Genomic DNA, 72,089 nt, shown 5'->3' on the forward strand with positions numbered 1-72,089 from the left:
AGTATTTCCAGAAGCGATGTGATTTAGTGACCACAAAATAAAATAAAATATAAAATAAAATCATCCCCTCCCTCCCCCCGAAGTTCAATGTGCTGGGGTTGAAAGAGGATTGGGAGATAAAGCACATTGGGAGATACCGATTCCAAAGGGTTATTTTAAGGCTTTCTTAGGGAGGGAGGCAACGGTTTAAGAGAGGAAATAATTGAAAGACAATTAAGACGGCATCCCAAACAGCGGAGTGCTAAGAACGTGTCCCCAAATTTAATAATTGCGGTAACTTGTTCTTTCTATCTTTAAAATACCTTATCTCACATTAGACACACACACATCTGTATTTTCCACTGCATGCATCCGATGCAGTGAGCTGTAGCTCACGAAAGCTTAGGCTCAAATAAATTGGTGAGTCTCTTAGGTGCCACAAGTCCTCCTTTTCTTTTTACCCATGTGTGCGCGGCTCTATCTAATTTAACTTCTCATGAGAATGTTTCGAGGCTCGTTCTCTGTGCAATCCAGGAACCCTCCTACCTCCCGATCATAAGGTCGATTTTTTTTTTTTTTTTTTAAAACCAGAGCTTCCCCTCCCGGACCCGCTTGAGGCTGGTTTCAGAGCGATTCCGCGCCGGTGCGGCCGGTCCCCCGGCTCGCCAAGTGGGAGCGCAGGCGAGGGGCGATTGCTCCCCGCGCTGGAGCCGCTGTCCCGTGGAAGGGGCCTGTTTGTGGCTCGCCAGCAGCGCGCAAACAGACAGTAACTTTACACCTTGGCTTGTTGATGGCAGGAGGCAGCCGGCGCCAAGGTAAAATGCTTGGCTGGGATTGAGACGAGCAGGCAGGAATTGGGGGTAAGTAGCTTTATCCGCCCCGTAACGACGGCTGCTCTGGAGATTAATGTGGAGACGCTGCTTTGGCGCAAGGGGCTTTCAGGCGCAAGGGGGTCCTGGCCCTGGGCAGAGAGGAGGTGGAGGGGGTAACACATGGGCTGCCCCGGCACTCAGGGTTTTGCAGATTTTTGGAGTTAAAATGGAGGAGGGGAAAGAGTGGATTTGGGGGATCTAGGAGATTCCCCCCCGCCCCCCGGTTTATCCAGATTCCCCCTCTTGGTAGAGCAAACCTTACTCATCGGTTTCCATCTAACATCCTGTGACCTACTCACTCCCTTGACTGACCTGTCTGTGCCTGGAGTTAATAATTGGCTTTTCGACTGGTAGCCCTTTGGGGCAGGGACTGGCCATGATCTCGGTGTTCTCTTCTGTTCTCTATAGGAGCTTATACTGCTCTCTTGTCACCATAGTGTCTGTGAACAGCGCTCAGCAAAAAGGGCCCCAGTCTATCTGAAGCCTCCTCCTGCACCCCCAATAGAAATAACATCAATAAACTCTCTACAGCCAAAACACCACAGATTTTTGAATGCCCAATTTATTCCAAAGGGGTTCTGCGAGCTCACAACTCCCGCCAATTTCCACTGGAGCTGTGGGTGTTCATCACCCATTGAAAAATCCTTTAACCAGAATTTTCAAAAAGTCTCAGAACTCACAGCTGGGGTCAACCCCAGGCATCTAAATCAACAGCCAGAATTTCAAAGAGCTCATTGCATTGCACTCCGGCTGCAAATCTGACCAATGGGAGCTGCTCTGTGTGCGCTGAGATTTCTGAAAATCGGCTCCTTATTTTGGTGCATAAAGCCCAGAAGAATTTCAGTGGGACTGGCTCCTCTGAAAGTCCCTGCCCTACATCAGAGCTGCTTTCAGACAGCCTGACTCAAGTTGGGTGCCTGAAATTTGAGGCAACTAGACCCAGTAGCACTGTTCCCTCTAAGCTGTGCGCGTGTGCACACGCACACATATCCTAAACCCTGTGCACACGGCGAAACACCGTGCGCACAATAATTTGCACAGAAGAAATTTTTTGCACACACAGCCTGTCAAAAATTAGAGGGAACATTGCCCAGTGGCCACTTCTGAAAATTTGTCCCTAGTTTATTTCTGCAAACCCATCACTGTGGCATCTGAATGCCTGCAGTCTCCCAACAATCCCTTTTTGGATTTACAGCCCGGTAAACAGAGTGGCAGACCGTGCTTGCTCATTTGGGGGCCCTAAACAAGAATATTTTACACCCCCCCCCCCCAACACATAATAAAAATTGAGTGGAGCTTGAGGTGCTCCGGGCCCTAAGCAATTGCTTAGTCTGCTTATGCTTAATGCCAGTTTCGGGGTGATATAGACACACATGACCACACCTAGTCTTTGGTAAACCTCCTATGGACTTCTATGCCACCTTGCCCCAACATTTTTCTAGCTTTGTCAAATACATTAACGCCCGTTAAGCATATTTATTTAATAAATGTCCTTATTCAAAACAAGAAAAACCATGGAAGAATTTGTTAAGAGCACCTGCAAAGTGCATTCTGTAATGGCACTTGTATGCCGATGGTGATAGAGGAGGTAATACAGGAAGTCAGGGTAGATGATCTAATGTTTGCTCTGGCATTCAAGTCCATGGAGCTATGAATATGCTTGGCTCTGAAAGGGGCTGGCTTTGAGCATTGCTGTCATTCTGTTGCAATTTCAATTGCGTTGAATGTTCTTATCAGCTCTAATTTTGAGTCTTTGGGGCATGGGCTCAGATTATGCTCTCTTGTATTGACATGCTTCCAGGTCTATTATATGTTGTAACAGTGTTGGTCCCAGGATATTAGAGATGCAAGGTGGTCCTTTTATAGGACCAAATTCCATTGGTGAGCGAGAAAAGCTTTTGAGTCTACGCTGAGCTCTTCTTCTTCAGTTCCTTGTCTCTCTCATTGACAGAAGTTGGTCCGATAAACTATATTGCCTCACCCACCTTGTCTCTCTATTATATGTTAATGTTGACGCTGTACTGGCCCCATATGCAATTGGGAAGTTCTAATAGCCTTGTTTCAAAATACAAGCAAATGGGACAATCCGTGAAATTGAAAGGTGGCAAATTTAAATCTGATAAAAGGAAATACTTTTTCAGCACAATGCACATTTAGCCTGTGGAACTCATTGCCAACAGGCATCATTCAGAGCAAGAGCTTAGTGGGACGATACTGCCCTGGAATCCCCAGCAGCGATCCTCCAACCCTGATTCCCCTTCCAGTCCCCGCCACTTATCACCCTCTACTCTGCACACGTACCTGCCCCCCTCACCCCCCCCCGTGCTTTTGTTATGCCTTGACCCTGGTCCCACGATTTTTTGCAACCACAGAAAATTCAATTTCATGGCAAGAAACCACAGATGATTTAGTGGTCTAGGGAAGGAAAAGCCTGAGAACCACTGCAGGATCATGGCCTCCGTTTATATTAGTAATGATCGTAAATCATTCACCTCTTTCTGACCAGCGAGTTAATTCTATTATAATTATCCAGGGATATTACCTTCATTCTTAACTAGATTAGATGAAGTCAGGAAAAAGCCACTACCGAATCCTGGAGCCCATTTAAATCAGGGTGTCTCTCTGACAATATTGTACCCACGTCTCTATAAAAGTATCCGATTTCTCACAGCTATAACTATAACTCCATCACGCTGATGAGCCATCAGAGCAGGGGCTTGCTCCCTTTGGAAATATGACTCTCCCTGCCTGGGAATGCATGATGTGACCGAGCCAACTAAGTCAGCTGTGTTCTTCCCAAAGGGATTCCAGGTTTATTTTTAAAAGGTTCACAGATCAGAGCATAAAGGGAAATAAAATGTAAAGTGAGTGGGTGATGGTTGTGCACACAGTGCTAGATTTTCAAAGGCAGCCAGCATGCACAATCCAGGACAGATGTTCAGAAGAGTTCACTCCTGCTTAGGCACCAGGATAAGTGGCCAGGTACAACATGTTAGGTGCACGTTCGGTGCTGAGCTCTTTTGAATCATTAGCCCTTTTTTCATTGCGTAAATGGGAGTTCAGATCAGAGAGGAAAGACGGCCCAGTTGTAAGAGCGCCAGCATAGGACTGGGATTCAAATCTCTCCTTTTCTGTGTGACCTTGGGCAAGGTCAGTCTTGTGCCTCAGTTCCCCATCTGTGCGATGGGGATAATGCAGGGGTGTTGTGAGGATAGATAATGAGAAGTGCTCAGATACTCCAGTAATGGAGGCCAGATAAGTACATAAATCCGCTGTAAATCTGGCCCATCACATGTAGTTTTCAAATGTGGACCATGTTCAAACAAGCTTTTAAGGCTCAGTCCTGTGATGAGTTGTGTATGCCCTCAACCCTACTGGCTTTTGAAACCTAAGCAAGTGTTCCAGGATTGGGCCCTAATGCTGCATGCAAGAGATCCCCCATTAATAAAGAATCTGCCTTCGCCTTGACCCAGAATCAAGCAGTGGGCAATCAGGGGGTTGTCCTGGTCACCCAGAAAACATAGGCCCTCGGGCAAATCTATGACACTGACCAGGAAATGTGGAAAGTTTGAAAGAGAGAAGCTCGGTAATCATTATAGGGGAAATAAAGCTGATCCAAAGCAACCACGTGATCTGTTTTATTTTGCGTTGACACCAAACAGCATGGTAGTGACGGTATTGGAACTATGGAACTGTACATATCTTTCAAGACATGGGAGGAGGTTATCAAGCCTCAAACAAAATGTCAGGAAGTGGTTTGTCAGCAGAGAAATAAATGAGGAAGATTAAATGTAACAGGCAGAGAGGACTTACTACCTGAGCCCTCTTCAACTCTGCTTGAAGTCACCCCAGGGATGGCGGTTGCCCAAAGTGTCACTTGCTAGGTGTAGTAAGATGCCACACTCTTTTTGGTGCTAAAATTGGACTATGGAATACACCAGGGGCCGTGTCCCAGTTGGGGAAGTGGCGAGCTGAGATTTCCGCTTGCATGCTAAGCGGTCTCTTTTATTGTTACCTCGTCGTCCCGCCCCCGTTTGCCGGACTTGTCCATTTGTTGTCGTTGTTTGTCGTTATTTGTATTATCGTGGACTGGGACGTCACTGTGCTAGGTGCTGTCCAAACAAAAATGATGGTCCCTGCGCCCAAAGTTACAAGCAAAGTATAAGACAAGAGACAACAGGTAGAAACCAACGAGGGAGCGCAAGGAAACCATGTTGGTCATCCTGTCTGACACCCGACCTGTAAAACAGCTCTGTGAAGCTTGACTGCTTGTATCTTTCACCAACAGAGGCTGGTCCAATAAAACACATTCCCTCCCCCACCTTGTCTCACCTGTACTGTAAGGCCTCTAGGGGAGGGGCTTCATTACTTGTCTGTACGGTGCAGGGGTGGCCAAACTTACTGACCCTCTGAGCTGCGTACAATAATCTTCTGAAGTTCAAGAGTGAGGCACACCTGCCAGGGCCCGCAGCTTCAGTCCCACTCCTGTGGAAGCCACAAGCCCCGGCAGGCGCCTCCTGTGGGCCTGAAGCCCCTAGCCCCACCACCCTGCTGCAGGGTAGAAGCTCTGAGCTTCCCCGGCCCCAGTCTGGTAGGTGGAGAATGGGGGTGGGGAGAGTGGGGGGGACTCTGCGAGCAGCACTTTAACTGTAAAAGAGCCGATTAGCAGAGTAGAGCCCCAATGCTTAATTGAGGTTCCTAGGTGCCCCTGTCATACAATCCTACTCTCCTAAGTGCTGCAATGGCTCTGTTACTTACTGTCATGTGCGTAAAGCAAGCTGGAATTGTACATGGTCAGAAAGTCAGTATTTAAAGACTATTAAAGCATCGAAATAAATGTGAAAGGTGCTTTTGAAAAGCTCAGATCCCGTAATTTGGGAGTCATGGGTTCTCAATAGCTTACAAGGTCAGGCTCTAAATCAATCAATCAAATACCGGTCATTTGAAGAAGAGCAGGTTGAAATTTTTCAAATGAAAAATGTTTACGTTGAAAAAATGCTTTTGTTCACAAATGGACATTTTTGCAAATTTTTCCAAACATTTCTGGGGTTTTTTGGATGTAACTGGAAAATGAAAATGAGCATTTTTTTCATTTTTTCTCTCCCTCTCCTACTTCTCCCCCCTCCCTTTTCTGTGACAAAACAGACCCAAGAAAAATAAAGTGGGTGCAGGGGAAGAAGGAAAAGGACCTCCCCCCTTTTGTTTTTTTAATAAATATTCTTAGGAAAAATTGGGACTAAAGGAAAAATCCTTCCCTTGCAAAACCCGTGGGATGAAAATGACTTTGCAAGTTTTCACAACAAACTTTTTTCAACCAGTTCTGATTTGAAGGACAATTCTATTTCACGACTGAATTTGCTTAATAGAGACATATCGCGGGTCAGCTCAGTAAAGCGCATGCAGACAATTCTCAGTGCACCGATAAAGACTAATTTGACATACCAACAACAGCACGCACATAGCTATGCTCAGATTAGCAAAAGCTCCAGAGCAGAAAGGCTGCACTTGTAAAGCTTTTTGTCTCAAGCTCTGGGATTACAGAAGAGGAATGGCAGATTGCTGACAAAGGCTGGCTGCAGGGCCTATCTAACCTGTTCAAATCTTAGGTCACAGTGCATCATTTTTTGTCAGTGTGGAAGAACATCTTTACATGACAAAACCCAGATGCCCAGTGCTTAAAGCTGCAGTGCTTAGACCAAGCAGCCATGACACACACAGCCCAGCACTGTCCTCTTTTGTTCCCAATTAATCTTCTTTTCTGCAGTGTCCCAGCTTCTATTAACCTTTTAAGTCACAACAATATTTTCCCAGCGCTATCCAATTCTCAACAGAGTTACAGCATTAGCACTTGCTGACATTGGGCAGCTTGATCAGGCTGTCATTTAGGCTTAAATGGTTCTAGGCTCTGTACAGACTCTTGAGTTTTTCATTCAGACTGTTTCCAGTGTAGGACCAAATACTTTGCTGGTGTAAATTGGCACAGCTCAATTGACTCCAGTGGAGTTTCACCCACTTACGCCAGCATTTGGCTTGTGAAGTCACTGAGCCCAATTCTCCACCCAGTCCCCTTTGATTTGAGCAGCTTGCTTGTTTCACGACTTCCATGAAATGCTACAAGAGGAGAGTCATGGCAGTCTGGCCCTGAAACCTAATTATTACACTGCCCTCTATTTGGACTCTTCTCACATGCAGCTTGTTTCTGTTTAAAAATCAGAGCAAAGCATTTCAAAGAAAAGAAACCTCATTTGAAATGAAAGCTGCGAAATCACGATCAGTGGATGCTTGAGAAATGTCTTTGACACATCTTCCTTCTTTACTGTTGTCTCTTTCACCAACAGAGGCTTGTCCAATAAAAGATATTACCTCCCCCACCTTGTCTCACCTATACGGTAAGGTCTCTAGCGGAGGGGCTTCATTACTTGTCTGTACAGTGCAGGGGTGGCCAAACTTACTGACCCTCTGAGCCGCATACAGTAATCTTCCGAAGTTCGATTTAAGTTCAGAAGAGCTGATGCGTTTGATGAGCAGGGAGCCGTTCCTGAGTGAGAGAATAATGACCCCATCTTGGCACACATTCCCAGCCAGAGGGGTGGAGGGTGTTAGAGAGGATAGAATGTCATCTGGGACCACAGTTTCCTCCTTTCTCTCCTCACTGTAAACACCTGTGTGGACTTGACTAAATGGGGACAATCTGCCATATTATGGCCCAAATTCTGGTATACCAGGGTCCAGATTTTCAGTCGTGCTCAGCATCATTCAGCATCAAACCCAGTATCCAGGAAGTGTGATTTTTAAAAAAACAAAAAAAGTAATTTGAGCATAGGTTTGGGATCCAGGAGTAAATGAGTTCTCAACAGAAAAGGAGGACTTGTGACACTTTAGAGACTAACATTTATTTGAGCATAAGCTTTCGTGAGCTACAGCTCACTTCATCGGATGCATCAAATAAATTTGTTAGTCTCTAAGGTGCCACAAGTCCTCCTTTTCCTTTTGTGAATACAGACTAACACGGCTGCTACTCTGAAACCTGAGTTCTAAACGTGTAGTTTTGGGTGTGTTCGTTCACCTCTCTGCCTTAGCGTCCCCATCGCTAACAACACTTACCTGCCTCCTGTAGGGGGGGCTGTGCGGATTAATTCGTTAACGCTCAGTACGGTTTAACTTCAAAGTACATTATGAGCATTTTTTATTCATGAATGTGGTGAATAGCATGTGGTTAGTCAGGAGTAGCTGTTCTGCTGTTGATATGCCCTTGTACCTCCCAGCAACGTGTGCAGGCCAGCTAGTCGCTGACTAGGCTCCTTAAATCCAGACAAACGCTGCCAAGTTGTGATCAGCCATACAGCTCTCTGTCGATGCATTTTCAGCCCTACTGGGAGTAGTCCTATTGTTGGGGCTACTGATTGTATTGGATTGTACATTAGCGTTGTAAAGTGTAATGTCAAACCTTTACCAGAGGAATTAGGACAAGACACTCCAGTTCATTTGCACTCATTACCCAATGGTCCTAGTTGAACTCCGGTCTCTGAAAATATGGGAGTCTAGGTTCTGATCCAAAATGCATTGAAATCCGTGGGAATCTTTCAATGGGCTTTGAATCAGGCGTCTAGCATTAATAAATCACTGTGTCGCCCTATCCTAGTGAGTTGGTGGAAGTTTGAATTCATTAGGTTATATTTCTAATACTTGTCTGTCATGGTATTTACTGCTTCTGCACCCGAGATTTATAACAACTGAAGAGAGTTATACAATGCGCATTTTCTCTCTAAAAATGTCTGATTTATTGAGCCTTGAATGCATTGACTTATGTGGACGTTTTCATAATTGGTAGATATTGGATTCCAGTATTCCTGGGGAAATGATTCATCTTTACTGTTAAGATGTTATATTCATGACATTCTTCATCAAGGTTAGCTACTTTTCTCTTTCATTTTATGTAATCCTGAGTGGAACCATTTTACTTGTAACCAGCATGTTGATTTCACCTCTTGTTTGGAGGGGTTTGGTTTGTCCCCTGAAAGTAAGGGAACATGGGCAGCTCAAGACTCGCATGTAAATATGTTTTTCCCTCTCTGTATCAGTTGTTGCATAGCTCTGTATCAGGTACTCTGCATATCTTCATCTTGGTGAAGGCTCAGTAAAATCAGAGGGGACGAATCTGTCCCAATGTTAGTAACAATTTTATTACAATGCATTCATTTTTCCTCTGAGAAAGTCTATGGAATTTAATAGTGATGAAATAAATAGAGTTCTTTCGAAGTTGAACAGGGTTCAATAGGATAGACTTCTAGTTAAGGCACTGGACTGGGACCCAGGAAAGCTGGGGGTCTTGGCTGTGCCACAGACTTCCTGTGTGACCTTGGGTAAGTCACTAAATCTCTGTGCCTTACTACCCCATCTACAAAATGTGGGTATTGCTTTATTTATCTCACTTTTTAACCTTTCGTGCATATTGAGATTGTAAGTGAGGCAAGGACTGTTTCTTACTATGAATATGTACGGCGCCTAACATAATGGGGCTCAAATCTTGATTGGCACTCACAAGTTATACAGTAATAATATAAATGACTAAAATACAACAGAGAATGGTCTCCTTTTTGTACAAGTTTTATTTTAAACAAATATCCTGTAGAATTCTATACATGGATAAAATTTCCATTGCAGAATTGTATAGCATGGTTAAACCCCCCCTCCAAAAGAACCACGTAGAAAGGCCAGCATGGTCCATTAAGGGTTAATTCGTATGGGATGAAAATTGGCACAACTGTGTCTTTAAACGCTTTTGATTCGCTATAAAATGATTTTCTCCTTTTTCTACAGCCATCAAAAATAGCTTTAGGGGTTATAAAAACCACTTTAACTAAAACAATGACTTAATCATTTTGAAAAATTGCCAGCACTTTGTTCCTCAGAAACCCTGAAGAGGTGTTTGCTGCTTATTTTTAAATTGCCGTATTAGTTAACTTTGCAAAATGGCAGTTGTGCACATGTTGTTTCTTCAACGACTTTTCTCTTTCCCAGACACACCAGGGGTTTGATAAATAGGAGGCTCCAAACATTTGCAAAATTCAAGCTATTTGGGTGAGATTGCATGCCGCCTTCCCTTTAAAATGTTCAGAAATGAAATGAGTCCTCAGAATCTTGGTCTCCAGAGTCACCGACCAGTGCCCTTGTAATGGGACCGCATGGCCTTGATTCTCAGGTCCCCCGGGTGGGAGGTGTGCAGGAAGTCTCCCTGACTGGGCTCTGTGCTAGAGATAAATGGAAGGTTTCAGTCTTCACAGTGTCTATCTGACACCTTTCGTCGGTGCTCAACCCACCTCACAAAACTGTCGTTTAAAACATATGTTTTTTAAATTAATAAAGCAAACTCTGTGCTAGCAATATCCTCAATGGTGCAACTCTCAAAGGCTTTTTGCCTCAGTTCTCGGCCATGCACCTTTCTGTGTTGGAAGTTGTACAGAGTTCTCCAGGCCCAATGGAAGCACCAGAGGGCATCCTTACTCCTGGGGACACCGCTGCAGTGCTCCTGCCTCCTGTTTCTACCCCCCTCTCAAAGTCCAGAAGCTGATTGCAATAATTGACTTACTGTAGCTGCAATTGGTGCAACGCAATGATAGCCTGAAGCCTCCCTCTTGAGACCTTTACTCAAGCAGAACTCCTGATGAGCGACCAGATTGTGGTCATAGTTACAGAAGTATAAATCTGGAGCATCTCTCTGGGAGAGAAGGGAGTGACTCTGAATTGTCATTGAAGTAACTGAAAGATGTTTCGGAGGCCCAAGCAGTTGTGTGCAAAATCATAAATAACAAGAAGCCAAAATCGTGATCTCCCTACTTATGTTTTACTCAGTTCTTTCTCACGCATACTCCTGCGGGCCTGCTAAGAACGAAGTAAAACTATGAAAGGCTCCTAGGGTTTGGCCCATTAGTATTTGATTGTATAGAGTGCACACACGCTCGCTCTCTCTTCTCTCCCTCCTCTCTCCCCCTATCATCATAGTATCTGAGCACCTGCCATTTACAACAGATTGACAATAGTGAAGTCCTTAGCAGATTTCATAGGGTTTCTGATGCTAGTGGCTGTGGGGGTTATGGCAAGCTCTGTTTGGGGTACTTTCTTGGGAGCGGAAGTGGGGAGGCAGAAGGGGGAAAAGAGGGTGTGTGTCATTCTGGCTATGGGGGCAAAGCGTTATCATTCATAGTTTCATGTTCTGGAGGTCCCCAAATGATACGTGATTCGGCGCTTCATTGAAATGCCCGAGGAAATCCTCATTTGGTCAGCAGGTGGCACAAGAGGGATGAGCAGCAGTGAGCAGACTGAAGCGTGAGATTTCAGTTTTAAAAGACAAGTGCTGACTATTGTTTTGAGCTTTTGTTTGTGTTTAACTGGGACCTTCACACTGGAACAAACTTGGGGGGGAAAAACCAAACCACAGCCACAGTTTGAAAATATTGGACACACAGAGCAGTTTGCTTGGCGAGTCATGTCCTGTTTTTCCCCAGGCTATTTTCTCCGATATTTGTGTCTCCTTCAGAGTTTTCTCTCAAGCCTCCCACCCTTCTCCTTCCCTTTGATTCACCGTCTGTAATCTTGTATTTGTGACATTGCAGGAAGTTGCTCTGGAAATTTAATATGATGCCACAGATTTGGCGTTTCTGTTGCAGGATCGAGTAGGAGAAGAGTGGTATGGGAAGCAGGAAGCCTTTGAACAATAAATGCAAAGCAGGAAGTATGACAAGTCAGAGGCACGCTGTCGATAAATACTAATCTAAGCGAGCCATCTAATTCTAATCGAGTCTCCTCTAAATCCATCTAATCTCAGATGCACAGACTGGGTTTCTATCTTATCATCCAGTGCATCCATTTCATTTTAATTTAATCCCCCATTTACCTAACGAGCCAGTCTTAATCTAATCTAATCCAATCCTTCCATCTAATTCTAATATCATCTCTGGTCACCGATTTAATCCCCCCATTTATTCATTTTTCTAGCCATCCGGTCTAATCTAAATCTAATTTAATCTGTCAACACTTCTAAACGGCCTGTCACTGTAGTTTCCAGACACTGATGCATCCCTGAATATAATCCCATCCAATACTAGGAATACAGCTGCTTCCTTGTACTACGGTTTCCCTCAGAACTGGTGTTCTCATGGAAATGCAGTGAAGGTATTTTCACCCTCTACCTCCATTCCTGGGAGAGGTCTAGATTGTCAAATCTTTGGGATAGGGACTGTCTCTCACTGTTTGTCCAGCACCTAGCACAATGGGGCCTGGGTGTAGGTTGGGGCCTTTCACTGCTGCTGTAATACACATAATACGTAATAATGATCAAAGGTGGGCGGGGGAGGAGTCTTGAATGTTTCAAGGACTTTCCAGTGACGAGGGGCCATCAGCTCACTTTAAAGGAGCGGAGCAGCAGGCCTAAGCAGAAATGTGACCTGGCCGGTTTGCTCCAGGGCGGGGCAAGAAGGAGATCTCTTGCCCCAGCAGATGGTGGATAAGTGGATTGGAAGGGACTGGGGTGATCAGTTATCCACCTAAAGGCCTCAGTGGCTGGAGAGGGGAGCGTGCCACTTGGTTACCCCATCAGAGGAAATCAAGGTGTTTGGAAGGTGGGTAGCAGGCTGCAGGGCCTCTTCCCGTAAAAGGCCAGGTAAGAAGGGGATGGAATGTCGTGCAACGTTGTAAGTGTCCGAGAGAGACTTTGCGTTCAAGTAGGAACGTAAGAACAGATCAATGGTCCATCTAGCCCAATATCCTGTCTCTGACAGTGGCCAGTGCCAGATGCTTCTCAGCAGAAATGAACAGGGCACTGTTCAAGTGGTCTCTCTCCCTTCGTTCAGACCCAGTTGTCCGTTTAGGGATGCCCACAGCATGGAGTAGGTGGAAAGTTAGAGTAGGAGTGGTAGTGCTCCATATTTTTACCAAACAAGTTTGTCCCTCTCAGAGGCGCTGTGTGGGCCAGTGGACTGGCTGTGGCAAACAGGAAAGCCCTAGTCCTAATCCCAGCCCTGCCACTCACCTCCCGCTATGCCTCGGGGCAAGTCATTTAACTTGGTGAGTGATATTCTCCATCGTGGAGTCTTTAAAACCCGAGATTGGATGTCTCTTTCTAAAAGATAAGACCAACAAATTGTTGGGTTTGATGCAGAAATCATTGTGGGAAATTCTCTGGACTGTTTTCTGCAGGAAACCGGACGTTAGATGATCATCAAGACGTTGGGAATCATCAAGAAAGGTATAGATAATGAGATAGAAAATATCATATTGCCTCTATATAAATCCATGGTACGCCCACACCTTGAATACTGCATGCAGATATGGTTGCCCCCATCTCAAAAAAGATCTATTGGAATTGGAAAAAGTTCAGAAAAGGGCAGCAAAAATGATTAGGGGTCTAGAACGGCTTCCTTTTCATCTTTGAAAATAGGCGACTAACGGGGGGATATGATAGAGGTCTATAAAATCATGAGTGGTATAGAGAAAGTAAATAAGGAAGTGTTATTTACTCCTTCTCATAATACAAGAACAACGGGCCACCAAGTGAAATTAATAGGTAGCAGGTTGAAAACAAACACAAGAAAGTATTTTTTCACGCAGCGCACTGTCAGCCTCTGGAACTCCTTGCCAGAGGGTGTGTGAAGGCCAAGACTATAACAGGGTTCAAAAGGGAGCTAGATAGATTCATGGAGGGTAGGTCCATCAATGGCTATTAGCTAGGATGGTGTCCCTAGCCTCTGTTTGCCAGAAGCTGGGATTGGGTGACAGGGCATGGATGACTTGATGATAACCTGTCTGTTCATTCCCTTTGGGGCACCTGCCATTGGCCACTGTCAGAGGACAGGATACTGGGCTTGATGGACCTTTGGTCTGACCCAGTATGGCCGTTCTTATGTTCTTATCATAATGGTTCCTTCTGGTCTTAAAACCTATGAACCTCTATGCGTCAATTTTCCTTATCTGTAAATGGGGGATATTAATGTTTTTGTATCTCATGTGTGGCTTAATGTCTGTACAGTGGTTTGAAAATATTAAGCATTATTCAAAAGCTATTTATTGTTTGGTTTGACAGACTTGGTGAAGTGGGTGGATGGGGTCTGTCAAATTTGTTGGTTTTGTTTTCCGCTTTGGAGTGGCTGAGTTTTACCATATGTGTGTGTGTGTTTGTTTTTGTTTTTTAATCTGAGACCTTTCTTTAAATTGAAAAAAAGGACTTTTGGGAACAGTGGAGGAAAGTAAACTAAAATATCTGAGCTCAAAAATAAAGTAAAATTAGGGAAATTGCTTAATTTCCATCTGAGGTCACCCGTGGACTCCGTGCATTGAAATTCTGGGCACATAATATCGAAACAAAATGCAGCCTCAGAGAATTAACGGGGCAGGGGGAAATGCATCATGCGTTAGGAACTATTACATTCCATAGAAGAGTTCTTTGTCTCCTGCCCCCAAAATACACACGCTGGCTAAGAGTCTCTACGCAGTACCTTGAGGGGAGGGTGTGTACTGCATGGAAAAGTGATTAGAAGTCAACTTGGAGACACATTTTGGTGTAAGTGATTGTGGAATTCTTTTTGGAATTCAGAATTGCAAGGAATTCAGTATGATTAATGTTAAGACAACCAGTGCCAAAGGCAGTCAGTACTTTTTGTCACTTTCATCTAATCTTCTGCCAAAGGGAACAGACTCCCTAAAATATAAATTAAAAAATAATATAATGCATCAAGGGTTCGAAAACTCATCTAATGAAACTATCAAGGCCACATTCGGCAGCTCACGATGATAATATCCACTTCTGTAGAGTGCTTTCAATCTGAGGATCTCAGCTCTTTGTTAATTAAGCCTCACAGCTGGCCTACTAGGTTTGGATAGCCATATGTTACAAATGGGTCAAACGAGGCACAGAGAGCTTAAGTGACTTGGCCAGAGTCACACAGCAAGTCAGTAGCAGAGACTAGGCTAGACTTAGGAATCCTGACTCCTAGTCCTGTGCTTTAACCACACTTGTACCTTTGATTTCAGGAGGGTTGACCTCATTCTCATGAACTCAATGGGAATTGCAGGTGGTCAGCACCTCTCGGAATTTGGCCCCGGCTTACTGGGCAGGTTCCTACCTTGCCTTTTACTGAGGCTGGAATTGATCTGGGCTCAATCCTTTAACATTTTCCAGCGAGAAAGGGCTGCAGGGTTAGGACCGTGTAACTTGCCTTCATCAGGGCGAGGTGGGGGGGAACGGTCACATCCTTAGAGTGGTGCTAAGATGACTTAATCTTGGACCAAATTCTGCTCCTGCTCCCACCGTGCTGGCAATGGTGGGAACAGTAATACAGACAAGGCACCAGCATTCTAACAGCTCACAGAGTCTAGAATGTCTCTGAGCTACGATGAGAATGTCTGCAGCTGGTTTCTAGGCTATCGCTATCTCAGCCACTGACGGGGCTGCATCAGTGGGAAATGTTAATCACAAAGGATTCCCTTGCACTTTGTGTCAGTGTTTACACTTGTGCTCTTACACCCACTGCACACTCATTCTGCACAAGCGTAAATGATGCTGCTAGGTGCAACAAATTGGAGAGGCAGGCCCACTCTCTCTCCTCCTGCAACCGCTTTCCTCCATTGTATTTCTGCCTCTGTACTGAGGCTATCTGGAGCTTCCTCCTAGCCCGGTTTTGCAGACTCGGGGTTCGGGTGAATTACGGAGAAGCAACAAATCTTGTGCTACTTTTTCAGAACGCTGACATGTTTTTAGATTCATCCATCACTAACAGGGAAGTCTCCGAATAATTCCCTCTGTTTTTCACATTCCCCTCACCCTTTCCAACTCTACTAGACATCAGGGTCCCCGTGTTATCATTCACACCAGTACACAAGAGGGTGTAAAATACACAGTGCTGTAGATAAGGCACTAGACTGGGAGTCAGAATATTTGGGTTATAATGTTCGCTCTACTATTGACCTGCTGTGACCCTTCCACTCTCTGTCCTCTGTTTTCCCCTCCTTCCCTTTGTTAGATTGTAAACTCCTCAGGCTAGGGACAGTCTCTCACTGTGTTTGTACCCCACCTAGCACAGTCGGGTCCAGAGTTTGGTGAGAGCCTCTCGGGGCTACGGTCATATAAAGAATGTCAAGTCACTTTGCACACGTGCAGATAACTACATGAGGTGCATGGAAGTGGTGAGTCACTGGGTTTAAGTGAAGACAGCATTTGGCTTAATGTTCATTCCCTGCTCAGTGCACCACATCGGTGAGTCTGAGCTGGCGTGAGTCTTGCACTGTATGACAGCATTTTGTTTTCAGAACAGCACAGAGCAGCTAAGGTTTCAGTGTATTATTCGGTTAATGTTCAGAGAAGGTTATTCATGAAGCATGGCATTGTAAGACTGCTGGGAGCTGGACTGGATTATACAATGGCACCAAGAGAGCGGGGTGGAGTGTTTATCACCTGGAGTAAACGGCTGAGGGGCAGGAGAGTGCTGGGAAAGGGGACAAATTGCAACGGTTGCTTTTCCATTTTCTGTGGACTAGTTCCATAAACCGAGCAGCTTTTCCACATCCCTGTAGGTAACTATACGGTATCCAGACATCCTGGTTAGCACTGTGCAAATAGAGTCTACAGATGTGAGTAAATCTGAATTTCTCAAGATTTATATTTGCATTTTGTGTTTTTATTGCACTAGGGAGCCATTTATTCAACCAAAATAGTTGAAGGTCTGGGGTCTTTCCACCATAAAAGAAAAGACCCAGATCTCGTGTTGTTTTGGCCCGCTCTGTGTGGTGTTAAAATAACTATTGAAAATCCAACAGAAGTACAAAGCAGAGATGGTCCCAAGTTGCAAAATGTGAACTGAATCTGGCTCCAAACTTTTCCAAAGTTCAGGGAGTGCTCTCTGTTATTAGCTGTGTATTGTACAGTTTCACCTGGAGCCTCAAATGAGAACAGCACCTCCCATGTGCCAGGTGCTGTACAGACATGTAATAAGGAGTCTCTGCCCTGAAGATCTTACAATCACAGATGAGATAAAGGGTGGGAGAAAGGTAGTAGTATTATCTCTATTTTACAGTTGGGAAGCTGAGGCAAGGAGATGTTAAGTGACTTGCCCAAGGGCACACAAGTCTCTTGCGGAGCTGGGAATTGAACACAGATCTCCTGAGCCTCAGCCCAGGGCTTCAACTACAAGACCATCCTTCCCCAAAGCTGGGGTTTTGGTTTGGTCTGCCTATGCAGTATGGACTTCACCTTTTGGGTTTTCCCGTCTCTAACTCTGTGCTTCTGCCAGAAGGTTTTACACAAGGGATTTTGTTCGTGATACTGTGAATTCAGAAGTCCTTGACTGAGTACGACCGAGTGTGTCAGGACTTTGTTTCTCTTGGTTCCACAAAGAGTTTTGGATCCTTCTGAGGACTGTCTCAGTAATCCTCAAATTCTTTATCACAAGGCTTCCGTGGCAGTCTGCCATTTCTAATCATTAAATAATCCATCATTGTGGTCTGCTCAGTTCTCTTTCTGAAGTAGCAATTGGTCCCCCCACTAATGCCTCTCTTGGCTGGGGGGAAATCTGGTCTAATCACAGTGACAAAGAACATATCCTACTTTATAGGGTGCTGTCTTCATAAATCTGATGCATTCTTTCTAAGAATGTGCTGGGTGCACTTTACAGACATTAGAAAGACAGAGGTCCCTGCCTCAAATAGCTTCCAGTGTAAACAGAGTCTGCTCCTATATTTGGGAAGATCTGGGCATGCCATGCTTTGGCAGGGAAGTAGTTAAAGTGCACACTGCCAACTTCCCCGAGTACAAAGCTGCCATTTCAATCATAAGACTCCAGTTCCTTTGGGCCAAGGTCTGATATCAGCAATGGAACTGATGTTATCCAGCCAATCAGGGGCTGATGCATCACTTGTTTGAGCACGCAGCGAGTAGTAACCCAAACGCGGCCTTAGCAGCCAAGAGAGAACAGAAGTGTGTGTACAGGAGAGGGGGCAGCCTGGTTAATTTAGAAGTCTTTTAAAAATATGACTAAGTTTCTTTACATTATTTAAAAGTCTCTTTAAAGAGCAGCTGCCTCCTATTAATACTGCTTGGGATGCTAATCTTCCCTCTGATCTATCTTTAGAGATCTGCCTGCACAAATGGGGATGTAGCGCAAATGGGTGATGTCAGTCACTATGTGGGTTTCAGATCTGGGCCCAAACAGCTGAAAACACAATGGTGCCTCCCTGAAGGAGGAAGGGGGGGAAAAGGGAAAGAAAATAATAGATCCAACTCGTTCTTCAGATGGATTTGGAGAAATCAAGCTGTTTGTCGTCCACTCTCCCCTCAGCTTTAAAAGTCTGTATGTGCAAGAGTGAGAAGGGTGTCTTTGTGGTCTGGGTTCAATTCCCAGCTCGGACGCAGACTCCCTGGGTTCCCTTGGGCAAGTCGCTCGTCCTCAGATTTGCAAAAGTTTGGGGCCAGGCTCCCAAGTCCTCAGCATTCACAACTGGGGGCCAAGTTTTCAGAAGAGCTCAGCTCCCATACAGGTGCCGAAATACGGCTCTGATTTTCAGTAGCGCCCAGCAGCTCATGCCGTGACTCTCCTGGCTAGATTTTCAAAAGCTCACAGCATACTGAATGCTTTGAGTTTGACAGTGAAAAGTGCTGCATAAGAGCTATAGATTCTTTTATTATTATTATTATTATTATTATTATTTAGTAAAAGCGGTCAAACGTATCGTCTGGATCTCAAACAGAAAGCTAAGGAAAAATGTCTCAGGTTTATTATTATTTATACGACAATCGTACCTCGAGGCTCCGCTGTGCTAGCCCTGGCCAACTCTTCACAATTAGATCAACCTAGTTCCAGCCCTCGGGGCGGTGAAAAATGTCATGCCCCGAGTGCTGTACTTAGTTCGACCTGACCCCTGGTGTAGACGTGGCTAGGACAACGGCAGCATTCTCTCCAAGAGGTGGATTACTTACATTGATGGAAAACCCCCTTCCATCGATTGTAGGAAGTGTCTATACTGTGGCACTACAGTGGCACAGCTGCAGTGTGGACATACCCGTACTTTGCACAGTGTCTAAAGGTCTGTCTACACTGCAGTTAGAAGTCTGACGGCAGCACATGGAGCCAGACCTGACCTAGCTTTAATCTAGCTCAGATAACAGCAGTGAAGCCCTGGCGGCATGGGCTAGCCGTTGAGTACATACCGGAAGTCCTGGGTGGGCTTGTACAGCCTTGGCGGCTGCAGCTTTGCTGCTGTTTGAGCTAGCTAGACCAAAGATAGCTTGGGTCTGTCTGCCAGGGCTGCAGTCACACCTCTAATTGGGGTAGACGTACCCCGAGACCCTTTTCTAAACAAACAAGGTGTGAAGGGAAACAGAGGTCAAGTGACTTGCCCATGATCACCCAGTGGGTTACTGGGAATAGAACCCGAGTCTCCTGGCCCCCAGTTCAGAGCGCTATCCGCTACGCACTGCTGCTTCTCCGAGATAGAATTCAGGCACAACCCCCAACCACCCGCTGCAAGTGACTTCATTAGGACTTTGAGCAACAACTGCAGGACTTGGCCTTTAAATGATCAAACAGATACGGTGCGAGTCTACATTGGCTTCTTCAGTGGTTTCTTGGTGGTGTTAAAGTAGGACAATGTCAGGGTGCCGCATCCGTATTCCTTAGGCGTTGACAGCCGGTTGCTGATAACAAGGTGATGGCTCCTATCTTGAGATACTTAACAACGTAAGCAAACGAGAAGCTTGGTTCGTCAGATGGGTAAGGCTTCCATTTGGCATCCAGTATATTTCTTGCTCTAAGGTGTTGCCCTGTGACATTAAGCTGAGCTCTGAGCAATTCCCTTCTCCCACGTCAAAGGGGATTGTGGGCTGGGGTGGAGAAATGTGACTGGGATCAAAACTCTCTGACTTTAATTTCCTCTGCTTTCTTAATCATTTCCTGACAAGTCCTTGAGTTGCCAGGAGAAATCTTCGCACTGATGCGGTGTAATAAATTCCCTGGCTCCCTCCGTCTCCAGGGGGTGAGCGATAAGGTTTTTCAATAAAATAAAGCTAGCACCTCTTCTTCATCTTCGGTCGTATTGTTTCTTCGCTGGGATGCTTTAATAGACCATTGATTTGGCTGGCTCAGACCACATCTGCCCATTGGTAGTAAGGGCTTGTCTACACAGGGATGCTCAGGAAAGTTAATCTGAATTAAATGAAGATGCAAATTTAAAGTGGGTTAGTTAAACCACATTAAATCCCGGTGTAGTTGCTCTTTTCAAAATTAAAGTGGCCTTAATTTTATTCAGTTTAATTCACTTTGGAAGGGAATTAAGCTAAATCCGATTAAAGCCACTTCAGTTCTGAACAAGTGTGCCCGCATAGGGGGTTAATGCAGTTTAAATAAACGACGTTAAAATTCACATCTTTATTTAATTCAGATTAATTTTCTCGTGTGTCCCCATGTCAACAAGCCCTCAGTAAGATCCAGATCCTTAAAGGTATTTAGGTTCCTAGCTTCCATTGATTTCAGTGGAAGTTAGGAGCCCAAATATCTTTTCAGAATCTGGGCCTAAGTGAGTTTAAAAAGTAAATCAGTTAAAAGTTGTGCTGTCTCTTTTCATAGTGGTACCACCAGAAAAGCTCCAGTGACACTTTCCCTTTCTGCCACGCCATCCAGCTGTGGATCTGAAAGCACTTCCCATTCATTCTGCTAAGCCTTGCAATCTCCACTGTGAGGTATAGAAATAATACCCCCGCTTTGCAGAGAGGTAAACTGAGGCCTAGAGGGGCTGAGTCGTGTGCTTCAGGCCCCACATTGAGTCACTGGCAGAGAATGGAGTCCTGACTCTCGGCCACCCTTAGACGACACTGTACTTTCAAGAGCACGTGAAACATTTTACAGCCTCAGTTTATTTTATAGACTGTAACCAATTAAACCAAAAGGTGCAAGGAAGGCATGGGTTTTTTACAAGCTGATTATTTAATTTCTCCGGTCTCTCTCCCTGTTGGGGCATTTATTGGGCACAAGGGCCCACTGATTGGGCACAGCCACATTTTAATATATTATTTTGAAGTTCACAAAAGTTGAATGCACTCAGAGCATCTGGTTGTTGGAGGTCTGGGGGGGGGGAAGAAGACCAGACAGCAGAACCAAAAGTTAGAGGCCTCAGCTCACTAACTATACTAAACAAAGTGGAGATGAGCTGCCCAGGAAAGGAAGGCATTGGTGAAGGGCAGAGTCTCAGCCCGTGTAAATTAAGGTAGCTCCATGGAAACCACTGGAGCAATGCTGATTTACACCAGCAGAGGATTTGGCCCTATGGTGGCTGTTTCTGTTTCAAAGGCCAGATTCCGGCTGCACAAAATGCCTGGAATGCCACAGTCAGAGCAGCGGTGGAAGGGTGCTATGCAAAGTTTGCCTCTCATAAATTCCTTGGACCAAATCCATTGTTAGTGTAAATTCAGTAGATTCCTACCAGAGGTGACTCTGACTTCTTGTGGGCTGGAATATCTCCCGGGATTTCAGTTGGGGAGGAAGGCAATAAGATACTGCTGTTATCTTCGAGCTCTCTTGTTGCAATGAGAAATGTGTACATGATTAAAGGCAGTTCAGGGCTATGAGAACCGCTCGTTATTTACTCAGCGTGAGAAATGTATCACTGCGTGAGAAATATATCCCTGCATGAGAACAGTATCTACTATTTCCATAAGGAAGTGCAGTATGCATGAGAGGTACCCAGGACAAAGCATCACACCAGGCCACCATGTAAGTGTACACATGTAATTTAGAAAGCCATGAGGGTTATTTATACGGTCGTATCATGACTATTGTATCAATATTTGGGGATGTTTGCAAAGAATAACCAATCTATTGCTCACAGCTGCTTACAAAACAGGCAATTCTCTGCTATCGCTGTCCTGTCTGAACACCTGCTCAGTTACTGAACCTAATCAGCAGAAATACTGAATAAATATATGCTTCTTGCTCCATAGCCATGGCTCAGTGACAAAAGATTGGTTCCAGAGCACAGAGGCCTTTACTGAGGAGTCCGAGTTGTCTGCACCCTGTTTTTTTGGAGGTTTTTTTTAAACTCAGGTGACAGGTAACGAGACATAGTTGTTGACATCTCAAAGATTAGCCAGGTTCCAAGCTGTGCAAGGCTTTATTGATTCTAATCAAGGCCTGGCATTGAACTTGGGAGTGCATCGAGTGTCAGTCGAAGGCAATTCCATCAAACAGTTGCAAAGAAGTGGTAGTTACAACATAAGTAAGAGGGGCTGTGATATTAGGTGTGGCTTATGTTGATGATTGTAGACATAGGATTGGTGCTAAGATTTTCCCAAATGACTAGTGGTTTTGTGCGCCTCACTTTTTTGGGTTTCCAAAAAGACAAAGCACTGAGCATCCTTCCTCTAAAAGTCTGGCCCCTTTTAATTGTTTCAGGTTGGGCACTCCAGAATGGAGGCAATCAGTATCACTAGTCACTTGGGAAAATCTTAGCCTAGATCTGTACTTGCCCAAAGTTCAGGAACGCTTAGGATCCAGAGATCCCATCTCATGTAGGTTTTGAGTTAAAGGTTTGGTTCTCTTCTCTGATCCATTCTGTAATAAATCTTGGAACAGGAGGACTAAAATTCAGGCTCTGTCTCCCCTAAGAAAACTCAGCGTCTCTCATAACTGGTCCTCAATGAGGATAAAGCTTCACAATGCTGGAAGCTGTGCAAAAGTCCTTGCTCAAGCCAAGAGGAAAAACCAATATCGTCCTTCTGTTAATCTCATTCTTCTTACAGAATGTACCACTCCCCGTCATTAAGGGAAGTTTGCTCCTTGACCTGAGAATACAGCTCAGGAGCAAGTGTCTTCCCCTGAGGTCTCATGGGTGGATCTGCCTGAAGTCCCTTCCTGTGGTACAGCGATAAGACATCTGTCTTATTGAATAACATCAATCAAGCCTTAACCATGCCATGTCAGAAAGCGTGGGTTGTGACTGACTCATCAACACATCTTGCGCAGAGTTTGCTTCTCCAGTCCCAAGGTAGTGACGGGGAGGAAGCTGCTCTTGCGTCTTTGTGCTGCTTTGTATTCGTTGCTCCTCCTATGTAGTCATTGTGTTTTCTGCGTTACTTGGGGGACTTTCTGATTGTCTTAAGGCAACCCATTCTGCTCTGGCAATCCGTTATAAATTAGTAGTTTGCCTTGTCTTTTCCTGAGATGGTGGCTTTACCCAGAGGAAGGAAAGATTTACCCCTGGCAGGAATGTCTCCTTCATGGTCTGGATATAAAACACAGTCTTGTTCCTTGCCTTGCCTGACAGTTGAACAAAATTCAATAAGGGTAAAATAGAAACTGTTTGCTAATTCAGTAGTTTAGGGAGGTGAGAGTGGACACCCCAACACAACCACAACAACCAAGCTAGTCATTCTTCCTCTTGCTTGTATGTTTTCTTGTCCATTAAGTATGTAAGCTTTTAGGTGCAGGGATTGCATAATGCTCTGTTTGTATGGCATACAGTGGGACCCTGATCCTGTGCTGGAGTCTCTAGGCATTAAATGATACAAAAGATTATTAACAATAACATACATATTTGTAGCTGAAGAACAGAAGTAATCCTGAAAAACAGGTATGAAACAGTTAACCATACCAGCACTTAGAAAAATATTTTAAATCCTCTTAAAATAACTATCAGGATTAATTATCAGTGCAGTAAAAAAAAACCTTAAATAATTGGAATAAATCCCCTTTTCTGCTTGTTCATACTGTATAAATTCCCCAGCTGAGAGTACAATTGTGCTAGGATTTCAGTGTGATTGGCAGCAAATCTTTGATGATTTTATGGAGCTTGGTTGATTACTCCAATCAAAACAATGTATCGAGAAAAGAATAATGATTTGTTTTCATAACAAAATGCTCCAACTCCCGAGACGAAAAAATAACCCTGAGCAAAACTCAGCGGACACAACTGGAATTTTCACCCCAGGAAGTGGTGGAGAGAAAGTAGTGTGGAAATACTTTTCACAGGACAGGTTTCCCTATAAACAGAGGTGCGGTATAATCAGGTTGTTTTTTCTTATTACAGGAGTGCCTAGATCTGGGATCTACATCAGGACCCTTTGGTGCAAGGTGCTGTACACACAAACAGTACGTAGTTCTCGCTCTGAAGCGTTTATAGTCTTAGCAGAGACAGGCAAAGGGTGGGAGAAAGAAAGTAGAAGTCAGATTGTACAATGCAAGGCATTGAAACGATTTCTGGTTTTTATTCTGCCTCATTATAAAGGCAGAAGAGGGAGCATCGTCTAGCAGTTACAATACAGGATTGTGCACGGGGAGAACTGGGGTCTGGTCCTGCCACAGGCTTTTGGGTAAGTCGCTTAATCTCCCCGTGCCTCAGTTTCCCCAGCTAGATCATGAGTGTAACAGTTACCTACATCACTGGTGGGGGCGGGGTTGGCTGTATAATTTGCTAATGTATGCTCACAGCTTTGGGACACACACAGCGGTATGGAAAGGCAAAGTTAACAGTGCTTTCGTACGGGGCAAATCCCGACTCTCCTTGGCTGTTGAGGGACTTCTTGCTTCAGAATGAGGCCAGTTTTGGGGAGCTCATGCAGCCCAGTTCTATGGGGTCTCCTTGCATGCTGCCACAGAGAGGGAAGCTGGGGGTCGAGCAGGTGTATCTGCCATGCTGGCCGGTCCCCTCCCTCGCATGCTCAGGGGCCAAGATTGGAATGAAAAGTAGGTCTGATTGTATTGAGTCGGCCAACTACCACGGAACTGTTCTCCTCTGACCCTCAAGTCTGTCTTGCTATTATCCCTTTTGTGCAGATGTTCTCTCCTGCACCAAATTCCTCTGTTCCCTCCTTACTTTTGAATCTCTCATGGCATTTCCTCCTCAAAGAAAGAAATAAGAGAAAAATCCCATGTGTACATACAAACAATCGTATCCTCCTGTGTATTTGTATAGGTTCCATTAGCTTTTCCAGCTCTGGGTAGGAATGAAAATGCTACACATTTCTGCAGTGCTTTTCATCTCAGCATCTTAAAGGGCTTGGCAAGCATCAATTACTCTGAGCCTCTGATCGAGGTAAGTAGGTATTATAACCAAGGACTAAAACGGCATGAGGTTCTTTATAGCTTCTGGCTGAGATTTTCAAAAGAGATGCCCAATTCCCATAGCTCCGTTTGAAAATTCCAGACCCTCCGTTGTGAGCACTGATGTCGAAAGGGTGAAACTGCTCCATTGATAAATTATATTGGCTTCTGGTGATAATGGAGGCATCGCTTATTTTTGTAAAATTTGTGCTTTGGTAAAAGGGACAATGTTTGACCACATTTGCAATGGCCCGAGTGAAATTTAACCGTTGCCATCGCATTCCCCACCTTGCTAAAAATGTGGAGCCCAATCTGCAGTCTTTGCTCATCCAGTACTTCCACTGATTTCAGGAGAAACAGCTTTAGGGTGGCCTGGGGCTCAACAGACTACTAGCAGTCCTACCTTGTCTTTCCATAGGGCCCAAACATCCCAGTGGGCGTGACCCTTCCAGATGTTGTCCTATTTGAGACTAAGGTGCACTGCAAGTTTCCACAGCTCATGTAGTATCTGCAACAGTGTGACACCCATTTTAGTGCATGGTGATTTGAATCCGGTTTGCATTTGTTATTTTGACTTCACCGGTGGCATTTTCAGGAACATAGACTGGGACAGACCAGGCTTCCCTCTATTCTTGTCACCAGAAGTGGCCAGATGTTCCAATGGAAGGTGAATCCCGCCCTCCCATAATTGTGCAATTGGGGTGTTGCTTCAGGATCCTAGCAAGTGATATTCTACTGCCCTGAAATATGTGGATTTCTAGCCCTGGTCATATTATCCTCGCTGACGTAACTGCACTTGCGACTCTTACTCGCATATAAGACCAAGATTTGAATAAATGACTAGTGCCAGACATACACCACCTTAAGAGGTCTGATTTTCAGGAATTGCCAAGCATCCACCCACTGGATATCAGGCCCCTTTAAGGCATTTCAAGCTGAGCCCCCAAAATCATTTGTCATAAATCTTGGCCATATATTCTACACTTCTGTTGAAACAGCCGTCTCTTTATCCATTTAATTCTTTTCTGCCTTTTCATTTAAGCAAGTTGCTTGTGTCATGGGAAGGGGCATTAGAGATTACATTGCAGATTGAACCTTGCATTATATTTCATCATCCTACTTTAGTTTTTAAAAAAAAATTTATTTTAAGTCACACTTGCTGAAAGATGGTGACAGAGACAACATACATGAATATAGACGGCAGCCTCTTAAGAAAGGAAGAAAGGTCCCAAAGTTAGGAAGTGAAGTGAGTTCCCAAACTTCACACCCAGACGTTTTATACAAAGTCATTTTACGTGCCAAAGGTTTCTCTTTTTTTTCTCTCTCCTCATAACTATAAAGAAAGCCGGAAGGGTGAGGGCCAGGAAAAATTGAGATGATTTCCCCCTGGTTATATAACGAGCTTAAAAAAAATATAGACAATATCAGTCAGTCAATCACGTCTTTTGGTCCCGAGTCAAATCAAATTATCCTTTGTTTTGTTTGTTCCATTTTAAGATGATGGTGATTTGACTGCAACCCACGTTCATCATTTAGAGGCAATTTACTCTTCTAAAACCTAATCTGGGCATAGTTTTGTACTGATATCACTACTGCAGTTTGAGCTATGTTTTTTTTTTTTACTGTAATACTTATAACTAGAGCTGGTTGAAAGTGAGTTTCCATTCCACGAGAAATTCTGACATTTCGAAATTTCCAGCTAAAAGAAATTTCCAGAACAATTCATAATTCATTTGGGAAATACTGAAGTGACTGTATTGAAGCTCTTGGTTTCAATAAGGTTGAAATGTTTCATTTTGACTATTATAAAGTATGTCACAATCGAAACGATGAAGTCGAAACAGAGTGCTCCGATAGTTTTTTAATAAAAAAATTCTGTGAAATCGGTACATTCCCACCAAATGTTTTGATTTTCTCAAATCAGCATTTTTTGATGGGGGGCGGGGGAACTGATCCACTGGAAAATTTCCAACCAGCTCTAGTTATGACAGTACAAATCCCTAGTGAGGACACAGTGAAAGGTCCCTTTATACTGGTATAGATTATTCTCCTGCCCTTGCAGGGGTAAGCATCTTTCTGTCACTTTGGGATCCTCAAGGATGAAAAACGTGATGTAAATGTTAGATGGCATTGTTATTTTCTATCTATCTGAAGATCTATAGCATGTCAGATGAATATATACATAGTCTCTTTAAGCTAACATATTCAATATTTTATAATAACATATTTCAATTTTCAATATATATAATAACATATTCAATTTTTAGCCCAGGAATGATATCTATAAAAACTTATCACATTAGCTTCAGAGGTGACTCTCTGTTCAGATAGTGTGAATAATTGTACACTTCTCGAACAATAACAGATATTAGCCCAATCCGTACCAATGACACTGTGCTGTTACTCCTGGTAGTGAAAAAGCATTGATCCTTGAAAGGGGAAGCAGAAGGATAATTAGCTGAAGTACTAACCTCCTGCCTAGCGGAAGCATTGCTTAGATGCTTGCAGCCTTGAGAGCAAAGAGACAATGGAAACTGCTAAAAAAAGGAAAAATCCCAAACAGACTTTAAAAGAAAAAGTTATTTTTTAAGTTACACATGGTATAATGGTATACTCCTGCCAGCAATATTTCCTGCTTTTCAAACTGCATATTTATTTATTTAGATTTTTATTTCTGTATGATACAAGAGGGCTCCTTCAAGGACCTGGGTCACCGAATTGGCATTTGGACAGCTTGCATAAAAGCCTTCAGAGGATTGCCTCATTTTCCTCACAGTGGTGTGACAGCAGGCATAGCTGAGGTAAGATCGCTGGCAGTAGAAACAGCCTATGAATCAGTCATCAGTAGAAAGCAGAGCAATAGTGCACTGATTTCCTTAGCGTCATTGATTTAGCTTGTATTGCAACAGGCAACAAAAGTTATTAATAGTGGTAACTAGAACTGTGAGAATAACGGGATTTTTCTGGGCGTGCTGAAAAAAATTCATTGAAGGTCAAATGAAATGGCTCATTTTGTTTTGAGCCTGCTTTTATTTCAAAACGTGGCTTTCGGTCAGTTGAAAATGTTTCTATTGTGAACCCTGAAAAATGGAAACAACTTTGAAGTTGCTCATGAAATCATTTCCCCCTTTCTCACTCAGCTCAAATACATTTTCTTCTTTGATTAAGCCCCCTCTTGTTTTAATATTATGGGGCAATAAAAAAAAGGGACTGATCTCTCTTTCGTAACGGTGAATGTGAACAAAGTCTCCTTTCATCCCTTCTCCTTTTCCAATAAACACTACCCTCATTTTTGTGATCTTTCATGCAAAGATAGAGAGAGATCCTGGACTATGTGTAGATAAGAGTTCTGTGCTTAGAGCGACATGAGATATGATGAAGGAAGCCTGTAAATTAAAATAAGAAATCCTTCTCCCTGTAATAACCGAGCTATTATAAAGATGGTCTCTAAAAAGTGCTTTTACCTTCATTTTACTAATGGTTCTGCTTTGTCACAATCTCTCTTTATTAAAGCTTCAAGAGTCTCCTGTGAACAGCGGGATTTGAATCGGTGACTTTCAGCATCCAATCTTATGAGGTCAGAGTTCCTGGAATGGGCAGTCCAGTAGGTGCTTATGCTCTGTGGACAGAGGTGACATGAAACACTTGGCCACTAGACCATCCTTCTGCCTTTAAAATGGATTGAATACCTTCGCTATGGCACTGGACTGCAACGCAGGAGACCTGGGTCAAATTTCGAGCTCATCCCTGGAGTGATGTGGGTAAGTCCCAGAGGAATGTCTGCACTGTAGTTGCACCACCTGTATCCATAGCACAGCTAGCTTTAATCGAGTTTGGCTCCTATAGCAATGGCAGAGGAGTCACTGCAGCATGGGCTATACGCTCACCTGTCCCTGTCCCTCAGTTCCTGATCTGTACAAAGGGGGGGGGAGAGCACTGCCCCACCGCACAGAGCTGTTGTGAAGATAAAATCCATTAGTGGGCGAGGAGGACCCTATGAGCACTGAGAGAGAGAGAACTTGGGCTGAAAGTAACTAGCAGGAACTAAAGCCTGGTCTACACCTAAAACGTACGTGGACGTAGCGGTGTGGCTCAGGGAGCGTGGGAATCACTCCTGAGAGAGGTGGTTAAGCCAACTTAAGCTCCATTGTAGACGCCATTAGGTTCATCGACGGAGGAATTCTTCCGTCGATCTAGCTACTGCCTCTTGAAGGGGTGGATTTACCACGACGATGGAAAAAGCCCTTCTGTTGCTGTGGTATGTGCTACAGGGGTACGGTGGGGCCACTGTAGCACTTGCAGTGCTAAGCAGAGATTAAAATAAATAGGCCTTAAAATCCATCGGTCAGTGTGCTCTCTATATCGGCTTTGTTCATGGGTCTCAAAGCCACGTGGCAGCCGGGGGTTTAATTTCCTGCCCATGGATAAGTATGTGCGCTAGACCCCCAACAACATAGCTGGGGTTATATTCAGAGCTTGTGTGTAAGTCTACACGAGCTGGAAAGTAGACAGACCCCTGTCTGTGTTCCTACTGGCAGTGCTATCCCAGCCCCTCAGTGTGGAGTCATGAGATATTCTCCCCTAGTATTAGTTAACTAACACTTTCAGGGTTTACAACTCTGGAACCATGACTTTAAAATGAAAGAAAATATAGCTGCACCTCTCGTTGGAACAAGGTGGAGAGACCAAGGTAAGAACCCTACTTTTCTCCTCGGGGTCACAGTGGCATTTGAATAGCAGGTCTCGGATAGCGGGGCATGGTAAGGTGTCACCACGATGACAGGAAGACACAGACTGAAATACAAAACCATATTTTGTTGCATCTCCCAGATCCTAAACTGCTTGAAGCAAAACGGGGGACTTGCCAGCCAGAGACATTAGACTGTCAACTCCTTAGTGGCGGGAGCTTGTGTACCTCTAATGCTCCAAACCTATTAGAAAGGGCCTCGGAAGTTAACCTGGTTGGCTTTTTTGCCACCCCACTTTAACAATAAATCAAAGTATGTGCAAGTCAGCAGTATCTTTGGGAAGACTAACAGTGAAGGTTTAGTGAAAATCAGACACTAGAAAAAGACTAAATTTAACATTTTATTTTGTCTCAGAAGGAATCCACCATAGGCCTCATATTAAGTTATGCATCTTTAATTATAAAAATAAGCAAAGAAAATAACTTGCATCTCTCATTACCATGATATGTTTCAAATAACCTTTATATGAACATATGGAGCTTTAAAAATGTAATTTAACAATAAATAATGACATATCCCAGATATGCTCACTGTTTATTCCAGTAATCAGTCAAAAAAACCAAACCAAACCCCCCTAAGTATCATTAAATTATAAATACATAATGCAAATTTATAATGGCACAAACATGTCTAAAGTGCAAACAAATCACAATGAGAATCATGCAAACGCTTCTAGATAAGCCCCTCGACCCCCAAGAAAATCACTTTGCAGTGAGCACAAGACCAAAAAAAAAAGCATTAGAGATTAAATGGGTGTGAAACAGTCAGACTCTACACTGAAAATCATTTTTCCCTATAAAAATTGTGTGACTGTAGTGCAGTGCTAGTGTTACTATAGGCCAAGGGGGAAAAAGTGAGACATTAGGCATAAACTAAGCAGCTCAAATATTTTTGTGGATTAGATTTTCTCTACGCTGAGTAGTTGCTTGGGGGGAGGAAGTAAAGCCACTAGATGAGATTTATCCCTGCTTGAAACCACAGTAATAGGGTTGCTCAGGAAAGGACTACTCCCCTGTCCTCCCCAGGTGAAAAACTGTTAAGAATTGATTGGAAATGTTTTCTACTTTTGGGGATCTGATTGAAAAACCACATTTTTTTTGACAACCAAAAAAAGTTTCCACTTAACATTCAAAATGTTGGGCATTTAAATAGCCTTAGGGAAAAAAAAACAACACAAAACCCTAAGCAGTGTTTATACAAATAGTTGGAAAATGGGTTGACAGCTTTTTCCAACAACACAATGTTCGGAGGGCAAGTGTTCGACCTGCTTCACAAGGTGAGTTTTACTGGTTGAAATAGCGGCTTTGCACTCTGTATGTAAAGGGACGGTAGCTCTATTTGGAGCAAATCCCCAGTGTAGACACGCCCCTATGTAACGGTGTTGTGTACTTGATACCCAAATTCTGGTAGACTTCCTGTTCTAATGCCCCTTTCCTAATGGTGCATCTCAAAAAGTACCTCTCCCAAAGTGCTGAGCACCTGCACCTGGTAAAATCAAGCCCTTGCTACTTGAGCACCCGTAATTCCCACTGGGAAGCATGCAGCACCGTGTAGGATTGCATCCTCCTTACGCTGGATTCCAGTATACCTGACAGTGTTGCACCTAGCTTGAACTGGACTGCATGATTCAGAGTATCTCTCTCTATATATTACAAAAATCACTGTCAGCAACATTTTTTGCTGCTTACAATTTTACGACAGCGCTTTCGGGCTACATTTAATGAAGACAGCAATTCTGGAAATGCTGTCACTGCATCTGGTTTTAATATATTAGCAGCAAGTCATTGTTTAAAGGCTTTGTGGTTGAGAAGTTCTATTGCTTTATATTCTGCAAAGAGAGATGCCCCCCCGTTAGCCTTTTACAGAACTTGATTCGCTTCTGAACGAGCCGAACCAGAGTCAGCTACCCCCCAGACCTAGTTTCCAACGGGGTAGATTTTGGAATCAGCCCTGCTGCTCCCAAGCCACAACACAAGGTTGCTTTTTCTGGCGTACAGAACCCAAGACAGGCTCCTGTGGAGGCCTTCAGCTAGGCGTGCCAAAAAACCCAACTTGTAAGCCTCGGTCAGATCTTCTTTTTTCAGAAGAGCATCGTAGGAAAGGCAGGCTTGCAGGCCCTGCGTTTCAAGTGGCTCGCAACAGGCACAGTGATGCATGTGTTTTGGATTGCCCGGCTACCTTTAGACATACCTGGCGTGGCTCAGACGTGACCCTTCTGAAGGCTGCAGCCGTGATATTTAAGAGTTGGTCTGTCAGCCGTTTGACAATTCCCAGATTTGCTTTTTAGCAGGACTTCCAGCTGGGATGCAAGTACAGTACCGTGGTAACCTCTGAAGGTAGCTCGGGCGGTCGGAATCCAGCCTATCGGTGAGTATGAATAGCTACTCACCAGTTCTTTTGCCTGGTCCAATTCTAATACATGATTAAACAATTTCTCTCTCTTTCATTAGAAAAAGGCCACCGTGAGGAATGTGTACTTTTGAACATGACAGAGATAGTGTTTCCAGGGGAAAAAAATAAAGCTAAGGTACAAAACTAAATTTATATGCAATAACATTATTATATTCTGCTTCTTTCAAGCAGACTCTTCTGGAATTTATGTACAGTACATGACAGATTTTAAAACTATGTATACCACAGTTAAAGCAAGACCTTTAATACTCTAGTTTTAAGACAGTTTTGTTAAGGATTCTTTTAAAGCTTTTAACAGTTAGATACAGTACATAAAGATGCTGGGGTTTTTAAACCAATGCAAAGACTGACCAACTTAAAAATCCGCTGTCACCACATGGTCTTGCACCCCATGCTGTCGTTTTTGCACTGAGATGCAGGGCAATACTAAACAAACAGTCCTCCATGTTTCGTAAGTGCTAGACCTGATTGTGGTAGATTAACTGGGTAAGGGAGTTTTACAAGAGAGGATTAAGACTGTATGTCACTGAGACCAAGAATCCAAACATGACATTCATATTCGTCCATGGCCAGCACAGATTCATAACACAAATTCCACTGATAGCTTTTAATGGATCTATCCTAAAGATATCACCACCTACCAGCCTCATCCTATTAATAAGGTTAAACTATTAGAGTTGGTTTCAAACTGCAAGGGTGTTTGAGCTACAGTTCATTGATAATTTGGTGTCTGCTGAAGAACTGACTGTTATAAAAGCCTAGGTTCATGATTTCCCTTTTTTTTTTTGGTGGGGAAGAGAAGAGATGGAGAAATTTCAAAGGCAGAAAGCTGGGACATTGAACACAGAAGCCTAGTTCCATGCAAATTGGTTTGAGAGGGATAGAAAATATGAACGACTATATCTAAAACCAGTTTCTAATTGTTCTTAAAATCAGCCTACAGTACATTTGGATGGGTGTATTAACTCTCCTAGAAAAAGAGGCTTCTATATTGGTCATGTTTAGATCCCCTACACACCCATTCTCTCTCCCCTAAGGAATTATGCACTTTCTGAAGAGGTACGTTTCACATGGGATGGAATAGACCCCTCACCTCGGAGGCTCCTAAAATAGATTTTTAGCTTTTGAGGCTCGATGATGCGTCTCCTGTTGAAGTCTGCTCTGGGGTGCGTTTGAGAGCAGTGGTCTGTTTGCAGCAGATGGAAGAGGCTGGCCATGTTGGGTCCTATCTTCTCCATCAAACTGTCTTTGATGGTGCCGACAGTCTCTTCATCACATTCCAGTAAGCTTCTCACGAGCTTGTTGTAATACCTGGATACATGAACAAGACAGTTACTGCCCATTATATTCTTGTTCTCCCACGAGTGAGGTAATTGCACAGGAGAGAGAGTTGATCCCAAGCTAGAACAAATGCGTTTGAAAGAGACTACTCCAGAAAAGTAGTGGTACTGAGAAAGAACTGCAATTGTCAGGGTTGGTTTCTGTGGTGCGTTGAGGACTGTGCTGAAATTGTAAGCTATTACTGCAAGGGGCTGTGGGCCCAGGTCCTGCTCTGTAACCGTTTCATACCAAATACACAAGTTATAATATTAGCATCAACTTACATAGATTGCGCTCTATCCCAGAGACTTAACACCATGTACGCATCTCCATCTTTGGTTCATGGAGTTACAGTACATGGTTTCTGGGACAAAATTCTAGTTTACTAGTCCTAGCTGTGCTCCTGTAAAGTTTCTGAACAGTAAATACACAAATTTGGGTTCTAATTACTGCTCAAATTAGGAAATGATACTCTCTGATTTTTTTGGCAAGTCAGTGCTGGACTAGGAGCAAAGGTACCAAAAAGGTCACAGGTTTATCAGGACTTATTCACTAGTAAAGAACCATCAAAATTGTAAACTGCCTTATTTCATCCCCACAAACAAGGGTAATATCAAGAACATAAAAATAATGGACAGAAACAAGTTAGTTATAGACCCTTATGAGCAACAAAGTATAAATTCCCCTATGCAAAGGTTATTCCCTAATCATTTGCCTTAGGGCTTTTTTTTGCAGCTTCCTCGGAAATATCTGGCACTGAGCACCATTGGACAGGATACTGGACTAGATGGACCATGTCCACTCCTATAAAGGAATCTCTATATGCTTTTTAGGACTCTTCTATGGAGATTTGACACCAACCCTTTCCCCCCTTCTGTGTAGTCTTTAGAAAGGGCTGAAGAAGAAAACGAGGTCAGCGTAGGTCTAATAGCCTCACAAATGCATGCATTCCTAGTGGGATGAATTTTTAGGATTTACAACCAGCAGTAACATGCTGAAGAAGAGAAAGTTGGTTAATTTAATCAGGCCCTTTTACTGCAGTTTCTACTCTCTACTGTGGAATTTTATTTTAGCACAAGGCCCTGAGAGTATGCTTTCCTTGCTCTCCTGTTTATGAGAGAGAGAGAGAGCCAGGAATTTGTGCTGATCTGTTTCCACATCTCTGTTTGGAGTCCAAGCAGAGAAATAACAGTGCTCAAAAGAATTCTTCTCAATGGGATGCAGAGAGAGCTGGGTTGATTCTTCCTATCACTTAAGCAGACAGCGCAAACCTGAACAAGGGGACTTAAGGGTTCAGGGCAATCATACTGATCTCCTAGGGAACAAACTGGAGGGAGGTGTAGAAGTATCAGAAGTCCTGGGGGCTACTGCCCAGGAGGATAATGGAGCAGGATAGAAGGCCATAGGGTAAAGAAGAGGAAAAAGACACAGTGCTTTTCTCACAGATGTTACCGCAGGCTTCTTCTTCAACTGCTACAGGTCAGGGCACATTGATATTTCTGCTACAACTGGAGAGTGAAGTGAAAGGCCTGGGAGTTTGGAGTAAGGTACTACAGTTAACTTAAACGATCCCAGTAGGGAGTTGTGGTTGAAACTTTCTATTAAGTTGACATTTACAAAGGGTTAGAGGTCATAAGCAAAGTACTATGTTTTTTGGTAGAGCTGGGTGAAATTTTTACGCTGAATTTTTATTTTTCTCTAGGAGAAAAATGCATATTTGGCAACTTCAAAACATTCTGTAAATTCATGTTGAGGTCACCAAATTGTTTTTTGATCCAAACAAAAATTCTGAAAAAGTTTAAACACTTTACTTCAAAGTTGCCTTCAATTTTATTAAAAAATTGAAAACAAAACCTCACTTAATCTGATTGGCACATTAAAAATGTCTCATGATGATGCAAAGATTTTGAAAAATTTCATTTTCAGGTTGAACCAAAAATATCCATTAGTTGCACAGCTCTAATTACAGGTACATCAGGAGAGGTTATCGAAAAGTCCTAATGTTAGATAATTGAGACTTTTTGGACGCAGACAACGCATTAACCCTTCATAAAGGATCAATCGAGGTGTTCATAAATGGCCAAAGAATTTATACATTTAACCTTAATACAAAGTGTGACAGAATGTTGTCCATTTTATTCTATGCTGCTGCAGATGTATCAGTGCACCCCATAAGCTAGTGATATGGAACTGCCTAGTGAAACATCTCTTCTTCCTGGTGTCAAGTTTTGCTCATTTAGTATCTTTTGCAGAAGAGGTTCTATCAGATGATGATGATATATTGTGTTTATCATCAACTGAACTTTCAGATTCTCTCCCCTTCCCTAGCTATCTCTCCAGCACGCAAAGTTACTGGATAGAAATACAATCTGATGTTTATTAAATGAATGGATTTTAATCTTTTTTTTTAAATCTAATTTCAGTAGCTACAGCATGTCCAGAGGCAGAAGGGCCTTCCTCCTTCACGGCTACTGACTGGAGATTAAATCAGAGGAAGCTGCATGACCCTTTAACTACTTCCTGTTGGAATTCCGTGCCAACTGGCACATTCTTATTTTGTGTCTATGTTGGGACTTGGGCTGGGAAAGCAGGATGCTTTAGGAGAACTTAGTGTAAACTATTAGCTGGGAAATCCTGCTTCTTTTGTTACTCAACATGTTACAATATCCTTTTGCTTCACCGCTAGTCAAAGGCTGTGTGTGGAAGTTTCCTTTACCACGTCTTATCCCAAGACAGGTCTCTTAAGGAACAGCGACCCTGTCCTAGGGCTAGATTCTCCACTGCTTTGCACCTTGTGGCGTGACTTACACACTCGCACTCTGAAATGGTAGAACAGGTGTAAGTGACCACACAAGGTGCAAAGATGTAGAGAGAGTCAAGTCACTTGAACTCTTCATGGGTGCAAATTAAACATTTATACCCAAGAGATTGTAAAATTAAGGGCTTGTCTACTATGTACGCCTGTCGCGTTATAGTTACTTGATACAACACCCCGACCCTTGGGTAGATGTAGTCACACAGGTGTTTATAGCTTACTCCGATATAGGAAAGGGAATAAGTTCTACGCTAGGGATTGTACTAGTATAACTATCCTGGTAAAACCCTCCCCCTCCAAGCCAAAATAATTATTACATTGCAGACATACCCACGCTAGCTTTACCCTGCCTGTTCCTTGAGATGACAGTAACCTTCCATTTTATCAGGAGTAGGGAAGACTCAGAATCCTACAACCTAATGGGTCATGACAACATAAAGTCATGGAAGAGCCATTTAGCTGGTGCCCTTTTTAAAGGAAAGCATTCTCAGTTATTTATATTAAACACAGAATGAGACTGTTTCAGCGAAGAGAGGTGGAGTTGCCTTGGGAGGAAATTAAGCTGCAATATTCACTAAGAGACGTTCAGCATAAGAATTAAAGGGACACTCAACTATATGTCTGAAAATGTTGCATCTAACAGCCATCGCTAGAAGTAACACGTCTGCTAAGTATAACAAAGTTAACCAAAGAATTCTCAGCTTTAAGTTCACTTTGTGCCTTTCAGAGCTCTTAGTCTAGCTAGTTTCACTGTTTCCCCCAATGTACAGAACTTTATAAACATGAGCAGGGGGCCAGAAAGTACTATTTAAAGTGAGCTGTATCTGGAACATGTAAAAATTAAAAGATAGACTCAGGTTGATAACATCCTTTTAAATGTGCTTCATTCTGTGTTCTTGTATGTTTCATATAAGGAAACAGCCACATACCTGTTTGAGAAGTGATTTGGAAACTGGACAACTTCAGTGATTGCTTCAGGATTACGCTTTGCAATGCTGCACATGTCCAGTTTGCTGTAACATTCCTCCTGCACCTCTGAGATCATTCTTTGGAAAGTGGAGCACCTCCGAATGGCAAGGAAAACCTTGGAAGTAACTCCGTTTGCAATGCATTTCAGGCTCTCTTTCACAAAGGCTTTTCCCTGCAAATTTAGAAGCAGCATCATCTTAATGTGCAACGGCATAAGTCGGTCATAAAATGTTAACCAATATCCTGGTTTTGCTAATTGCTGCTAGGTATGTGTCAAAAGCTTACTCAGCAATAAAGAAACCCATTTACGGTCAAGGCATTTTGTTCCACTGGCTTGTATTCCTAATTATTGTAAATATAAATATTGATTAATGCCCAACAGTCCCCATCAGGATTAAGGCCCCAATTGTACTGGGCAATGTACAAACACAATACTTATTCCCTGTTCCAAAGAGCTTCCCACTCTAAGCAACAGCATCAAAAAAGCCAAAAATGCTGGTGTCACAGCTGTGCGATAGCGCATATATAGGGGCCAATCCTGTCAGGTGCTGAGTGCCCCAAGCAGGCTTTGAGGCTCACATCCTGATGTGGGGTGTTTCATTTTAAGGCACCTTGAGATCTTCCAAACAGTGTCACCCTCCCCTATTGGAAGAGGTGGTTATTATGCCCCCTTTATAGATGAGGGTAAACGTCCCTAGCTAAGCCAAGACTACACTCCTTTACTTATGCCCTTTCTCTAGCTATTCCATGTGAAAAGGGGAGGGGGGGGAGAAAATCTGCAGCTCCAGAGACTCAGGCTGATCCGGTTTTGCATTCCCAGGGCTGAAGACTTCCAATTCAAATCACACATCCGTGCCAGGTTACACAGCCAGAAGAACGTTTATATTTCCTCCTGAAGAGGAAATTTAGCTCTCTGCCCCACAAGACTACCTCTGCCAAGTCCTCACACACAGCACTCACTCTGTGGAAAACGTACTGTAGAAAATCTCCCCGAAGAATAGATTTGTGGCCAAAAAAGCAAAAAGTCCTGGTTCCCACAAGAGCATTTAAGTAGTAGCAAGGCCCATTAGGAACTACGGGTGACCTGTGCAGGATCAGGGCCAAAGAAATTAAAATCTCAATTCCAAGCATTTAAGTGCCCTGGGGATTAAGCAAGCGCTTTGCTAAATCAGGGTGTAAACCTGGCCTGAATAAAGAGGAAGCTGTAAAGGAAAAAGAGGTTAGCCTTGTACTGTACCTGAGTATCAAATTTAGCAGCGCTATAGAGGAAGGACTTGCAGATGTCGTACATGCCATCCGTGTCGCACGTAGAGTTCTCCAGGCAGGCAAACGCACCGCAACCCACCTGGAGGGCACTATTTAAACAGCGAACCACTTCAGCTGGAAAACAGGCATAGGACACCTTACTACATTACACAATGCTTCCCACTTCTGTAGCCCCCTTCATCTGAGGGCACGAAGCACGTTACCAATGATTAAGTTGCAGAAGTCTCTTGTAGACACAGTCAAGTGATATCCTGTGACACAGGATATTTTTTTTGGGGGGGGGGGGGGGGAGAAGGGAGTAAAAACAAGAGATATATCAGGCAAGTTATTAATTGAAGTCATGCAATAAACCACCAGCAAAACTTGGAACAGAACACAGATCTTCTGACTGACAGTTGCAGGTCCTAGACTCACACAAATTAAAAATGTTTCCTACGGGCCGGTTTCATTTAATATTGACCAGAGGCATTACTTATCTTACTTCTTGAGTTTACACAGTTTTTATGTCAAGGTTGTGCAGAGCCTACTTAATGTAAAATTAGGAAAAAATTAGTGCATCTGAGGCACAGATGAAGGAGAAACACTAGTGGAGATTGTGTGACGGCTAAAAGCCCTGGAGCTCCGATAGTCTATTAGTCTGAAAGGCAGTCTGGATGAATTGACAATATCTAGATCATATATAATGGCTGAAAGGGAAAAATGGAAACAGTAGCGCACAGGGACACTAGCCAAAAAAATAAAATAAACCAATGTGATAACTTCATTTTCATGCTTGTGGCTATTGTGAAGGGAGAAAAGCTTTGACTACTGTTTGAGAGTACTGTATCATGCTAGGAAGGAGAAAGTTTTAGTCCATATATTAGTTCAACTAGCATAGACAGTCCCTGGTTACTTGCTTCATATTTATATCTTCATGAGCAGAGCAGAGCTCTGATAAAAGGTTTTCATGAAGATAGAATAAACATTTGATCCAGGGAGTTCAACTAATGAAGATCAACGTGTAATTAAAATAATTCGGACATAGGCACCAATGTGTGTAAACGGCAGAACATAACATTTCTCTGTATTAAAAAATGATATCGGGTGTATCGAAACAATGAGCCAACTGTATTACCAGATTACTGCCCTAAAAAGTTAACAGGTATTAACCGTTTCTAGCAAGCTGAAGGTCTGTTCAGTCATGTCCCTGTGCAGGGCATATTCACTACTTTTTGTCATATCTTGTTACTTACTCACTCACTTCCCTGAAGAATGTCAACCTGGAGTCTTAAATCAGAATATTAGATGTCAGAGACAGGAGGCTATATGCAGAGTAGAAGAGGAAAACCTGTACCAAAAACTAGCTCCTAATCTAAAGAGGGGTCTGTTACAACTGCTATCTTTTGAGGGAAAAAGAAATGCAGCCCCTGTGCTCCAATACCACTTACACACCTGGAGAGAAAGATTGATCTTATCCTATTCCTAATTCACCTCTGGCCATCTCAAGTTGTTTTCATAACTATATGTTTTGATAGGTTCCGATTATAACCTTGCTTTCAGCAGGTTTAATATGCATTAGGCTTTTATTGTTTTAGGCACAGTGGACTAGAGAGAGAGAGAGAGAGAGAGAGATCTTATGTTTCTATAGCAACCAAATACAAAAGGAAATTGAGCAAACACCCTCATATAGTACTGCAAAGCCCTGCAGATCTAAAATAAAACAGCTCTTAATGAGCTCCAAATTAGAGGATCCCTCCCCACTGTCTTTACCGTATATTTTAAGACAGATTTTTATTTTTCCATTGCTCAAGAGAACATAAAATGTGCTCAGCTCATCTGGACACCTACAGTACACGAAGTAGAGCCATTTAATGATGACTTGCTAGTTATTCCTCTCATCTGTTGTAGAGGGTAGTTAGGTAAGTGTGCTGATCATATTTTCATGTTACCATTCTGACCAATATCTATAGACAATTAAGACGACCTGCTAACAGTGGACACATGTTTAGCTTATTACATTCTCTGAAGTGGCATTAGAAAAAAAATCCTGTTCCTCCCCCCTTTGAACACACAGAGATATTTCGAAGAAGGAGCTTTAACTTGCTAATAAGCAAGGAATTTAACATTAAAGTGTATTTATGACAGGGAAAAAAGCGCACGTAACTCATTTAATATCTCTTAGATATACACATTTGCAGATTACATGCTGGTTTATAAACCATCTCCTGAAATGAGATTATTTCCTTTCGCTGTGCATCAATATTACACAGAATCAGCTTCCTAGGATTTTTGCTTATATAATTTATTGCTAACAGCCATGAAGGGAGAGTCTCTAGCTATTTAGCAGCAGAGACATTTGCAACAGTTTAAACACATCAGGGCTCTCGGATCTAAAGCCCTCTTTGAGGGGTGTTACCTGAATTCTGTGCTGCAACCCTGGTTTTCCTGGGGCTCACAGAGTCATTCTGTTCGGCTTCATAGGATGCAGAAGCACTGATCACCAGCAGCAGGAGAATAACTGACTTTTGGAGCATTCTCTGACAAGTTTCCGCTAAGTTTTTGAGAGTGTCTCTTCTTTCTTCGGCTTCAGCAAAGATGCGGATCTGGATACACTCACGGAGAAAGGAGTCTGTCAAGGACTTAGTACTGCTGCAGCCTTGCTCCGCTTGTACCCCTAGCTCCTGCTCACTGGGGGACCAAGAGCAAAGCTCAGGGCTTTTATAGCCGGCCTTATCTATCCCCCTCCAGGATCTGGAGCCAATCAGGAGGTGGTATGGGCAGCCAATGGGATGCTGTGCTCATTCAAGCACCAGAGCACTGGAACTTCACAGGAAGAATATTTTCCAGCCAATTAAAAGGACCTGCCAAACAATTAAAAAAAAAAAAAAAAAGTTAATCTTCACAGAAGCCAGGGGGAAAAAAACCAAAACTTCCGGTGATTAAAATTTTGCTCAAGGAAATTGCACGACAACCCTAAATCTTTCCCAAGATCACCTGCTTTAAAAAGTAACTTAGTAGCTACTGCAGGAAAATACTGATATTGTAGTCTATCGTCTATAAATAAGTAGATCAGCTAATTAAAGCAGAGGCATTTTCATGTATTACACAGAATGAATATTTGCCACATAAGTTGCATACAGTCAATACTGCCAGTCAGCCATGCACATAAATAGCGGCCCCCATCTATGCATACACTGATTATATACACAGTGCTTGCACACAGTACATGTGTACACCCCACCCCCCAAATATGCAGCACACACAGAGTTGAGGCACAGTCACCCCCCCCCGCCAACATTATACAGACCATACATATAGTCCCTAAACCCTCCAACATGCTAATACGCATACTGATACACACCCGTGCATAACCACAGTATATGCTTTGACCTATGCTCACAACAGCACGTCCTCTCTCTCCCCCCCCCCGCCCCTTTTCCCATAAACAAACATTTGCTGACTTTGTTTTAATAAACTGAGTATTCATGCCTGATACTTCATCATAAACTTTTTTTGGATGATAGAACAGGAACAAGCTCGAGAAACAACTGTTGATTGTTTACTTTTTTGTTGTGGCTGGTTTTAAACCTGACAAATTCATGACCTGAGGAGGAAAAACATTTCTTAAGCTTTGTTTTTAAAAAACAAATGATGTTTAAGACACTGCAGGCCTGGTTCTTATTTACACCAGGGCCCCTTTACAGCAGTCTGAAAGTGTAAAGGGGTTAAGGGGGCCTAAAAGTAAACAATGCTGGTCCTAGATCTTGAACCTGAGGGTAGGAGGGTGTGTGGGGAAGAAAGATTTATGGGTTAAAAAAAAAATAAAAATCTAATTTCAGGAAAAATTAGAAATAGATACCAAGCATCATTCGTCATGGGAACACTGCTTTTCTGTGGATCTCGTAACGCCTCAAACATTAATAGATTTATCCTTACAATGCTTCTTTGGGGAAAGAAAGTATTGTCGTCTCCATTTTACAGGGCGAAGAACTGCAGCAACAGAGCGATGAGGAGTTTGTTAGCATGAAAAGATTGCACTAATTACTTGAAAATTGGTTTAAAAGCTGATTTAGTTAAAAAGCCCAAAAGCCTGCATAGACACACGAATTTTGCTTAACAGTGGCTTGCTTTGGTTTAAATTTAATTCAGTAAGAAACAAAATAGAAGTAAGCCCTTCATAAAACAAATAAAAGTGGGGTTTGTACCAATTTAACTAAATCAGTTTTAAAAACACCTCTTTCATTAAACCACTAAGTTTGTGTGTAGAAAGAATCTGAGTTGACTAGTCCATGGTAATACGTGGAATTTGAGGCAGACCAGAAAATAGGCCCTAGACGTCCTGAATCCCAGTCCAGTACCATGATCTCAACCCTTCCTCTCATAACAAGGATAGGAAATGACACAGCAGTGAAGAAGATGGGGCTGTTCAAAGGCATATTGCAGCATCCCACTGAGCTGAATGGAGCCTCTCCACAGAGAGGTACAGGACACATCTACACCACAAACTAGGATGTAATTATTGCATGGTAGACATATCTACAGTAGCTTTAATTTAGCTAGTACAGATAACAATAGTAATAGCAGGCCCCAACTCAGGCTAGCAACCTGAATATGTACTCAGAGTTCCCAGTGGGGTCACACTGGGGGAGCTAAGCCCGTGCCACCCTGGCTTCACTGCTATTGTTACCTGCATTAGCCGGACTAAAGTGAGCATAGGTATGTGTAACCGTGCTACAATTACACCTTAATTTGCAGTGTCGATGTACCCACAGAGGCAGCTGAAGGATAGGGGCCTTGGAGCAAAATCCTGTTCTCATTGGTATACTTCCTATCAACTTCAATTGGAATAGGATCAGGCCCTGGGCTGTACTCCTGCCTTGGGGGGTTAGAATTACAGCCGTACCAGATGTTCAGAAAAGATTCAGAAACGTTGAAACAGAGGGGTTTTGTGTTTCGTCTCAGGTTTGTGAAACTGCGCCAATTTCATTTAAAAAAAAAAAAAAAAAACACAACAAAACCTGAAGAAACACTGTGGGTTTCTTCACCTTGAAAAAATAGAACCAGTCCAGTCTGGAAGTGAAAATGATCCTTGGGGTTTGATTCTGACCAAATCAAAGGGAACACTGGCATTTACATCAAAGGGAGCTGAACCATCACGCTATCTAGTTCCTATCTTATGGGCAAATTTTCCTAAATGTTGAATTTCAAATCTGAATTTTTGTCTCCCCCCCCCCCGAAACTAAGGTCAGTTTTCATGCCAAGTTCTGAATGCTTCAATTTACTGCAAGAAGTTTGCAAACCCCCCCCGCGCACACACACACACACGCAAATATTTAGAGCCCTTTCTATGAATGACTATGGGAAAATGGTAAGCTGGACAGATTAGCAACATTCTGTTAATTTTTTAAAAATGAATTATTACTTCCATTCTAATGACTAGAGGTCTGATCCATTGACTTCAGTGCGTTTTGGGAAAGGCCCTACGTGCAGTTATGCTGGCAGGTATTACCACCACCAGTCAGATATTTCTAAAGAAAGCAAGATAATAGCCAGCTATTACAACAAATATCTACAAAAGGTGATTGAAAGGAGGTGGCTGGATATTGTAATAGGAATAGACGTGGTTAGAATTTAATCTCTCTGGCTATCATGGTGCATTGGATCAACTCACACGCACACATTAAGAGCCCAGAGCATTTTAGAAACATTTAACTAAACCTCAAAAGAGACAGATTATCACACCGCACACCCCCGTTTCAAAGATGGGGAAACTGAGGCAAGGAGAGATTAAGTTCCTTGAGGCCACATGAGTCAGTGTCAAATTTGAGGCTAGTCTTGGGGAGCCATGTGCAAGAACTATGACACCATGCTCCCTTCCTTTGGAGGTATCATTCAGGAATGCTCCCCAGTTCGCTGAGAGACAGATCAGATATAATATGCATGGTGGCCATTTACTATCAACAAATGATGAAAACACCCTCCTGTCCTTTCTCCTGAAATCATCATACTGCTTATGGCACTGGGACACATATGTTGTATTAACGTTCTCAATAAAAAAAAGAAAAATAAAAAAAAAAGACGACATTAGGAATTGCTAGACTAGGAATAGACAAGTGGTCCATCTAGTGCAGCGTCCTGTCTCTAACAAAGGCTAGTTGCAGAGATGCTGGAGCAATTTTTACAGAGGGGGTACTGACAACCATTGAACCCAACTGTAACCCCTATATAGAATGGAAACCACTGTAAGCCAGGAGGTGCGGAAGCACCCCTAGTTCCAGCACCTATGGCTTGTTGCGGATGATTCAGGACAAGTGCAACAACCAGGAAGTGGTCTTTGTGGAATAACCTTCCCACAGGGGAAATTTCTTCCTAATTCCCTTGTCTTTCCCCCTAAAGCATGAAGATTTATATGCCCCTCACCCCCACCAACAAGATAAGACCAAGGGTCCATCTAGTCCAGTAATGGACACTTCAAAGAAAGGCACAAGAAACCCTGTGGTTGGCAAATATGGTACAATCTGCCCATAGGGAAAATTTCTTCCTGACCTTCAAAATTAGAAGTTAGTTTATGCCCTGAAGCATGAGGGCTTATATCCTATTTAAAACGTTTGTTTTATTTTTTCCAGCTGGGACATAATGCATATGATTTTTTTTTAAAAAAAAAAATCACAATTAACCTTGCATGCATCAGCCCTTCAAACCATCTCCAACAATAGATCCTGTTAAACTGACTAACATTTGCTATTACATAGTCATTTGTTCCCAAAGATTGTGTTGATTGTCAAGTAGAAACTTGGAGGAAAGAAAAAAAAAAAAAGCAAAGGGAGGAAATCCAGGGGGATAAATGAACAATCAACTCCCTTTTTCCTCAGCTGCTTTCGCGTTGGATGAGTGGAAGCTGCTCTCTTTTCTCTTCCATTGTGTAATAAGATCCTTGCCCACCTCCCCAAGAACACAAGCTCCCTCCATCAGCTGCACTGCGGACGGACGTGAGCAACTGCATCGCCTCAAGAGTTAGCAACGCTCCGCTGATTTGTTCCCCACATAATCCTTGCACGTCGGCGTCTTTCAAACAAATGAAACTTCTTAAAAAGACCTTCAGGAGCTGTGACACTTTCGCCTCCCTCCCCTCCCCTTCCCCCTTTCCTTAAACTCTGCCGTTTGACACAACTTGAAAGAGCCACACAGCTCATTCAACAAGCTGGAACTGCAAAGGGGATGGTTGTAAACTAGGCACAATGAATGGCTTTGCCTGTAAGGGATAGATTTACATAGAAGCAGGAGATTAGGGTCCAATTCCTACCACGTGCAGAGCCCTCTCCACTCCGCTGAGACCTAAGGATGTTCAGAACCTTGCAGGAAGGGCTCAGGACTTTGCAGGATCAGGCCCTGAGTTTGCACTGTCCAAAAGCCTTGATACACAGCTAAGAAACCAGATATTGGGCCATATCCTCAGCTGGTGTAAATCAGCATAGCTCGATTGTCTTCACTGGAAGGACACCAATTTAAGCCAGCTGTGAAGCCTGCCTGCATCCAATGAAGTGGGCTGTAGCCCACAAAAGCTTATGCTCAAATAAATTGGTTAGTCTCTAAGGTGCCACAAGTCCTCCTGTTCTTTTTGCGGATACAGACTAACACGGCTGCTACTCTGAAACCTGGTATTTTTATGTATTTTGTGGGCCAGATGCTAGACCTGATTCACCACTCTCAGTGGTGTAAATCAGGAGTAGCTCCTCTGAAGTCAATGCAGTGACATACTGGTGTAAAATTGTAGTGAGAGAAGAAGATAACCAGGGCCTTTTAATTCTGTGCAACAGGCATCGACATGTGGCCTGCAGAGCAGGAAAGTGGCTAGAAATCACTTCAACTTCCAGTGAGGTTTTCGGACTCTTACCATAGCTTCTAGAGCAGAGGTGGGCAAACAACGGCCCGCGAGACCCTCCTGCTCGCCCCCGGCCCCTCCCCCGCTATTCCCCCTGCCCTGCAGCCTCAGCGCAATGCTCCGGGCGGCGTGGCGGAGCAGCAAGACCCTGGGGCAGCACAGCTGCAGAGCCTGGCCTGACCCAGTGCTCTGTGCCGCGCGGTAAGGGGGCAGGGCGGGTTGGATTAAGGGCAGGGGAGTTCGGGGTGGGGGTGGTTGATGGGTGGTCAGGGGATGGACAGGGGTTGGGACGGTCAGAGGGCAGGGAACAGGGGGGTTCAATGGGGAAAGGTCCCGGGGAGGCAGTCAGGAAGGAGGGGGGGTTTGGATGGGGCGGCGGGGGGCAGTCAGGTGCAGGGGTTCCGGCAGCGGTCAGGGGATATAGAGAAGGGGTGATTGGATGGGGCACGCGTCCTGGGGGGGCCGTCAGGGAACAGGGGGGGTTGGATGGGGCAGGTGTCCCGGGGGGGGGGGGAGGGGAGCACGCCCTCCTCCCCTAACCGGCTCTCCATACAATTTTCGAAACCTCATGTGGCCCTCAGGCCAAAAAGTTTGCCCGCCCCCGTTCTAGAGTCTGGATCTGGGCCCATAAACCTGGTAACAAAAAACCAAAAATATTGATTGTTTGCCTTGGGATTGTTTTGTATAAAGAAAACCATTAATCCAATCTCTGCTTTAAGTGCAAAACCCATTGCAATTTTACACCAGTAGATATTTGGTTCAGACACAGTTGTTTTATGTCTAACACCGGGTAGCGCTGTTATATGGGGAGCATGTACCAATTACACACAAACAAATTAAACCATCCGAAAGAGCGAGCTCCATGTGTACCTTTTCCTTGCGATTCCCTGATTTTACACTGTTTGGAAATAAATAAAAATTAAAAAAAGCATGCGTCTATTTTAGACTGTTTCTGACAAACACAACACACTGCTAGGAGCGCCCATTCAAAATAATCCTGTATTCCTTTTAATCCTATGCTGTAAATCCCAATGACATCTTTTAACAGGATTTTGATTAAGCCCAAACGTATTTTACAGACTGGAGGCTGCCTAAAAGCCATCAGACGTTTACATCTTTCATGACTCGATCTTGCAAGGAGCTCTGGCTTGATCCCGTCAATGGGAATACTCGTGTGCTAAAGTGCTCTGCTTTATCAGGACCAGACTACTGTCAGCACCAAACCCTCGCACACTACTAGCTTGGACTGGATTGGAACTGGGAACACAGGACCAGACATTGATATCCTTACGCACATCAAGCGGCATCTTTCTCCATGAGTAGAACTGTTAATTTCAAGGGGGCCCATTCCAGGAGGCAGATGATAACTCAACAGGAATAAGGGCAGAAGAATCTGTTCCACAGAAGAGAAAAAGCTCTCTATCTGCAGCCATATGCACAGTGTGTACTATTGCAAAGCTAGGGGACAGTGGTTACAGCTGCTCCTGGGTATGCTCAGGGATAGGGAGCGACACTGCACCTTGGAGGCCAGCCTGGAAGGCGCAGGCTGAGTGTGGTGTGGATTCAGCGGGCAAGGCGCAGGGGTCACTGGCTGCAGCAGGGATGGGTCCCCAGGGATTGCCGACGGCGTCTGGGATCTCCCCATCTCCTCCTGTGCTGGGCTCAGTGACTGCTGTGCTTGGGAACTGCTCCACTCTTGGTGGGTGACTCAGTTTTGTTTCCTTGCTCGAGGCTGGAGTTTTGTTGGAGAAGAAACTTTGAGCCAGAAGCCCTGGTGGCACCATGCTCGGTCGTACCATGTGAAAAATTTCTGGGGTGCCCCTCATTCTATGAGCAAGCCCATCCCATCTGACAAGGAATAATATTATCTAAGCAGTGGAGGAAGAACAAGGGCCAGATTTCGTCCATAATGACACAGCTGTAAATCAGGAGTAACTGACGACAATGGAGTTACACCACTGTGAACAGGGGTAGAATATGATCCCAAGAATGAGGTCGGGAGATTTGGTTAGAAAAAGTAGGAAGTTTTGAAATTTTGACATAAAATTAGGGGAGGAGGGGCTTTTAAAATCTTCAGACTTTTTTCCCCCCTTATTTTTCCAACCAGCTCTAGATATTCACTAATGGGCCTGAACCAAAGTCCATTGAAGTCAATCGTTCTATTGTCTTTGATCAGAGATTCGCATTGACTTCAAAAGGTTTTGGATCAGGGCCTTGATCAATGGCGATTCTACTTATGCCTTGTTCCAGGGCAGCAAAATCTCACTTGTCTTGTAACAAACATTCTGTTTTTCTAAGTCTCAGCGGCTGATGATACGGACAAATCTTTTAAAACAAAAATTTAGATAACTGCCTTAATCAGACGGGGGAATCTGACTAAAGCATAAAATTAAATACTTCAGAGCAAAGATATTAGCACATTAATATGGAGATTCTTCTCTTCCCTCCAGCCCCAACTCCTCTGAATGCCTTAGCTCTGGATGTGCAATTTGCATTGGAAAATGTAGGAGTCACATAGCATTAACAGCTGTGAAATTGGTGTCATTCTTAAAGGTTAAAATAAACCCAGCTATTTCCCCAAGCTGCCAAACATTTCTTTGCAAGATCTACGGACAGGAGGGCCCATGAATCATAAATCTGCTTTATTCACTGCAGAGACGACCCTGCAAAGAGCTGGTCTACCTTCAACTCCAGTTTATTGGGAGACAAGGGCGTTCGCGGCTCAGCACCTTGCATGAGTCAGGCAAGCAGGACTTAGACCAAGGTGTACGTTTTAGTTTCATGGCAGCTCTTTGAATAGGAAGTCGCGTGACAGCCTCGCTGCTCTGTGCGTGAGAAAGTCGCTCGAAACCATTCTAGCGGGTAGTTAATGGAATGCATTTTGCAAGTTTCATTTTTGATTTTTGCTGTAAAAAGTTACAGCCCCTAAAGGATAACCAACACATTTAACATGAGAATTGTGCTTTCCCCCTGATTCTTCAGTAGCCAGAGAATGTCACCCTGAACAAGCACATCAATTTCCAAGCCTTAAGTAATGCCCTGTCTTGTTAAAGAAGGTAAGTTAGGCCAGTGGTTCTCAACCAGGGGCACACGTACCCCTGGGGATATGCAGAGGTCTTCCAGGTGGTACATCAACAAATTAGGTATTTGCCTAGTTTTACAACAGGCTACATAAAAAGGTCTAGCGAAATCAGTACAAACTAAACTTTCATACAGATGACTTGTTTATACTGGTCTGTATACTATACACTGAAATGTAAGTACAATATTTATATTCTAATGGATTGTATTATTATACAGTAAAAATCAGAAAGTCAACAATTTGTCAGTAATAGTGTGGCTGTGACACTTTTGTATTTTTACGTCTGATTTTGTAAGCAAGTAGTTTTTAAGGGAGGTGAAACTTGGGGGCGTGTGAGACAAACCAGACTCCTGAAAGGGGTACAGTCGTTTGGAAAGGTTGAGAGCCACTGGGCTAGGTGACGAGAGTCACAGCCAAAGCCCACTGAAGTCAATGGGAACGCTCCCCGCATTGGAGCCGATTCTGTGTAGCTCTTCACAGCAGGCCCAGCACAGAAGGTGCAACCCAGAGGAAGCAGAGGCAAAAAGGGACTTTAATCCACCTGCATCTGGGGCTGGCTGAGAGTTAATGAGACCCCTGGCATAAACTGAAGTAGTCCTGGAGGTTGCTTTAATTTAAAGAAGCTGTAAGCAGCCAGACTACGGACTGCTCTGTAGCTCTGTGCTATCGGCCCTTCGCTCCCTTCCGCCCCCTAGTCCTACCCTGGAAAACACACCTAGGCTGGTGGCTAAGAGTGGGACGGTATCCCTCTGCAACGCCTGCACTGAGAAATTCTCCCCCAGGACCTTGTTTAACACCTCCTTCACCCCCACTGGAGTCGTACTTGGGGGTGAAGCTTAGGGAGGCAGAATGGGGTCCATTGACTCCAGTGAGCTGTGGGTCAGAACCTTGATGCTGAAATGGAATCTCGCACAGCAGGGAAGAGCAACCCAAAGGGCTAATTTTAGAAGGGGAAGAAAAATGGGGAAATGTCATGGAAAAAAATGCATCCCTTTTCTCCCCGTTAAAACAAAAAATCTATTTTTTTCCCCCTGTGGCTAGTCAAAAACTGGGACGAATAAGGTTTTGTGAAAAATCTGACCCTGTTCTTTTCCTAAATTTGAGCTAATGGGGAAAATGGTTCTATTCCCCTCTCCTGCCCCAGAAAAAACTTGATGAAAAATGGAAAAACTAAATATTTTGCTTCAAAGTGGCACCACAACACCTCATGGGAGCTGTAGTTTGCATGCTTTATGCCCCCATTTTCCCCTGGGGTGGGGGTGTCTCTGGCTGGACTACACCTCCCTTGACGCATCATTTTCTCCCCTTTTGATGAGCAGGTGCTCTCAAAGGAGCCCCTCGCTCTTTTAGTCAAAAAAGACAAACAAACCAAAACCAGTTTGCCCCCAAAAGGCAAGATTTCAACCAGCCCTAGTCAAAACATTGTACAATTCTATGACCAGCTGCGGTTAATTTTAATAGCTGATCATTCAGAGAGGTGACCGAATGCCTGTGAAAAAGTTTTTTAAATGGAGCAGAGAATCAAGCCCATGGTAAATAATGTTCCTGATCTGGGGTTTGTTTTTTGGGTTTTTTGGGGGGCGGGGAGGGGGAGGAGCAGGGGTATTAATAATTCAGGGATTTTTTTTAGTTTAAAGGTAGGCGGATAAACAATGACCTGGTAGCTCAGTAAACACTATGTTAAAAAGAAAAGGCACTTAATCCACCAAAGTGTTCACTATAACCTGCGAATTAGTTTGTCTGGGAAGTTTTAAATTTTTTAATAGCTGTCAGAGTAATTTGATGGAAAGCCGTCATCACATGGTATTTTAGAAATCCTGTAGGAAACTAGCATGGAAAATAGAACACACAATTCATTATTTAGGAGAGGATCAGAAACAAAGAATATAGATTCAGTGGAATGGTGTCAGTTTCAATGTGAAAAACACGTTTTTTGGGTTTATTTTAAAGGAACAATGGGAACACAGTGAATTACTGGGGGGACGCGGGGGAAGGGGAGAGGAAGATTTTTCTTTTTAAATGGATGGGTCAATAATAGGAAAGAAAAAACATTCATTTTTAAATGGTTGGGATACATATTTAGTAAAGGACAAAACCCACACGTAAGGAAGACGCCATGCATGCTTCCTTCAGAAATCAACCCTTGGGAAAGTCACTGATGCTGGGAAGTTTTGACATTACTGTATGATAAGATCTAATGTGGAAGCATCATTCTGTGACTGAAGTATTTCCCTGTAACTCAATTTCCAATTTGGCCACAGACTCGCAGCGCGATCTTGAACAAGCCACTTAGGGTAGGTCTACACTAGAAATAGTTGCCAACAGAACAGTGTTTGTTAGGGGAATGATTTTGTTGGCGAAAACCCTTGTGTAGATGCCGTTATACACACAAAATGGTGCTTTGTTCGTATAATTTATTTTGCTCGCTCAACTGGTATAAGCTATACTGGCAAAAGCACATTTTTGCCAGCATAATGACTCTACATTACATCAGTCTGCTGGTATAGCTACACCAGCAAAACTTTTCTCGGGTAAACTCGGCCTTAATTGCTCTGTGCCTTAGTCCCCGATCTGGAAAAACGGAGATGATAATAAATACATAATAATAAAGAAAGGAAGTATTACCATTATTTTTTGCATTGCAGTATTTAGGAGTCACAAGCCATGAATCATCACGCTAGGTGCTGTCTGAACACAGAACAAAGACAGTCTGGTTTGTCAGACCTAGTGCCTCTTCCGCAGCTCAAGGGAATCTTAGCTTGTAAGCCCTTTGGTGCACAGATTGTCTTATTTATATGTTTGTACAGCACCTAGCGCAACGAAGTCCCGATTTTAGTTGCAGCCTCTACTGTAATACAAAGAACGATACTGCAAAAAAAAAAAAGATATGCTTGATGTATGCTGTTCCCTATGTCATCACTCATCAATCCAGGATACTATTTGTGAAATAATAAATACACCAAACCATAGAAGCGTGTGGCACTTGTGTGGAATGCAAGAGTGTTGGTCCAGATTTACACCACCATAAAGAAAGATCCGAATCAGGTACTGAAGCTTTTTGTTCCATGTCCTCACCCAGCCTGCATCCTTGAATACACATGGCATTCCCATCTGTCACTGTGGATTTTCAGTTGTGAACACTGCTAAATAAAATGGGACAGCAAGGAGTTGTGTGCGTTATCTGGGTTACTGTCACTGGGGTTGTGGTCCAATAAGAAGATGCTTAGCTTGACAGCCACGCCAAAACAATGAGAAAGGATTGATTTTGTCAAAAAGGCAAGCCAGCATCTTTCCCCCTGCATCAGCCTAGTGGGCAGTTCTGTATTTGTCCGTTGTCTTTTACGGGTCTGATTTGCATGGTGAATGTCAGCACCTGCTTATGCAAACTGGCAAGAAAAAGGACCATGGGGCACTTTGAATAATTTAATGTGGCTTTTAAGCTTAGAAAAACAAAACCGAACACAAATAGGGGAAAGCAGATTCATCTCTGTGCCAATGCAGAGACCGAGGGGAGGTGGTCAGCACCTCTCCTTATCAGCGGCTATCGGAGCCAGTTTGGCTCCTGGTCCAGCCTGGGGGCTGCCCTCAATTATGCCTCTGCTACAATAGCTTCTTTGGGCCACCGAAGGGGAGCAGAACACAAGGATGCAGGAGTGATCTGACCATGCTTCGCACAACCCTGATCCACCCCCTCTCTCCTCCAACCCAGCCCTGTTCTGCCCAAAATGCCTCTTGCCCCCAAGGCTGCTCTGGAGACAGTTCAGGTTGGTTCCTGTACCAGGGATATTCCCAGAAGTGGGAAATTCTGCCAGTCCTAAGGTCCCTTTGCAGCAGCCTAGCTGGTGTAAAGGGAGTATATAACAAGGATGAATCTGGCCCATTGACTATACATGTATATGATCAGGAGAGGCCATGATCCAGATAAGAGACAAGAATGTGTGTCACCAGCAGGAGGAGGGCCATTGAGGTGATGGGCAGGTGAGAGTAGATATTTTAAAATAAGTAATGCTGTGCTAAGGGTACTTCAAACAGAGACAAAGTTTGAACCACAACCCTCAGGTCTGGATTCTCACCATGCCCCCAATCTTCCAGAAAACTGGTGGTTTTGTTTGGACATTTGTTTGAACTCTCCAATCTGCTCCATTTAACTGGGGAATTTCCCAAGTGCAGCACTCTCACCAACTCTCAGTTTTATTTGACGTTTTCCTTAAGGCCCCAGCTCCTGGATTCATGTGATTACAAGAACATCACAACTTTCGTTTCAAGGTAAGCTTCTAGCCCTCAAGGTTGCAGAGAAAAGTCTTAAAAGGAACCCCAGCTGTCTCATTTAAAAAAAAAAAGTCTGATGATTTTGGAGCATGTGGTGGGGAGGGCGGACACTGATTCCTAGACTTGCTGTGTATTCATCTTCCTTTTTTCTGAAGCTGTCTGGTTCTAGATTGGAATGCTCTTATGACCTATCCAGTTTTATGTTGTTCCAGTGGGTCTGGAATATGTTGCAAGTGCAGTCTCCCTTGGCATAGTCAGACACTTCCACTCCAATCTGGAACCAGATAGCTTCAGAGGAAGGGAAGATGAATACACAACAAGAAGTTAATCAAACCTTTTCAAATGTTCAGTGTGGATAAAATGAGATCTACATCCAAGCTTTTCAGGTTCACCCGTCTCTCATATGAATGCTACCTGCACTTACTAAAGACATTCGCTTCCTCTGTGCACACTTCTGTGTTTAGTAAGATGTGTTTCTGTTTTCATAAAATGAAGCAAAACAGAAACATTATGGAGCACTAAAGGGCTCATGGACTGGTACTGGATTTAAGAACCTTCTGCTTCTATGTTGCTGATTCAAATCCAGCCTAGGTCGGTAGAGACCAGAAGGTACATTACCATCGCTGATAGTTATTCAGTGGCCCGCGTCAAATGGATTTGTTGAATCTCAGACAAGTGCCTCGTGGACTGGGATCTACATCACAGAAACCACAACTGGTGCTAACAGTTGGCATCTTGTCAGCAATCTAAGCTGGACAGAATGGGGCTCAGAGACTGAACTGGGGGGTAGCTTGGGGCTGAAGAGCAACCTCTGAAAGTGCCGCATTTGAGACCAGAACTCAAAAAGCTCCTGCAGCTAAACAGCCTAAATGACTCCCTCCTCCTAACACAGCCTGCACCTCAGGAGCCCGTCTGCACACCAAAAGCTGCAGGTCTGGGCTGTCCGAACAAGGGACAAATTCTCCACCCTACCAATGGGGAGTGGAAGAAAGATAGGAGGGAGGAGCAGCAGGAGGAAAGGGAAATAGAAGTCCAGAGAGGAGAGAGGGAGACCAGGTGAAGGGACAGGGAAATACATAGGAGTAGGGTGACCACTAAGTTGACTCTAAGACATGCACCAAAATGGCATTTGCCTATGAAGCCGTTACACCTACGTACAACCCTGGGACAAACTTCCTAAAGGGGATCTCTTCAGATCGGGTGTGGGGCGACGTGGGAAAACTCCCGACACCAGCATCCACGCTTGTGGTTTGTAAGTAGAGTTCTTCCCTGACTCAGGCTGGCACCTTACATTTAAAAATAAAACAAACAAACATAGGAGTCAAACAGGTTTTACAGGGTCTGGTTTTCAAATCTCTGTGTTTCCCGCACAGGCACCGAACACACTGGCAAGGCCTGCAGGTGAATATTAAACGAGCAAGGGGGGGATGTGTGCGTGTGTGTGTGTTTGTGAGAGAGAGGGAAGAAGCCGGGAGAGGCGAAATTAATGATCCAGATTAGCTGGAAGTCTAATTTACTCTTTGGTGGCTCTTTCTGAGCTAACCCTGGGAGAATAGAGACATTGCTGAACGCAGAAATCAATTTGCACAGCAGATAACACACCACCAGCCAAGCTGTTATCTTTTGAAAGAACAGCTCCCTTTCCAGTCCTAAATTAAGATCTGCCTCCAGATTGCAGTTACATCAGATGGGACCTAAAAATGGTGTGGCCACAAAGTAATTGGTCTTTTACAATTGTTGCTGATCTAGTAGTTGACTGTCATAAACTTTCTAAGATCTTGTTGGAACTGGGAATTCGCCCTAATTCTCACTCCTGCTCCGGTACAATGTGGGTGTACTCAAGGAAAGCTGTAATTTGCTCCAATGGAGCTTATCTCAATTTCAAACAGGGGTAAGCTGCACCAGTGTTAATACACGCTTGGCCTGTCTATACCAGGAGTTTCCACTATCTATCTAGATATCTATCTATGGGACGCATGTGACTCCTATTACGGTACTACCTGAAGGCCTCAATCCTTGTTTTTTAAAAATTTATCCTCACCACACCTCTGTGTCATAGGGAAGTACTATTACTCCCATTTTACAGGTGGTAACGGAGGCCTTGATCCTCAAAGATACTTAGATGTTGTTCTAGTGAGCACTGCAATGCCTAGACCCTTGGGGTACGTCTACACCGCAAACAGCAGCAAGTCTCAGAGCTCGGCTGGACAGACTCGGGCTCACAGGCCTTGTGTCACAGTGTGAACAATGGCTGGGTAGACGCTGTGGCTCAGACGGCAGCACGGGCTCTGAAACCCCGCCGGAGCCACACTGTTTGCACAGTGCTGCCGTGCGCGCCCGAGTCTGTCGGCCCGAGCTCGGAGACTCGCTGCCTGGACGTCCCCTAGGGCGGTGACCTGCTGCCTCACAGAAGGCTCAGCCTCAAGCGAGGCACCCGGGCTCCCCCATGCAATGCATGGGGAGAGTTAGGCGCCTAAGAAAGGGATCCCCAGAAGCCAACTAGCTGAGAAGGGAGTCTCCTAAATTAGCCAGGAAAGAAATGCCAGGACGGGGCAGGGACAGGAGAAAGACTTGGGCATGTAAGAGGCCGACAGACCAGGTAGGTGATTCCCTCCACGCAGAATCCGCAGCCACAAACCTTCCCCTAAAGTTAGGCACCTAAGCCAGGTCAGCCATTGAGGTACCCCAGGCCTGAGCAGCCAAATCCATCTGTCACTCTCTTCTGCTCATGCTCACTACCTTTCTCACGCACTCACCCTACATTTCCCTGTGCCCCCAGCTGTCCTTTGGACTGGTGCTGTGCTCCCACCTATTGGTATCCTGCAAGCAGCCCTCCTGCTGATGGGTCTGATAGGTAGGAGGCCTTAGGCGCTCTCAGAGCATGCCCACAGGATTGGGCCCCACTGGCAAAACAGACATTTCCACCCCCTCACGTCCCCTAGTTTGAGAACGCCACTTTGTGGCATCTGGCGCTTTAGCTTAACCTGGGGCTCTGAGCTGCTGGGTAGCTGTGGGGTTCAGGCACCTTTGCAAAAGGCGATTTGGGCATCTTTGGAATTAGGCAGTTTTGAAAGGGTCAGTGGCATCTCAAGACTGCTGAGAATCTGGGCCTAAGTGATTTGTCCCAGGTCACTGTAGTGGGGTGGCCATTTTCTGAGCCCCCCTCATGGTCTGGGTCACTTTGCAGGCACCCTCCTAGGAGCCTCTTACAAACTCACTAAGTTCAAAGGCAGCTCAAACAATTCCCTTCTGGGGGTCCAATTTATTGAGTCCTTAGGTGCACACTGGCCCTTTAGGCCCCAACCCCAGTTCCATGTTCCCACTAGCCTAAAACAACAAACAGAACACAGACTCACACAGTCTTCATCCCAGTTTCAGCTGGGCACAGCCCCTGCTTCCCAGCGCCTCCTGCCTGGAGTTTGCCCTTCTCCTCAGCCTCTCTCAGCTGGTGCATTCCCCCTGCTGAATCAGGGCCCTGCAGGAGCCTCTTTCTCCCTGCAGCTGCACAGACAGTTTCCTGGGCTTTCTGCGTTGGAAGCACCTGATTCCTCTCAGGTGCGGCTCATTCTGTAATCAGGGTAGGCAAAGCTCCAGGCTCTCCAGCCCCTGGGGCAAGCCTCCCTGTTACAGTCACACAGGAAATCTGTAAAAAGAACAGGAGGACTTGTGGCACCTTAGAGACTAACCAATTTATTTGAGCATAAGCTTTCGTGAGCTACAGCTCGCTTCATCGGATGCATTCAGTGGAAAAGGAAATCTGTAGTATAACAAGGAATTAAGCCCAAGTCCAAGGCTAGGCTCCCTCATCTAGAGCTCCTTCTTCTCACTAGTGCGCTGATTGGTGAAATAAGTGCACATTCCCAATGTGGAGAACAATTAGTTATCAAGGCAAAACAGATAGGGCACAGGATTCCCTCCCCCCCACCCTTTCCTTTCCTTTCCTTTCCCCCTAGTTTTATGAAATTTTTTTCACATCGAGAACTGGTGCTGATCTAAAAATGCACAAAATACTTCACAAAAAATTTTGCATTTTGGAAAAATTTTCAACCCCGTACAAGCGGGCAGAGGAACAGCCAAAAAAAATAAAAATAAAAATTGGGTTCCAAAATTTTTATTGACTTTTCAACTGCTTCTATTAACTCCCCTCTTCTCCCCTCCTCCCCCCGATCAATCTGGAAACTTCTCAAAGCAGCCTTTCCCTGTTCGGTCCCGGATTCAGCAGGAGTCAATTTTCAGCCGGTGAAGAGACCCAGGGAAGTCAGTGGGATGCTGGAGATGTTTTAAGTTAGGCACGTGCTTAAGAACCTTGCAGATCTGGGGCCCTCCCACATTTGTAATCCAGGCAGTGGCACTGTGCCACCATCTCCAGTTAATGAGGCAGATGATGGACGAGAAATATAATCTCTAGCGAAGCAGCAGAGAGCCTGACGGATTGGTATGAGCGTTTTCATCGTAGAATTAAATGAGAGCAAGGGGCAAGCCTCCATCAAGTCACTGGGAAAACTTAGGTCTGATCCGTTAAGTCAATGGTCCCTAAACTTTTTACCTCGCACCCCCCCCTTACTCCTGTATATGCCATACTCCCACCCCCCCCGAGCTGGGTGCGGGTCACAGCTCTGGGAGCGGGGGAATGCAGATAGGGGTAAGAGGACCATGGCTGGGGTCGCAGCTGGGGTTGGGGCCGGGAGAGGAACCGAGGCCGGGGGCCTGGGGCCATGAGTAGAGCTGGGTGGTGTTCCTGCCCCACCCCTCATAGGGGCTGGCCTGGGCCCCAGCCGCACCCCCCTCCGAACATTCCTCCACGCTCCCCTAAGGGGACAAGCCCCACAGTTTGGGGACCTCAGTATTAAATTGACCAACACAGATGGGTCTTTGCAGGCATACAGAGTCCTATGGGATTTAATGGATCTCCATGAGGGTGGAACGATCTACCCACTGAGATCAGCTTGCAGATCAGGTCCTTTTTCTGCATTTCAACAGCCATCCAGACGGGGCCTGTATTTTGGTACTGTATGTCTGTATTATGCAAGAAACACAAGCACTCCGCATCTGTTCAGTTGTCTGATAAGTACATGTCTCCCCTTTCATGTTTAGCATAAATTATATTTCATGCTATTTCCAGCTGTGTCAGTGTGGCTCCCCCATGTTCTTCATGTTTTGTAGACTGCAAACACACAATACCCCCCCACGTCAGTTAATGAAAAATTCCGCACAAGGGATTAAGGTTGATTGCAATAAAATATCTTTCTAATATGGCCCTCTTTTTTCCCCCCATTATCATTGCTAGCCTGTATCTACTTCTTTATGTAAAAAATTGCTAAGATTCTGTCAAAAGCGACGAGGGATTTTGGGTGACCAACCTAGACACACCTTAAAGAAGCCTGATTTAGAAGGCAGGTGTTGTGCACTGTCTGACAATCAGACCATTTGAGACATGTCAAACTGGGCACTTAAAAAAAAAAAAAGCAACATGTCCAAGAGCATTAGGCTGGGACTTGGGAGAGCTGGTTTAATTCCCTGCTCTGCCACAGACTTTCTGTGTGACCTTGGGTGAGTTACTTAGCCTCTCTGTGCCTCAGTTCCACATCTGTAAAATGGGGAAAATCCCTACCTCACAGGGATGTTGTGAGGATAAATACAACAAAGACAGGGAGGCAATCAGATACTGTGGTGAAGGGGGCCATATAAGTACTTGAGAAAGACAGAACACACACAAAATCACTTCTGAAAATCTTGGCCACAACATTTATTTTAGTAAATTTGATGATTACCTCCATTTTTACTCCTCTGATGAAGGGGCAAATCTTGTTTGTCCTATTCACTCCAGTAACCCTCCCATTGCCTGCCAGTTCAAAACTAGATAATACAGTAAAAGATCTGGCGAGACAAGATGCAGCATCCATTTGAAGCGTTATTCCATTCATTCATTTAAAACTAGACTGAACCAAGCCCCAGAAAACATACTATAGGGAATAATCCTGCATTGTTCCACAGAAATGGACTAAATGACTCCATAGATTTTTTTCTAACGCGAGCTTCTAAGATTCCAAATCCTGCTGGCCAATTTGTTCGACAAATAAAATAAAATAAAAACTTTCACTTGGATGACAATGCCTTCGGAATCTCAGATTTCTCTAACTTTCTCCAGTCAGCAAATTTATCAATGGGGCTGCTACCAACTCTCCTTAAACCAAGACAATTGCTCCACAGTGATTGTTGTAATAAGAGGCTCTGCTTGCAACTGAATAGCTAATCCCAAAGAGATTAGCAAAGCTTTGAAAAGCTTTTACCAACATTATACCAGGAAGCTACTTATTTCTTGGATGAGAAACCTTCCCTTAATCTCTCCAGCCTAACTGAAGACAAGACAATTTAGACTGAGACACCTTTCTAGGAGAAAAGGAGTACTTGTGGCACCTTAGAGACTAACAAATTTATTTGAGCATAAACTTTCGTGAGCTACAGCTTGCGGATACAGATTAACACGGCTGCTACTCTGAAACCTTTCTAGGAGAAGAAGGCATCTTTATGGTGCAGGGGAGTTTGTCTCAAACAAGGCTACCAGTCCCAGCGGCTTCAGAGCTCACCTCTATCCTAAGGTCTTTTGCTGGTAAGGCACTTTTTGCTAGTTAGGCTTTTCCTCTAGAAGTCAAGTCACTTCACCACTAAAGAACCAAGCTGTGATATCCTTATTTACCCAGAATAGTACCTTGCTCCATGAGGAGTCACATCAGGGACCACCCAGAGGAGCTGCTTCTCACAATGAGTAAGGGCATTAGAACCTAGCTGTAAATCACTCGTGGCTCGATTTGTAAAAGAGCTCGGCATTTTGGGTACAGATCTTTTTTTGAAAACTTGGCTGCTGCTTAAACGGGAGATGAAAACGGAGTCAGGGAGATCTCCGGGACCAGCGCCAATCCACAGACCGGTCGTTGAGAAACACTGGACTAGGGGACTCCATCCCATCTTAGCAGACAGTGATCTGGCCTCAGTGATTCATGCCTTCATCACCTCTCAGCTGGACTACAGCACGCAGTGTACCTGGGCATAAAGCCTGCAGCGCTTAGGAACTCCAACAGGTACAAAACATTGCAGCAGGTCCCTTCAGCAACACTGGCTACCGCAAGTACATCAATCCTGTTCTCTGCTCTCTACATGGGCTTTGCATAAAATCAAGTTCAAGGTTTTGGTCCTTATCTTCAAGGTGCTCCCTGGTGTGGGCTTAGGATATCTAAAAGAGCAAGTAAAGCTCTGAGTTGAAGACTGTAGTCAACAACGTCATGCCTCTGGCAGAATCATGCTCTCTACAATAAGAATAAAACAGAGATCAGTGGAAGACATAATTTTCTTGGGGGCCGATTCGAGATTGTGGAATGAACTCACTCGGGAACTAAGGACGATCACAAACCTCACCACTTTCTGCACCAAGCCCAAGGCATTTCTTTCACCTTAACTTTTCTACGTAGCAATATGTACATAAAAAGAAGAAAAATGTCCCTAAACAAGACCCTTCACTGCGCACACTTCTCCCCCACAGGCCAGGACAAGAGAACAAACAACATGGGACTAGAACTTATTGAATAATTTAATATTTGTTTCCGGGATAACTCTGAAAAAATATGGTTTCTGATCAACCTGAAATGAAAATGTTTCAAAACATTTAACTAACTGAATTGAAATGTTTTGTTTCGATTTCCCGGTTTTTAAAACATTGATATTTTTATTTTAAATAAAATTGAGGGATATTCTGTAACAAAATGCTCCTTTGAAATGAAGTCAAAACATTTCATTTCAGAAATGCTGACAATAACTGTTTCGACATTTCAGAATTTTTTCCCTCCCCTTCCCGATGGAAACAATTTGCTGAAATCAACCCAAATTCACAAATTGCTTTTGTTGACCCCAATATTCATTTTTCGGCAAAAAAGGGTTTCACATGAAAATTTTTGGCCACATGTCAATCATGTCGCTTAATGCACTACTGGAAGGTACTCAGATACTATGGTGATGAGTGCAATATAAGGGCTTGTCTCCACTTACCACGGGATCAACGTGCGGCAATTGATCCACTGGGGGTTGATTTAGCGGGTCTAGTGAAGACCCGCTAAATTGACCGCCGATCACTCTCCCATCGAACGAGAAGCATAAGGTAAGTCAATGGGAAAGTTTCTCCCGTCGACCCAGCGCGGTGTAGACACCGCAAAAAGTCGACCTAAGGTACGTCAACTCCAGCTACGTTATTCACGTAGCTGGAGCTGTGTAACTTAGGTTGACGTAGCCCCGTCGTGTAGACCTGCCCTAAGAAACGATATAGAACAGAATAGGAAGGGTGTGTAAGGCATAATGTCTCCTGGTGCTACTCCTGGAGTGGGGCAGTTTATGCGACTTAGCCCGAAGTGGTAAACAATGAAAATCGAGCCAGCAGGTTTTGTAGTATACGACGCTTACGGTAGTGGTTGGTGCTATACACGAAAGAGCCAAATTTTCAGTAGCCAACTTGCCCAAGCAAATGTGCAAGCTCATGAGTAATTCTGGCACTGCTTCTGCGACTCAGATTGACAGGTTTGGGCCTTAGCACAAGGATGCAAAGGATGTTAAGTTGGTCAGATCCTATACTGATGGGCAGCAGTACAAAACCTTGAGACAGAATCCAATTGAATATCTCAATATATTAACAAATAATGTCATTAATGGAGGGAAGAGATAAATGCAATATAGCTCACTATGGGCCTGATCCAAAAGCCGTTGCACGTAGTGGAAAGCCTCCCATTAGCTTCAGTAGGCTTTGAATTCACGTCGAAGGGCACATTGTGTTAGGACTTACAATAGACCTTTGCCATAACAATAGACTTACAATAGACCTTTGCCTTTGCCTTCTCTGATTGGAAGGCAGTGCCTCCAAGGACCTGATTGACTTCCAGAGGCTAAAAGAATAAAGTTCCAATTTGGAAGTGAAATCACCACTGTGACTGTGATATAGACCAGAGCTATTTATGGATCAGATGAACACAAAGCCTTTATGAGCCATCAGCTGTATAACTGTGGTGAGTGAATCAGCAGGCTGTTAGCCTAGGGGCCAACTGCTAACTGAAAATGGCAAGAGGGAAAAAAAAGGGATGGAGTTTTGTATCTAACCATTAAATAGACTGCGACTGTGGCAAATACTTTGCACAGTTTGGACCCGCTTGTGCCCAGCCCTGAGAGGGGGGTGTGCATGAGGACTGCCCGTCTCTTGCATGCTTGTGTAAGAGCTGGGCACAACCGCAGCAGTTGCACTTCCCTGAGTGCAAGGACTATCCAAGGATTGCACCTATATAACAACCACCATGCGAAATATCACCAGTGAGAGAACCCTGGACCTTCAGCACTGGATTTACCACTTGAATGAAAGAGGTAACTCCATTAGGTGGTAGCTGTAGTAGGTTATTTTCTTATGTAGACCAGCCACTAGAGGGGGATATAACACACTATGCTAGTGGGACTTGTACTCTCAGCAACCTAAGCCCTTCCAGAAGGGGAAAAGTGGTGCCATGGCCCTGCCCCTTGTGGATCAAAGAGTAAATCTAGGTGCCCTAATGGGAGAATACACGCTGTGTCCTGCAACAGGAGAGAGCGTCCTACCTGAGTTACAATACCGTTCTGGAGCTCCCATTGAGAGGTGCATCTTTGCACCACTACCAGTGTAGGACTGAACCCTAAAAAGAGCCCACGCATGATCTTTAGATTTAAATGGTCTTGCTGCCATTCGTTCGGTTACTTTACAGCTTTAGTGCCAAGCCACATTAGAACAGTTTCTTTTTCTCCCCTGGCCAAAAATTCTGCTTTGTTACACAAGTGCAACTCCATTAACAGAATGGAATTTCACCAGGGGTCTAGCAGGGTAGCCCATCAGGTGTCGGGGGTCACAACCATCCTGCCCTTCCCACATTGTTAAATGGGAAGAGTGTTCTGGCTAGATCCAGACCAGATGGAAGGCGGCATGTAAAAGGGGGCTGCTTGAGGGAAAAAGCTGAGAATCACAATGTACAGTACATGCCCTGTAATGATATGTTTCCTTGCAATATATTATTCAGTCGCTACGTCTATGTGCACTCTATGGAGTCCCAAACAGAGTGCGGTCCCTGGTAAACAGCTGGAACTCAAGCTGTGTGGAAGCCTGTTTGTTAATTATAGTTGTTTCTTTAATAAACATCTCCTCTTTGAGAGACACTACAATTCTATATATGACATGCCTGCAGCAGACTGACCTTGTACCTGATCCTGTATCTTTTACTCATGAGAGTAGTCCTTACTTTCACAAATAGACCCTTACTTATGTGAGTAAAGTCTGCAGGATCTGGCTCCTGATTATACATAAAAGACTTAAGGAAAGTTTCAACAGCTCTTGACAGAAATACTCGTAAAGAACGGACTTGAATGAAAAAGCCTAGTCAACGGAAGTAGACAGACTTGCAAATGAACCTTAATATGAATGAATATATTTAAAGCATTACTTGGATGTTGTACTGAATAGAATTCTATTGTTTCTAGTGTTGTCTACCTCCTAAAGTTAATTTCTCCCTAAGTGATTGATAGGAAAGTCTATCTAGCTAGTCACTGACCACAAAGGAGGATTTCAGATAATAAGTGCATGTAGCTACTTACAATGGCACACAAATAAAATAAAACAATAATACAATATAAAAATAAAACAATGTATAATAATAAAGTTAAAATGATAAAAAAAATACAATAAATGCATATAGCTATGGACAATGCCATAGAGGCCCATTTCCCCAGGTTTGCAGAGTTTCACGGTAATCTATGTAGTGATGCCATTTGTCTTTTGGTTTGAGACAAGGAAAGTTAATCTATCTGATGGACCAAGTTAATTTTAAATACACAGTTTAGAATCAGATTCTGAGTCAACACCAAAAGAGGAAGGAAAAGGGATATTTTGTCTGTCCGCCATCCCTTTCATCTGAAAGCATCAATTCACTTTGCAGAAAATGGAACCTAATTCAGGAGTGGATTTACCATGAAACAAACCATGCGGTGGCACAGAGCCCCCAAAATGCAGAACAAATATCTGACAACCTGCCCCCGAGTCCCGGCCGGTGGCACAGAAGGGCTCTGGCAGGCAGGCTGCCTGCATGCCATGGACAGTGGCCCCACGCTGCTCTCGGAAGCGGCCGGCTGCTGGCACATGTGTGTGTGTCCTGGTGGGGATAGGGGGGAGGTGGCTGTACGCGCTGCCCTCACCCTGGGCAACACACAGAGACCCCCTGCCCCCTCTCTCGCCTAGGAGCCGCTGTCAGAGGGGTGTGTGTGCCAGTTGCTTTGGGAGTTGTGCCACCCGAGGTAAGCACCACCCCCCTCCTACAGCCCAACCCCCTTCCGCAGCCAAGAGTCCGCACCCAAACTTCCTCCCAGAGCCCGCCCCCTGCCCCCACTCCCACACCCCAACCCCCTGCCCCAATCAAGATACCTCACTTTATTTTCATTTACTTCCCATTACTTATAATATAGGAGGAGGATGAAGAAAAAGAGAATGAAAAACAGGCGGGAGATAAGAGAGAATGTTCTTTTTCTTGGCTGGGTCCCGGGGGGGGGTGGGGGGAGGGGGGAAGAAGGGGGTGAAAATGAAGCTGCGCACAGGGCCCCACTAACTCCAAATCCGCCACTGGCCTAATTACATCATCTCTCTGAGGTAGGCACTGTTATCCCCATTTTATAGATAGGTAAACTGACCTACAGAACAAGGAAGAGGACCCAGGCATCCTGACTCCTAGTCCCCCTGCTCTAACCAACAGATTCATAGATACTAAGGTCAGAAGGGACCATTATGATCATCTAGTCTGACCTCCTGCACAACGCAGGCCACAGAATCTCACCCACCCACTCCTGCGAAAAACCTCTCACCTATGTCTGAGCTACTGAAGTCCTCAAATCATGGTTTAAAGACTTCAAGGAGCAGAGAATTCTCAAGCAAGTGACCCATGCTACAGAGGAAGGCGAAAAACCTCCTCCAGGGCCTCTTCCAATCTGCTCTGGAGGAAAATTCCTTCCCGACCCCAAATACGGCGATCAGCTAAACCATGAGCATATGGGCAAGATTCACCAGCCAGATACCCAAGAAAGAATTTTCTGTAGTAACTCAGATCCCACCCCATCTAACATCCCATCACAGGCCATTGGGCCAATTTACCATGAATAGCTAAAGATCAATTAATTACCAAAATCATGTTATCCCATCATACCATCTCCTCCATAAACTTATTGAGTTTAATCTTAAAGCCAGATAGGTCTTTTGCCCCCACTGCTTCCCTTGGAAGGCTATTCCAAAACTTCACTCCTCTGATGGTTAGAAACCTTTGTCTAATTTCAAGTCTAAACTTCCCAATGACCAGTTTATATCCATTGACCAGTTTATATCCACACTCCCCTTCCAGAGCCAGGAAGAGCACCCACAAATCCTTACCCCAGTCATGCATGCTTTCATCACTAGACCTCCCACACCCAGGAATAGAACCCAGACATCTTGATTTCTAGTCTGTCCGCCTCTAACCTCAACCCACAATACTGGTTAGTCTGCTGAAATTTTTAGATACATTTTCTGTGAAGCTCCAGATGCCTCCACCTTATCAATTCCAAAACCATCTTCAGTGACACATTATGAGACAGCTGTTCTCATTTGCATCCTTGCAGCCAGAAGCTGTGGTGGGTTGAGTGGGAGAGAGACAAAACCCACATTTGATTTCCAAGTCAGCCAAGACTTGCACGCGAGAGCTCTAACCTACCACCAAAAGGGTTTCGTTCTGTGGTTCGGGCTTGTGGTGTCCCACCAGCGAGACACACCATAATGGAATTAAACAGATAGGGAGGCAGCCTGGCTGTCTGCCTCTTAAGTCAGTGGATAAGTCACTCTGTGTCAGCAAAGCTGTGGTAAGCCACATACTGCTGTCTCATTTCAAACGGTATTTCCCCTCAGGAGGTGGTCAGTAATATCCCTGACTGAAACCAGAGACTTGATTGTGGGAATCCTAACTGGCTATTTATCTTATTTAGCATTCTATGGTATTAGCTCACATAAGAAACAAGCTGGATTTCTCTCTCCGAGCCCCTGAGTCTTAAGCACATCTTTAACTTTAACATTGACTTCAACGGGACTCATGCATGCACCTAAAGTTAAGCATGTGTGTAAATGCTTTGCTTCGGATGCATTTAAGAGCTTTGCGGAATTGGAACATCGCGCTGCTTTTCTATTGTGTTGAACGCCATCAAATTTAGTGGGGGTGATTCTTGGTTTACATCAAACCACATGCCGTTTTGACTCCTTTGTATTCCCATTCTCCACTGAACAAAACCACAGCGTGGTAAATCTCTCTCTGCAAGCACAAGCCGTCTGAACGCCCCCAAACTGAAAAGAATACATATTTGGCATGGCAAATCGCTCAACATTGCATATGGAGCTTATTAAAAGAGGGATTTCACTTATCCTAATTAGTCTTAGAGGTTTCTAAAATAATAATTAAAAAAACCAACTCTAAACAGAATCCCTTCCATATTCATTTTAAACCTTGCAGAATCTTGTTGACTAAAGACAGACACATGGGCTGAGATATAGCGCTCAGAGAACAGGCTTCTGTTTCATTGGATCCTGCTTCATCAGGCCAACTGATGCAGATGAACCCTAGGAAATGCTCCACAGGGCCCTAGCTAGAGTTAGGCCAGAACTGAACACTCAGCTCTGAAGAGGACTCTCTGAGAGACAGCCCAGGTGCCTGCTCTCAAAGTGAGATTTTAATATATGTAAGGGGTTTGCACAGCTGTTGGGATGGGAGAAGCAGGCCAACTGTGTGTCTTAACAGAGCTGCTTTGCTAGAAAACTGGATGTTGGGTAGCCCCTGAGAGATTCTGCTGGGAAGAGGCATCTGTTTACATATAGGATCTGTGCACCTCGCAAGCATTACTGATTTTATCCCCACAGCCTCCCCAGGAGGTAGGAAAGCGCTATTCACCCACATTACGGGTAGTGAACTAAGGTATGGAGACATCAACTGTGGGTGTGAGCGTTTAAGAACCTAACCCTACATGACTTGAGCAAGGTCACACAGAGTTTGCAGCAAAGCTGGGAACCGACCCCAGATTTCCCGTGTGCCCGAACAGTGCCGTTAAACAGGGCCATCCTTCCTTCTGATTACTGGTTGAGAAAGGCTACTCCAGGGAGGTGTCAAGTATCAGAGGGGCAGCCGTGTCAGTCTGGATCTGTAAAAGCAGCCAAGAGTCCTGTGGCACCTTACAGACTAACAGACGTATCGGAGCACAAGCTTTCGTGGGTGAATACCCACTTCGTCGGATGCACGTGACCTCCAGGGAGGTGCTGAATCCAGTGCAGCCCGGATCTGGGGGGACCCTGTTGGAGGGTAAATTACAGCCTCTTCCCACCCTGCCAAACTCCTCCTTGGCACAGCCTCTGCAAAAAATTTTGGCTAAGGCTGCCATAGATCCCAGAGCCAATGTGAGATGTAATATTGAAGTCCTTCACCGTGTCACTCCTGAACTATGAGACCATCCCTAACATACAAATATTTGGGGCATCTCACTCTTCTGTTTCATCTCCAATGGGACACGTTTGCCTGTGTTACGACACACACCACCCTCACCTCTTTTTGCTTGCTGAGATCCAACAACCAACACAGCAAGAAGCAATTTGCCTGTCCAAGCAGCTGTTGCAGGCACAGCTAGGACCCACTAGGTGGGGCAGAGAAATAAATCCCACTTGTCGTGCCATACCTGAAAGAAAAGCAGCAGTAAAATTTTTGTTGCTCTTCACATTGCAGCTAGTAGGTATGGGGGGGGGGTGGGGGAAAATCTTCCCATTCCATATTTTTGATCCTGGGGAAGGTCTGAGCTTCCTTAAATTACACTTAAAAATTAAAAAAGAAGAGTTGATGATCTGTGAGAACATGATGACCTCTTGGCATGGTTTTAAACCCCAATGTAGTCTGCTCTGTGCTGCAGAGAAAACATAGAGGAAGGCTGTCCCTGACTGTTGGGGCTTCCCTTCTCAGGTAAAATCTACAGGGCTTGTGCTCAGAAGCCATTCAGGCTCTTTTGAAAACCCGTTTGAAATGGAAAGATAAAACAGATGTGTGGCCAGATTTTCAAAAGAGCTCAGCCCCCCATCTAAGCCACTAAATGAGGGCTTGTCTATATGCAGAGTTGCTCTGGTTTAACAAGAGAGTGATTTGCATTAGGGTAAATCCAGAGTCGCACCATGAAACTCAGTGCCATCATTTACACCGTGTTGGAATAAATCCCCGAGAGCCTGTCCCACGTCCCTAGCCTTGACCTCATCCTGATCTCCTTTTTTCTGGCAAACGTGCACTAAACTCAATCGAGCTCTGCCCGACTAAGGAGCCCAGGTTCAGACTTACGCTTATTGACGGTTGATAGTTTAATATCCTGCACTCAAAATTCTGGGCAGGTGGGCCCAGAATAGTGCACAGTTCAATTATATTTAGCAATTTAGATACACGCGCACACTTTGCACTTATTTGGCACCTCCCATCTGAGGATCTCAAAGCACATTACAAACTTTAATTGCATCCCTCTATGTCTCTCTGAGGCATTGCAATGCATCTCTTGCCAACTAAGGCCGCCTGGAACTTAACAGCAGGGAGAGAACTTGGACCCTACTTAAAAAGCTCAGACCCTACCCCTTGAGCTAAAGGAGAATCTCTAGTAGCGGTATGAGGCATATGATATACAACTGATTCCATCCAATAGGTGGCAATGATGCACATGCACACAAGCCACTCATTATCATAACCTCTCTTCACTCACCTGCAAAGTGGATAAGTGATTTTCTTCAGCAAGTCGGTGACAGAGCTGGGAACACGACTCCTGGCTACCCGCCTCTTCCTCTAACTTCTAGACCACTCTGTGCTGCCTCGATTTTTACTGCTTAATTATTTGTGCACTTGAAGGCTTTTTTCCCATTCAGTCCTGCACTACTTTTGTTTGTCAGGCCAGACTGTTAAATGCCGAATAAGGAAAAGGCCCATAGCGTAGAGCAAAAGCACTAGATGTACTCTGAAAATAGACCATGTCAAGGGAAATGGGTTTTTTGTTACCAAGTGTCCCTAATCAAACTCTTTGTGACTTAATCACGCTTTTGGCAGCGGCGTAAGAAACGAGCAATGAATCGGGTTATTGTATTTCCTGGATTTTACTCTGCTATTGTAGTACACGACCCCAATGAACATGCGGATTCTACTTCTTTGCCAGGGTTCATTTCTTCCCCCGCCCCAGCCAAATCCCCCCAGAAAGGGCAGTTTCGCTGCTGCCACACAGTTTACGTTCCTAATGTTTTAAAAACTCATCTTTAGCAGAGATTTAACATCTCCTGGAATAGGGGACAAAGCAGGAAGTGAAGGGAAAAAACCCAAAGAGCACTAGAGACCGATATACATTGAGAGCAGGAAGGTGGGGGAGGAGGAGAGAAACAACACAGAAGTTGCTTTACAAACACAGGCCTCCTACTTTGTTAACACATTTAAATAACGTTAATTGCAGTGCACTGCAGTATAAAGAGGCATTTGTAATTGATTAATCTGTGTTTGCTATTTTCTAATTATAGCGAAAAGGAACCCTAATTATTCCATTCTGTACCAGGCAAGCTGAACAATCATTAGAGTTTAAGCAATTTTCCTCCATCAGTCCCCAAATTCCCTTATTCTCCCAGGTTAATATAAAATCCTCACAGCCTAGAGCTTCTAACAACATCTTGCTTCTGCTCATTAGGCACTGCCACCATTTGTAAATTTCACAGCATCCCACCAGGAGACAGTGCCGGGGTGTGGATTGCAAATTTCAATTCAAGCATCTCTACACATATGGAGCTTTCAGAACTTTGCAAACAATGAATTCAAAGCACTTAATTCCTGCAGCGATAGGGGCCTCGGAAAAATGACTGAACAGCGATGCCAGGTCTGGCGCTCGTTCCAGGCCCAGTGCAGTGGCAGTGTACGTGGGCCGTACAGGAGCCAAAGTAAGCACTCTGCAAGCCCTGCAATAGGGAAGTGACTAGAGGAAGATCAAGGGGAGAGCTGTCATTGCTCTAACTTATACCAGGAACCATTCTGGATTTTTCAACAGCCAGGAATCCAGAAGGTGGAAAGCCACATCTGCCCTCTCCCTGCACCCAACTTGACCTATATCTTTCAGGAAGCACAGCACAGCATCCAGCCCCTAGATTAGTTACTCAAAGTGGGGTACTTTTGATTCTACAGTGCACTCTTGGCCAGACTGTCCAAAGACCTCAGCACATTGGGTGTTGAGCTGTTCTGAAAATCTGGCCACCGGTATCACCAGGGGTGCTGCTGGGTGCTAAGCACTATGGAAAATCGGGCCTGAGCTCTTCTGAAAACCTGACTCCAATTGTCAGCGCTGAGCACTTGAAATTTGCTCTGGTCTCTTTTGAAAATCAGGACCTATATGAGGCACAAAGCCCAGGCTATGGCAGGAGAAGAGGAAGCATGAAATACAGAATAAGACCATTCAGAAACTTACACAACTGATATCACTGTTCCTGTCTCTTCTCAAATTGTCTTCCCTTTAACCTTCTGTGTCTGTCAGGCTTTATATCATTTAATAAGGGGTTTGTGGGTTGTTTTCTTCGTCTGGTTTAAGTGACTCAGGATGAAACACTTTCTCTTTAATTCGGAAGACACGCTGATGACTCAGGTTCTGCTGATGATAAAAAGTCCTAGGGCCTGGCTTTAAACACTGGGCAGGCTGCAATAGCCTAATTCGTTCCAATTATCTGCATAGCACATGTAAATTACAGCATTCCGGATATTTGGTAGGCAATAAAGAAGCAGCTCCATTGATCATTTAAGGAGACCATTCTAGCAAGTAGCACTACCCTGAATTGATGCCAATGTACCTAAACTCAGAATTTGGATCTCTGTTTTCCATGCTGGATCAGGTAGGAAGAAACAGCTAGGCCAAGAGGGAGACAGCTCTGATAACACAAATAGTTGGGCACAACAGAATCTGAGACTCTGATCCTTCTCAGTGTCCATGCTTGGAAACAACCCCATCATAATAAAGTCACTAAGTTCTTTGTGCAGAGCTGTTGCAGGGTTGGGTCCCAGTTGTTGCATTTTGCTGTGTCATTTTTAAAGATTGAACACTTTTTTAAAAAAAACAACAACAAGGAGTCCGGTGGCACTTCTTGTTTTTGTGGATACAGACTAACACGGCTACCCTCTGATCCTTGACACCATGCAAGGCACTTTTTTTTTTTTAAATCACACAACGCACGCTTAGCATGTGGAACTCATTGCCACAAGATAACACAGAGGCCGAGACTTTAACAAGATTCAGAAGGGGATTAGACATGAATAAAAATAAGAATATCTACAGTTAGAATA

At 44.2% G+C, this 72,089-nt stretch overlaps 1 protein-coding gene and 1 long non-coding RNA gene across 4 annotated transcripts; one reads left to right on the top strand and one right to left on the bottom strand.

Annotated features, from left to right (window-relative positions):
- The first annotated feature begins 571 nt into the window (after positions 1 to 571).
- Positions 572 to 32,040, top strand: LOC119564503. Of its 2 annotated transcripts, none has more exons than XR_005223445.1 (5): positions 572 to 839; positions 23,913 to 23,974; positions 24,798 to 24,917; positions 27,590 to 27,726; positions 28,439 to 32,040. It is a non-coding gene; the product is annotated as an uncharacterized LOC119564503 (long non-coding RNA). The 2 variants fall into 2 exon arrangements; XR_006287620.1 differs by lacking the exon at positions 572 to 839 and adding an exon at positions 8,741 to 8,760.
- Positions 30,052 to 57,214, bottom strand: STC1 (stanniocalcin 1). Of its 2 annotated transcripts, XM_043536520.1 has the most exons (6): positions 57,024 to 57,214; positions 54,822 to 54,953; positions 40,851 to 41,295; positions 38,427 to 38,569; positions 37,150 to 37,361; positions 30,052 to 33,396 (listed from the first exon to the last, which is right to left on the bottom strand). In XM_043536520.1, exons 3-6 carry the CDS (start codon positions 40,966 to 40,968, stop codon positions 33,126 to 33,128), a joined length of 744 nt encoding a protein of 247 aa, XP_043392455.1. In that variant the 5' UTR covers positions 40,969 to 41,295; positions 54,822 to 54,953; positions 57,024 to 57,214; the 3' UTR covers positions 30,052 to 33,125. The 2 variants fall into 2 exon arrangements, with proteins under 2 accessions (XP_043392455.1, XP_007065556.1); XM_007065494.4 differs by lacking the exon at positions 54,822 to 54,953.
- Between the last annotated feature and the right edge of the window lie 14,875 nt (positions 57,215 to 72,089).

The sequence above is a fragment of the Chelonia mydas genome, chromosome 26 (genome assembly GCF_015237465.2).
Source record: "Chelonia mydas isolate rCheMyd1 chromosome 26, rCheMyd1.pri.v2, whole genome shotgun sequence".
NCBI lineage: Eukaryota > Metazoa > Chordata > Testudines > Cheloniidae > Chelonia > Chelonia mydas.

Bases quoted from the DNA above. Each gene is read 5' to 3' on its own strand.
- STC1 (XM_007065494.4), bottom strand. From the start codon at position 40,968: ATGCTCCAAAAGTCAGTTATTCTCCTGCTGCTGGTGATCAGTGCTTCT. The intron at 37,362-38,426 runs GTACAGTACAAG...CTAAATTTGCAG, and splicing joins CTGCTAAATTTGATACTCAG to GGAAAAGCCTTTGTGAAAGA. The intron at 33,397-37,149 runs GTATGTGGCTGT...TCATGTATCCAG, and splicing joins CCAAATCACTTCTCAAACAG to GTATTACAACAAGCTCGTGA.